Below are 71,478 nucleotides of genomic sequence, written 5' to 3'. Positions count from 1 at the left end.
GCCATCCGGGATGCTCCTGACCCTATTCTAAGCATTGCTGTCACGTTCTCAGACTGCTGGAGCCCTGAGCCCTCCCTGGTGCAGCGTGCTGGGGACACAGTGGCCACGGTGAAGGACTTAAGCGGTCACGATGCTGCTGCTGAGAGTGCTCTCCAGGCACCAGGAGAAGAGCTGTTATATCTGAGCTGAAGAGCCCATAAAAGCACTGGTAAATGTCTGCTTTGGCTGAGGCGATGGCCTCTAAGTACCCCACGAGAGGAAAGCCACAATGCTACTGCGAGCCCCCAGCGCATCCCAGCTTCCCACAGGGAAGTCCTAGCTGTGCAGGGTGAGGTGATGCGGGGACACCCTGCCTCAGTGCCGACAGGCACAGCAGTAAACCACTGCTTTGCAGCCTTCGTGCCCAAGAAAGCCTCAAAAATAACCCTCCTGTAGAGTCAGCATCCTTCAGGGGGCATGGCCCAAGCCTGGCCACTGCTCCTGCCCAGAGGAGAAGGCACAGTGAGATCCAGCTCCTCCAAACCAATGCAATATGAAGCAGAGCAGATACTGGGTTGTCCTGCGAGCATAGATGACCGAAGCAGAACAAGGAGATGACTTTAAGTAGTAAATGCTGTCCTCATGTTATGAGCTTATCCCCAAACAGCAGAGGAGCCATCTCCACTTCGCTTCAGGTTTGATTTAAAATGAAGCATCTCCCTCAGCATCACCAGCGGGACAGCAGTGAAGTAACCTTGTTTACCTCTGCTTTTGCCACCACAATGTGCCAGAGGTCCCAGGGCAGCACAGCAGAGCTGCAAACCCTGGCTCCCTGTGCTTAGGGGCTCGTGGCAGCTGGTGGTCCAGCCATGGCAGGCTGGGATACTCGAGGAGATGCTCCCTGCCTGCACTGGGATGCGGATGAGCCAGCACAGCACCAGGGAAATGGGAACCTGTTGGGGCATAAAGCCAACTCACTGCCCATTAACTCCCCACGAATCCTCCACTCCCTGGCCTTATCTTTCTCTGCCATGTCCCCTCACTCTCCCTCCCCCTCCTCCCAAGCTAATGGGCTTTGTGGAGGTGGAGACAAGCTGTATGGGTACTCTTGGCTGCATATGGCAGCCCTTTAACAGCGGCGTCTGAAAGGAGGTCTGACGGGAGACATCCCCAGCACCTCTCAGACACCGTCCCAGCACCCATGGGCGATGGGGCTGCCCCACGCAGCAGAGTTCATTGCCAACTGCTCACTTGCTCTTGCGGATTGAATGTCAGACTCCAAACATTAACTTTCATGGTGTAATATATCCAGCACCAACCCACATTGTCAGAAGACACCCCACAGCTATTCACATCTGGATGCGAATGATTGTTTAAACACCCCACACGGTCCTGTGCATACAGGATGGATTTACTGTCACTTCTTATAACATTAGGAAGGATAAAATCAAACAGCTGAGCAGCAATGTCTGCTGGGCAGGGGAGAGCAACCACCAGCACGGCTCCAGGGCCCTGGCTAAATAAAGCAGCTCCGGAACAAACACCAGCAAAGCTCACCATGAGGCATCTTCTCTTCCAGCTCCTGCCTCAATAGCAGATTAGACCTGCGAGCCCTCCTGACCCGCAGAGCCCGGCACAGCAGCACTGGGGTTTGAATCAGCACTTTCTGAAATGGGCCATACTGCAGTGGTCCTGTGCTGCAGGGCAGGAAAGGCAGGAGGGGAAAGCAGCTCCTGTCCCATGGGAGCTGCCCTGGGAGGCTCATGTGAAGTTCGGCACATCAACAACGAGTGAAAGGGACTGTAGTGACAGGACAAGGGGTAATGGGTTAAAACTTAAACAGGGCAAGTTTAAATTGGATCTAAGGAAGAAATTCTTTACTGAGAGGGTGGTGAGGCACTGGAATGGGCTGCCCAGGGAGGTTGTGAATGCTCCATCCTTGGCGGTGTTCAAGGCCAGGTTGGATGAGGCCTTGGGTGCCATGGTTTAGTGTGAGGTGTCCCTGCCCATGGCAGGGGGGTTGGAACTGGATGATCTTAAGGTCCTTTCCAACCCAAACCATTCTAGGATTCTATGAAAAGCACCAACAGTGGAGCACACGGTGAGCAACAGCAACCCTGCAACTGCCTGGGAAGCTCGTTCAGTGTAGCCCTCCCCGAGTCATCCACTCCCCACCTTGCTCCCCCAGGAGCTAAGTGCTCACAGCACTGGCAGTTCAGAGGAGGAAGTTCACCTCTTCAGCACAGAGCACAGGTTTTACATGACAAATAGTTTTCCACTAGAAACTGTTTGCACGGGAAATTTGTGCCCAGCCCTTTCCATCAAGCGGTGCAGCTTCCTACATGAGGAACAGCTTTGGAATAGCAGAGCATCCCTCAAGGCAGCAGATAAATGCCCGACCAGAGTTAGTGGCTGGAGGCTGAATCTAGACAAGCTCAGACTAAAAATAAGGTACAATTGTTGGGCAGTCACAAGTACTATTGCAGTCTCTAAGTTAGGAGCTGGAGGAATACTCTGTCTTCAGCTATCTCAAGGGGAGAAGAGGCTGTTCCTCCAAACAAGGTGCTATAAAGCTGCTCACAAGCAACATCCAAGAGTCCTGGGTGTCCCCACAGGAGCCTGTGGACACCAGCAGTGAAGGGGCTGTGGAGGGGGACAGCAGAGCTGGGACAAGGTGGTTGGGGATGGCACAACCACTGTGGTCTCGCAGCCATGGCACCAGCCCTCATCACCGGCCTTTGCTCCATCTTAGCAGGTCACATCCATCTCCAGCAGCGCTGAGGCTTGTGGGACGGGAGAGGAAAAACATTCCCAAGCCCATCCAACCTATGAGAGTTCACAGCATCGTCCCCGGCTCCATAGCCCCTGCAGCATCTCCCAGCCCTCCCCAAATTCCCCTTCATTGCAACTCCCATCTTTTATCTTTAAAACCCACAACAGGCAGGGTTAGAAAAAACCATGAGAAACAAGAAGAATACAACAGCCCTTGAAACCCCATCCTCCATTAGAAAGGGAGGCATGGAGGCAAGGCAAGAAAAGCCTCATTACTATCAGAAATCCTCTCTCCTTGCCCTTCCCTCCCTGCTCGTTTCCATATCACAGGGGACACAATACCCTTCTTCTGAAAAACATCCCATTTGTGCAGACAGCTGTCCCCACTCCCAGCACGGGCCTCCAGAGCTGGGGAACAAAAGCCAGGCTCACACTTACTCTGGTGCCAGCCTCTGAGCCTCCAGGCCCTTACAGCCTCTGGGGAGCAGGTTTTGTCATTATTATTATTGGTCTACTTTATCTTTCCCCTTTTCTTAGCTTCAAGATCCTTTAGTCAGTCAAATTACACTCCAAGTAGCAGAAGCAGCAGAAAATAAAGCATTATAAGGGGTTCAGGAACTTATTTTCATCTCAAGGAGAGTGTAAGAAAGGTTGACAAGTCTTTCTTCTGCTCTTATGGGATAATCTGTGGGTTCCCAGCTGTCATAGGGGAAAGAATTTAAAGCATTAGAAGAAATTAGGAGAAGAAGTAAAACCCAGGTCTCTACATCAACTGATGTGCACCTTGGCTGACAGCAGAAGGCACCAGAGAGGGAGATGTCAGCATGGGAAGGAAAGGGGAGGCCATGGGATCTGGGAAGGGCTGGTCCCAGGGTGCTGGGTGCAGGGCAGGAGGGTCACCCAGCTCCTTCTAACTGGGCTTTTCTCCTGCTAAATGGCCCTGTCACATCTTCCCAGCTCAAAGCATCACTGACACAGCAGGCAGAGGAGGGAGGAAAAGCCAAGCAGCTCAGACATAGAGCGGGTCACTGGATTCGTCCTGCTCCTGTCTGGCTGCTCCAATAACAGCTATAAGCATCCAGTCAGGCACAGCACAGTTTCCCCACAAAGACTTTGGGCTCTCACATTTACATGCACAGTGTGGAGCTGGGTAGCTCCCAGCATCCCAACGCAGGGCTGGGAGCAGAGGCAGGATGCCAAGGAGGGGACCAGGTCCACATGGCAGAGGAGGAACCATTGAGCACTGGATTAGAGTTGGATGCACTCGGTGCTGCATGGCAAAGGGATGCAGAACCCGGCTGCAGGGTCCTGAACAGCTCATAAAGGTGTATCAAGCTATTCCTGGTGCAAGACACCCTTCCTCCCGATAGCATGGAATGGGGTCCCCTTTTCCCAACCAGGGCACAGGGGTCCAAGGCAGTCCCCTCCCCAAGGCCTCTCTGACTGTGCAGTGCCGTGGTGGTGCTGTCACTGGTGACTGATGGCATGCTTGAGGAGGAAATAAATTCCCAGGCTCTCTCAGGAGGTGAACTGGGGGCTGTACCCATCTTTAAGATGCCTAATGAATGTACCGCAGCCTGCGGAGTGGCAGCAAATACATCTCTGCAGCCAGCACTCCCCACGCTGGTCTCTGCAAGGTTCAGGCACAATTTAAGAGCTTCTCGTTGATTTTATAGATGTTCCCCAGGCCCTGGCAGTGTCTATATTGCCCCAGTCCAACAAGAGCCCCATAGTCACAGCGAGGACCTGCACTTGCTTTCCCCTTTCTGCTCCTCATCCCTTGCCCATGTGGGAATGGGCAATGGAAAATCACCTGCCCCAGGGCAACTCTGGGGGCAAAACCTGGTGTTTGGCCAGAAAAGATGCAGGTCTAGGCTCCTTGAAACATATTAAGGTTAATCTGGGCTTCAACTCAGCTCTTCAGCCCAAGAAAGGGGTTGACGCAGGGTTACTGGAGCAATGGTGAGCACCAGGGCGAGCGCCGGTGCAACCCACACTGTACTGGCACAAGTACCAGGCTCTGGGCTGCACCTTCGGAACTCCAAGCAAAATAAGGACCTTAACAAAAGACAGCCTTGCAAGACAGCCTATGGAAAGCCTTAGCTTTTATGTAGCATAGCAGACATTCATTTCCAAGGCAAGAAAAATGGCAATCAGTGGTTCTGGTGCACGGCTTGGCTTGGTTTTTCCCTCTTTCCCTGAGGGGGAAAAGCAGAAAGGAAAGAAAAGCAGCAAAGAACAGCAGAGCCCCAGCTGACCTTTCTGGCTATGAGACCTTGTCTGAATCACTGGATGGTAACAATGAATGAAATGCCAGTGCCCTGCCTCACAAATACCAGCTTCCTCTTGGGGTGAAATGCCAGCTTTCCAATGTGGAAATGCAGCAAGGAAAATGTCACCCTCGCCAAGGTGTGAAATGCCAGCCTGCTGCAAGCACCCGGCTTCACCCATGGGTTGACAGGCAGGGGAATGCTGCTGCTGGGTCCCCAGTCTCCTCCCAGCAAGAGTCTTCTCCAATGCTCACCAAAGGCAACAGTGTGAAGGAGACAGGTCTTCAGCGTGGTACAGTCAGAGCATCCAGCATTATCTTCAGCATCACAGCAGCGAGTGGCTCAGAAAAGCTGCCTTTGGGATTTGGGTTATTCCTTCCCTTTTCCAGCGGCTACAAGAGTTGTCAGTGTGGCCAGTGATCCAAGCAAATCCCATTTGAAGATTGGTTTGGATCAAGCCAAACCAGCTATTTCCAGTTTTCCCAGCTAAATGAGAAAACAATTGAGCCATAAGAAGATTTTGCCAACTAAAGAGTTTATCAGGACCTGAACTCCTCGTTCTCAGCGAGCACTATTGTTGCTGGGCTTAATCCTATTTATTAAACACGGGAAATCATCCAACATACTGTCCTTGTGAGAAGAGACGCTGGCGCTATTCACATCTCCCCTAACCCTTCCCAGGGCCAAGCTGGGTAAACCTTGGCTTTATCCAAAGCCAGGTTTTCCAGCAGCTCATCCTTCCCTTTCTCCCCATGCAGCATCCTCCTGTCCTGGCTCCCATGGTACCAAAGCCCTGACACCAAACCTGTGCCTGCTCAGGGCCTCAAAGCAAGAGGGACCAGCGGTAAATGTAACCAAACCTTTCTACCTGCTGGGATTGCATGGACGGATGAATGAAGCTGCTTTTTGTCCTGTGGGAATTGGAGCTGTTCTCTTTCCCTACACCCACACCTTCTTTTTCCTCCGTCAATGTGTGAAATAATTTCACCACCCTTTTTTTTGTTGTTGTTCTTTCAGTTACTCCTCCTCCCCTCAGATCTCGCCCTTCCTGGCATTTGAAAATAGCTCATGAAAAGGAGGAGGAAGAGGGGAGGGGGGAATAAAAGGAAATGTGTGGGGATGCAAAATGGAAGGGAAGAACAGGAAAAAACACAAGAAGAGTGGAACTCCATGTTTTCCAAAGCAAATCAGAAATGGCCGATTGCTTCACCTCCAGCACCTTCTGGGAAAAGTCTGTTCATTTGGGAAGCTTCGGGAGGCTCTTCGCATCCTCTTGTGAGGCAACATTAAGGAAGAAAATGCCTGCCTACCCCTACCCATACCCGCATGTGCAGGTAGCTCATACAGCTGGGTGCAGCAAGGGAATGCGACCTTCCAGAGAACCCAGATCCCTGTTATGATTAGAGCTGGTCGGGACTCCTCTGACTAAATGGATTTTGTCCTTGCACAGCACAAGAAGAAATGGTTGGAACAAGCATGCTGGGTTTGATAACCTTCCATAGGAGCAAAGGCTGCAGCTCTGCACAGCAGCCTCCGGAACCCATAGGACAAAGGGAAGGGTCTCCGCTGCCTCCAGCACTCAGCCCTGGCTCGCAAGGGACGGGGTTTGAAGGGCTTCTCTCACCCATCGGCACCAGGCTGGGACCAGGCTGCTCTCAGTTTGCTGGCAAATGCAAAGCCATTAGTGCTGGAGGCAGCTCCGGGTGGTGGTTTTGTGCCTGAGCCCTGTCCCTGCCTCCCGAGTGGGAAGAGATCTCCACAGGAAGTGGTTTTAATGCATCAGCCTCCATACACATCGTGTTCAGGGCTTTCCCCCAAGCGCTTCTCCATAATGGATTTAATCCTTGACCTGGAGTGATGCTGCCCTCCCAGAGGGAATCAGACTCCCGGTTCCTCCCCAGCTTTCCTCATGCCCCAGTGCAATACAGCTCATCTGCAAACTCCCTCTCAGCCTCATCAGCAGCAGGGCTGCCAGCACAGGAGGAGTCATGCTCACTGCTAGGGGCAATCCTCCTCTCCTGCATCCTGGGCACTTGCCAGACAGATTTAAGGCCTTTGGCCACAAGGCTGGGTGTCTGGGTGTCTATGCTGCAGCTCTTTTCTCTTTCCGTAGGTCTCTCCTATCGTTCCTGTTTGTATTGGCCATCATCTGAGCATCCCCCGCCTCCTTTTGATATCTCCTCTCTCCCTGCATGCACCTTCTACATCCTTCACACTCCTGCCCTTTGAGCAGCAGTTCTGGGGCTGAAGGGACGCTTTTGTCTTGAAGAAAACCTAACAACCTAATTCATTGCAAAGCAACCTCTTCATGTCTGACACAGAAGGGACTTGGGGATTTATGTTAGCAACGGCACAGAGGGGAATCCGCGGCTGGAGTGGCAGCAGGGGGGCTGGCAGCAGCAGGCATTACCAGCATGGCTGCTGTCAAAGCCCCAGGGAGCAACCCCTGAGGAGCACCTCTCCACAGGGATGCACGGATCCCGTGCCAAGTGCAAAGGATGCTTCCCACCCCCATCAGGAGCATGGCAAGCAAGCATTGGGAGCCAAGAGGGGAACTACATCTCCTCGCACACCCCAAGAATGAAGGCAGAGAGGCTCTACCATTGCACACAGCTCCCTCCACACCTTGGAGGGGGGGTGTTGACCAAGCCAAGAGGCAGCAATGGCCCAACCCAACACACAGCCAAGGGCACCCGCAGGATCCGAGCAGGACCCTCTTGAGGTGGCAATGGGATACTGAACATGTCTCCCGAGCAGCCCACTTCTTCCCTCGGGAGATGCCACCCTGCAACGCTCCCTCTTCCCACCCTCCCACAGGGACACTCGCTTTTTCCAGCTGAGCTGTGGAACGAACCAGTCATCACCCACTCCAGGTAGGTGGGTTGGCAACGGCCAAGGAGAAGATACTTTGAGTCTGGCAACAGTCCACGGAGCTAACTCAGCAAAGCCGGATGATAGGCAGCGAAGCCACCTCTTCCAATAATAGCTCTGCATGGCACACAGACCGCTCTTGCTCAAGAGACCTCCAAGGGCTCAGCACAAACTTCATAAACCCCCCATTTCCAGCATACAGGAATGCTGCTTGCACGGCTAATGATTTCCTAGTGCATCTCCCTTAGCTTTTAAACACTACTTCTGGCCTCCTGCATCTCCACAGCTGCTGGAGACCCCGGGCCTCATGCACAGCAAGGAAATATGTTTATCCACAGCTGAAAGGATGGTGCTGGATCCTACACCGGTGTCCAAGCACAATCTCAGATGCTCACTGGTGCATCACTCCCTCCACCTCTGAGGTGACAAGGGGACTGCAAGACCCCCAAGCCCACCTGAGGGTTCTTCCTCCTCAACCCCACTTTTTAGCTCCAGCAACCTGCAGAGGTCCATAGCTCTTGAGGCCTGCAGAAATCCCTGCTCTCCTGAGCCCACACAAGACATTTCAACCACTGAGCCTCTAAATAAGACACAGCATCTCTCCCTTGCACCTCCCTTCATACCGCGGACCATGAGGCAAACGCTCTGAAATACACCTTAATCCTTGCTCGCACAAGAGTCTCTTTCCAGAATAGCAAAATGATTTTATTATAGGGAAAGCCCAATCAGGGACCATGTGAAAGCTCTTCCCGAGCTATGTGCAAATAACCACATGTTCCCAGCCAGCAAAGCCCTCTCACTGGCAGGCAGCAGGGCAGGGCAGGGCAGAGCAACACAGGAAACTTCAACTGGAAACATCAGCATGGCCAGCACCAGGCTCTCCAGATGTCTGGAGCCCCCCATCCTCCTCTCTGCTTGCCAGCATCTGCTAGTGGAGTCCCTTTGTATTTTACCCTACTCTGGGGGCTGTTGGTAGGGGCACCTCTCCCCTAGCCCGTGCTCCTCTGCTCCCATGTGAGGACATCAAAAACCTTCCCACATTAACAATGCAGAGCCCCACAAGTGTTTTAGCTTGGCTGAACCAGCTTTTTCCTGGGAAAGCAAGCTTCAATGGACATTTTCCAGCCAGCTGGAGAGGAGCACGGTGCCTGACAGCACTTGCACTGCTTGGGTGTTCTCTGGGGTCCTGCACCAGAACCGACACAAGCATAAACCAGCATCTCCCCTGGCTGGGAAGTGACTGGCTGCAGTTCAGCCTAGCAAAGCTATGCCGAGGAAGACACGGGGTTTCCATCCTCCATAGCTGCCAGCATAGGAACAGCCCTGCCACATCTCTGCTTTGGGACGTAACACAGTGGGGAGGCGCGACACACTGTGTGCGCCCAGCTCTCCCACCACCCCTGGGGTTGGATGCGGGGCCAGGGTTGGATGCGGGGCTGATTAGAGGGATTAAAACCAGCTCAAGAGCTGGCAGCAGGAGGGATGCGCTGGCAGGGGCCAGGCACGCCAGCCCGCGAGATGCCATGGCAGGATTTTGAAAGGAAAGGAAGATCTGAGCGGGAGCATCGCCTCTTTAACAAGGGACAGGAGCAACCCACAGTTAGCAAAGAGCTCCCAGATGAAAGCAGCTCCATCCCCGGGCTCTTATTATTTCACAGATGCTTCTCACATAGCTTTTCTTTATTGTTATTTTTCTAAGGTCTCTCATTGCTCTAGATAAATGGTGTCTCTGTGGCTGCAGGCGGCAGGGAAGGAAAGGCAGCTTCCAGGGGGTGCAGCCTTGGCTGCCGATGGCCTCAGGCGGCCCCAAGACAGGTATTCCACCTCTGCGCACGCCCAAACACACCAAGTGATAGGGTCTGGTAGCAAATACCCTGCATTGGACCCAAGCCCACCTCCCCAGCTCCTCCTGCTCCTCACTGGCAGGATGGGCTTTGCAATGGCTGGCTTCCCTAGGAACCGCTAAGAGATCCCAGCATGAAAAGCACCAGCAAAGAGCAAACACGACCCAGCCTTCACCTCTGCCTCCAGGCACGATTGCCATAGGACAATTTGACATCCAGGCTGAGGAGATCCTGCCCATGCCTGCCCCAAATCTGGCAGGGATAAAATACCCTCCTTTCTTGAAAAGCTAAAACTACTAAATGGCAGGCAGCCACAGCTCGCTCCTGCTTTGCAAATCAGCCCTGGTTGGGTCACTGGGCCAAGGGACCGCACAGGGATGCAGGCAACCCAAAGGATGTCCGCTGTAAGCCAGGGCACCCAATCAAACCCTGACCAAACTTTTTATGGGTTTAGCAGGGGGTGACAAGGGAAGGCAGCAAGGGGGAAAAGGAAAGGATTAAAAATAGATCCCAGTTTTGTTTCGACTCTCATAAAATAAAAGGTCCTGCAGCAAGCACTGCTGAACCCAGAGCTCACACCTGCACCTCGGGCCGCAAGCACCTGAACGGCAGATGTATATTTCATTAAAAGACTCATTAATATTGCAGGCTTTTGCTGAGGACCTGCTTTCCTGCTCTGGCTGACTGCTACGGAACCACTTCTTCCCCCTCCCTTGCCCAGTGGAGAGGGGCTTTGCTCCCCCAGCCCTCAGCATCTCCTGTGCCTTGATGCCCCCAGCAGCATCTCCGTCCCCCACCAGCAGCCCCGTCCCCCCACCAGCATCCCCTTGCACGCTTTCAGTGCTGCTATCAGCAGGAAGCGACAAAGCCGCAAGTCCAGACAGGGTGAGTGGCATGGTGCCATCAACCTGGCAAGCAAAGGTGAAAAAGAAACAAGTTATCTGGCATTTAAAACAAACAAAAAGGTGAATAAGAGCAGTCCCAACTGCACATGAACAATGGCTGGTGGTAAAGGGAACTAATTTCTCCCTGCTGAGAGAGGACTCCACTTCGTTAACTCAAACTTTCTCATTAATCACATTTGCCTCCCTTATTGCTGTCAGGCCACAGTAACACATGAAGAACATTGCTGTATCCCCCAACATCCCACTCAGTAAAGATACAGGGTGCTGTGGAAACAGATTTACCCCAACACCTGGCTCCCAGCACAATAAGTGTAATTTAGACACTTTATTGAGCCAAAACCTCCTTCCTCCTCTCTCCTGTTATTTGATTTTCAAGCCAGCAGGTGCTGGGCTCAGCAATTAGAAGCAACAAGCAGAGCATCGCAGGTTGGAGTGAAGGCTTCTCCTCTACCCATGATGCCCAGCCAAGGATGCTCCTCTTGGGTACCCACCCTGGGTAGGTAGCACTCCAGTGCTCATGGCATTTTAGGGCTCCAAAAAGCAGCACGGGGGCCACCAACACGCGGGAGCATCCTCGCGGCGGGGTCTCAATGCAGGCAATAGAAGCTCTCGGTCCTCCCTGCTTCCTTAAGGTCCCTTCCAACCCATCCCATTCTATGATTCCGTGTTTCCCAAACAGGCTGTATGTTACTGGAATCGTATGCAAAGCGCTGTCTCGGCCTCCCACGCAGCTGCTGGCTCTGCAGCAGGGCTCTGCTTGTTGGAGATTTGCTGGTGCAAGGAGAGGAGGAGGGAGCGGCAGGCGGCTCTGCGAGGGGGCAATGCGCCCTCATCCTGCCCCTTGTAACAATCAAAGGAGTTGGAATTAATTAAATCTCGATTAATTAACAGGGACCTCAACGCTGAGAGGTGCAGAATGAGAGAGGAGAAGGAAAACCAGGCAAAAATCCCTGATTGTTGGACGCGTTTCTTCTGGTAGGAAAGCTTTTTAAGAGATGAAACCCCCCCACATTTAGATGGCTCTGGAAGAAGGCAGAGAGATGCAGGCAGAGCTGGCTGGTGCCACCCCCATGGGTGCTGCAGTGAGTGCAGCCTCCAGCCTGCCTGCACTTGGTCCTCCAAGCCCAGCCCATCCATCATAGGAGGGACACTGCCTGTGATCAAAGGAGCCCACAAGAGTCCCCAGGGCTTGCTGGGAGAGGAAATATCAAACCTGCCTGGAAATCAAACAGCAGAGCCAGAACACAGGGAAGAAAAGAAAGAAACAACAGGGGAGAGAAACCTAAGCTGACACTTTTTGTGATTGAAAACATCCAATGTGGAGAATCACCACCCCCAGTGAGGGCTGCTGGGGGACAACACTTCCTCATCACCCCTCGAGGCTGCAGTGGCACACAATGGAAATCCAAAGTGACTCCAACCCCGGAGCAGCTTCCCACTGGCCATCAGAGTGGGAATGAGATGATGACGGCCACCGCTGCCCGGCCGCAGGTTTCTGCTGACAAGCTCCGAGCGTGCAGATGCAGCGTGTGTAATTAACAAGATGGGGACACGAAGGACGTGGTGCTCCTGCCGGGAGGAGCGGTGCGGGCGGGCGATGGGCTCTCCCACCAGCATCAGCAGTGAGGAGAGCAACTCCTTGTGTAACACCAGCCTTGCTACTGAATGCAACTTCCCCTCAGGTACCCCAATGGAGCCCAAACCTCATGTTTCAGCCTTGGGATGCTCTCCCCTATGCCACCAATGAGCAAAGACCCAGGAAAGCTCACGGTTAGCCCAGAGCAGCCACCAACTATGCATGGATGAAAACCTGACAAAAAACCCCTGAGGATGCAGATTTCATGGCTCTCTAATACCTCATTTGAAAGCGTTCTGTTATCCTCGACATCAAGGGAAGCCATGTAAAAAAAAAAGTCATCATAATAGGTGTTAAAATTGGCAATGAGATGCCGTTTCTCATCGCTGCAGTGATCTCTTGCTGATCTCTGAGCTGAAGGCATACTTTAGAAAAATTCACACGTGCACGTCAGGCAAGGTGGAAGCAGCACCTCTGGCAATTCACACTTCCATCAATTAAATATCCATGCAGGAATGGGGAATCAGAGGCAGCAGCAAGCATCTGCAGTCCAGCTGGAAAGCCCAAGGCAGGTAGAAACTGAAAGTGAGGAAGGAGGGGACTGGACGCAGGATGGATGCTCGCATCCCCAGAGGCTGCCTGTTCCTAGTCTGACCAGTTTGGAGCAGGTGCCTCCAAAGCAGAGCAATGCAGCATGCCTTGAGCACACAGGCCACAAACAGGAACCTTCCAAAGGCTTCCCAAGGCCACAGAAGAAGAGGATGGAGTTTTTACATGTGACATGGGATTTTCCACCCAGTGACACGCACCAGGAGGGTTTGCTGCCAGGCTGGACCCGGGCACAAGGAGCTGGCTGCACAGGAGGGGTTCACAGCCACCATCCCCATGTCACCACCATGGTTCTGTCCCCATGTCCCCATGGGCACTGCTGCAGTGCAGGCAAGGACGGAGGAGGCGCTGTGGGCACCCGCGGGAGCTGGCGCCGCGTCCGCCCTCCCCAGCTCCGGCCCAAGCAAGCCAGTGGAATTAAGTGCAAGTTATAATTAAGACTGGATGTTTGAAGAGAAACATAATCTCCGTTCCGTGGGATTCGCCGGCACAACAGTAATTAACGTCTCATTAACATTCGCCTAATTAAGCAGTTTATGAAAGTGGATAGATTTGCATACTGCTCCACTTCAGCTTCAGTGCATCCAGCTATAGCCAGGCACCAGCATTAACCCTTCCAGGACATTCCCAATGCCCTGCATGACTTCCCAGCCTCTCCCTGCGAGGCCATGAGCTGCCGTTGCTGCGCATCTCACTGCATGGTGCGACCCAAAACCAGGTCAAGGAAAAAACCATCTCCTCTCCATCACCTCTTTTCCAGACAAACCCATCCTAAACCCTTCCAGCTTGCTTTATTGGCTATCTATTTTTAAAGCCTTCAGCTGGTTTCAGTGCTTGCCCTCAGATTCTCTCCACATTCATCAGAGAAGAAAGGAGACTTGTAAGAGTTTCTGAAGACAGGGAGAAATGTCTCCTAAAACATTCCATGCTATCCGCATTTCCAAACGTGCTTTAATGTTTAAAACCAACCATTTCAAGATTAAAGATATGCTCCAAATTCCAAACCCCAGCTTAAAAGCAGGATGCGACAAGAAGTCTCAGCCGCTTCCAAAAAAGTTCTGACACAGGGAATATGGCCCCTCTCCTTTACAGCCATTGGGAGGGAAAGAAAACCAGCATTCAGCTGATGTCCTGTCCCATTTGGGGACAGCAGGGACCAGGACCACCATTCCAAAATGGATCCCAGAGCACTGAGGGATGCAGAACACAGCCCATCAAATAAGACGCATCCCACATGCAGCCCCTTAGTGATAAGTCACTTAAAGCGCTGGACATAACATTTTCCACTGTTAATATCAGCTTTCTCTTCTGGTGTTGGATTAGTAAAGCCACTGCATCCATCAAGTGCTTAAAAAGACCATGTGCAAACTTGCCTCCCCCCTGGAATCTCCTGGGGAGGGGGGAGGGAAATGAACTCTAGTTAGTGGTTAATGCTTGGAGACAAGATGCAACTTTGCAGCAAGTACAGTGGGAGAGAAAAATTCATGACACAGCCTTTCATTGAAAATCAATAAAGCCCAGACCTGCCTGTGATATACACACTCAATTTATTCCCCGCTTGGCTTGCTGCATCCTCACACCAGCACTCTCCATCACTCCAGGTCCTTAACTGAGGATGCAGCGCCCCTGCCCACCTCTGGGCCATGGCACTGATGTCACCTGAGCCATGTCACCCATGGGATTGTCACCTCCCTGAGGCTGGCAGTCCTGGGCTGGTCGCCCCATGTGTGCCCACAGCTATAGCAAAGTGTCACTCGGGAAACGCTCCTGATTTGCACTTGAAACACCTCTGGCTTGAAGGAATGTCTTAATTTTCCCCTCATCCAACAGCCATAAGACCTTCCTGGAAGTGGTGCTGGATGGGGCCATCCTCCGTCTGCCAGCCCCATCTGAGCCTGACCCACATCAACCATCCTGTCCTGCCCCCTTCCCCCTCCAAGGGGGGCTTTGGGAGGCATCCAAAATCACTGCAGATTTAGGCATTAAACTCAGCCTTTTTCCTTCTATCCCAGATTTCCCAGAAAACACTCCCACAACGGAGGGCTGGTTCCTGCAGTTTGCCCGCCCCCAGACAACAGGGCACCCCAAAATGCTGTGGAGCCAGAGGAGCAGCTGCTCCCTCATGATGCTGGAGTTGCATCCCTAGGGCATCCCTCCTGCAGCCAAATACACACCCGAGCCAGGAGGCTGGCTCAGGGATGAAGGCAGGAGGCAGGCAGGGGAACCTCCCTGTGCACCCCCTCCAGCTCTGTTTCTGCTCTTGCTGCCACCTTCACACAGAGCCACCGCAGCGGGACCACAGGGCAAAGAGCCGCTCCGACACCAGGGTGAGGGGCTGGTGCCAACACAGCCCCACAGCGGCTGTCTTTGGCATAACGCAGTCTGCCAGGGTAGGGGAGGATGTGGGGAGAGGTGGGTGCTGGCTGTGCTGGGGGCTTTGCCTTCACAGCGGGCTCTGCAGCACAGCCTGACCTACTTTCTCCGTCAGCCACAGCAGCGGCACGGGGTTTCTTCTCTCCTCCACCACGTACTGATGTCTTCTTATTAACTGGCAGCGAGAGAGTGGCAGAGCCCCCTTGCTGTCACCTCTCAGCATGGGCTGTGCCCTCCCTCGCCTCCAGCCACTCTTGCTGCCTTTGAACCCTCCTTTCCCTACCCTTCCATGAACGATTCCTGGCACATCTCTGCCAAGAGAAGGGTTCATTGATCATCTTATCTGTGTTTAATCCCAGCCGGAGTGCCGCAATAACCGGAGCCAGCTAAATCACAGACCTTCCTGCAAGGTCTCTGTGGGAGCAGCTGGCTACTAGTGGGGTGCAAAGCAGGGAGCAGCCCCCTAGGGACCCCAGACCTGCTTCATGCGGAAGAGCAGCCCACGATGGCAAAGACATTGAAGCAAGGATTAACATGCTGCGAATAGCCACCCAAAGCTGAGGGCAGGGGTGGGGGGACAAACCAAACCCAAAGCACTCCATCTAATCGATTGTAAGCAGTTTAAACGCTGTTTCTCTGCAGTTCTGGGAGCCCTAATTCCAGGCATGACCTGAATCTCTTTAAAGAGAGAAGGGAGTGGAAGCAGGCAGGCAAGGAGGGGGAAGAGCCAGAAATGACAGGGATGCCAATTTGTCCCCTTTCCCTTTCTGCAGAACAGCATCTAGGAGACAAAAGCTAAAGCGAAGGGACCCCCAAGGAGCAGCTCTGATGGTGCACGCTCACAGAAACCACTGTTACCCAGCCTGGACTGAACACAGTACCCACAAGAGCAGGCAGGATGATCCTGTCTTTGCGTGAGGAGCCTGGGATGCACCAAACACAGCCCCAGGCCACCTCCTCAGTACCAACAAGCCAGCAAGGCAAGCTCCAGTCCACCACAACGCTTGGATGGAGCAGGGCAGATACAAGAGAGCTCAGCCTAAATGCAGCGTGGCTGTGCCCAGGTCAGCTTGGGCTACAAAAAGCAGGGGTGAGACACTGGGAGCATTCTACAGCAGAGAGGAAGAGGTTGGGGTGGTGATGGGGTGCAGGGGATGGATCCCTTTTCCCTGGGGTTTCCATACTCACAATCCATAAGACAGCACTAAGTTACTGCCGGTTTTCCGAAGGGGGTCAGGGTGTGAAGGAAGGGGGACCAAGACTGCCACCAGGACTGGGCTGGCAGCAGGAGAGATGGGTTTGGTACCCGCAGCACCATGCTGAGGAGAAGAAATTGCCATCCCCTGCACTCTGCTGGTCTGCAGCACCAAGTGACAGTGCTCCTTCAGCAGGGAGGGGACATGGGACCCTATGCTGCATGGGAACAGATATCCGGGTGCACTGGAATGGGGATGAAGCCACCGTTGCAATAAGCCTGTCATCCCTGTGAGCTTATTCCCAGACAAGGCACATGCATGTGGCCAAGAGCCTTTCCCTTAGCTTGGTATGGCCCCAAATCCATTACAGCCAACAGAGAGAGGCAGGCCTGCTTCAGGCTTTGATCCCAAGCTGTTCTCACCCTGCTGCCCCCTGTCACACCATGTCTCTATGTTCCCATTGCCCTCCCAAGGAGAATCACAAATCAGCCCCTAACCCTTCCTTGGAGGTCTGAGCTTTGCCAGACCCTATACCAAACACCACAGAGTTTAATGGGTGACTGGGGGGGGGGAAACACTGGGATGCCCAGTTCCCCTTGTGCCCTATGGGACCCATGCGGCAGAGCCTGGCAGGGCGCACAGGGAGAGGAACTGTCAGCCCCATCATGACTCATGCAGCCATCTCACCCCTCAAGCCAGCAAATAACTGAATACATAAATCAGGCAAACGAACGCAAAACTGGAGCTAAACAGAGGGGAGAGGAGATGAAGGCACCTAATGAGGTGTGTGCCCTGGTGTCAGGAGAGCAGCAATCCCACCCTCTGGGCACAAGGAGCACCCAAGGGATGGCACTGCCTGGCACAACCCCATGAGTCACCCTCAGGGCAGCTCCAGGATTATCCCCAGGCAGTGGAGCAGCAGCCTCGGGCCAGGACCCCGGCAGCCCTTAGGCAGCATCAGTGCAATCACATTAGCAAAGGGATGGCTGGATACCCTGGTCCCATGGAAACCTCGCTGGGATCACTCCTAGATTGAGTTTTCTCTCCAAACCACCCATGAGATTAGCAGTGGGCTGGGGAAGGAGGCAGAGCCCCAGCCTGCCCCCCAGCTGAGCCACTTTGAGGACTGAAGGAGGAGAAAAGCCAGAACACCTTGATGCTTACAGTTAAACCCAAAGGTGTCACTTGGGTAACAGACTGCCCTGCCTGCCTGCCCGCAGAAACGGCTTCGTTAAAATACAAACACGTTTGGGTTTCGGCTTTTCCTTTGGCTGCCTTTCCCAAATGAGCTCCAGACGGGAGCTTTTAAAGCCCCCGCAGCCAGCGAGTCTTTGTGCTCCCTTCCCTGCACCCAGCAAGGCAATTACGTGCCAGGAGCATGGCTGCCTATGGCTCGTTCACCGCTCGTCAGCAGGAATGAACCAGTCCCCAGGGCACACTGAGTCCATCCCCATCCTTCTCTTCCTTCCTCCTCCTCCTCCTCACCCTGGGCCATGCAGCAGAAGAGCACCTCGTGTTTAGCACTGCAGCAAGGAGGGCCTTGTCCTCCTCCCTTGGGTGGCAGAGGTCCCTCTGCCCACCAGAAGGATGCCAGAAACATTTCCATTGCCAAAAGGTTGCTTCTTGCAATGAGGCCACCCCGGGGGATGAGGACATGGTGGAGAGAGCTACATCTGCTGGTACCAAGAGACCTACAAAGCTCACAATTTACCTGATTCAGCCTCTTCTGGAAGGGATGCTTAAGCAGAGGCTTTCCAAGAAGTTTCCTCTTCCCAAAAGGAAAGGCAAAGAGCTCTGAGCTTGGGGGCATTTAGCTCATGGGAGAGGCAGGGCTGTTTTCCACGCCTGAACTTCCCTCCTTTCCCTGTCTCCTCACCACCAGGCAAAAGTCCCATTTAAATAAAGCACCTGCTCTCTCCGCAGAAGGGTGCAGCGCAAGAAGCCCGGATGCCAGGGTGACGGTCTGCTGAGCAGCGTGGAAGACAACCACAGGGGAGCGCTGGGAAGATGCCCCTCTTGCACGTGACGCGCCGGGAGGAGCATCCCCAGCGCCTATCCCGTGTGCTTTGTAAGATAGGAGGGAGCTCTCACAGCCCAGAACACCCCGAAGAGGACGGCTCAGGGCTGCCAGGATGTCACATGGAATATCCAGCAGGAACACGATCTCAATGGAGCATGCATCTCCACCCTTGGATCTCAGAGCACAGACCAGTTCAGTCAGCTGGGGAACTCAGAAGACAGCTCAGGCTCTCCAGGTTTACACCCATCCCTTCCAGTGCAAGACCACTGAGGCCCCACATCACCAGGAGCTGGGACCTTGGACCTCAAGGAAGCAGCAGCAGCAAGAAGCGGGCTGTTCTCAGCACTTAAGCTGGGCACCCCGCACAGAAAGCCTCACAATCTTCACAGCCTGAAGCTACTTATCCAAAGCTGTACCAGGACTTAAAGAAGAAGCCCCAGATCATCACTGCAGGGGCTCCAAGACTTCACTGGACCATACACCCAGGCTGTCCTCCATCCTCCATCCCCAAGAAGTTCCCCTCTCCAGCTGTATGTCCAACCCTGCCCCAGGGAGCCCTCACCCAGCCAGTGCAAGCCCAGGGCTTGGGTGCTCCCAGCATCAACCCCTGCCAACTGCCTGCTTGTTTCAGCCCACCCAGGAGATGCAGAAGGGGATGCTGCTGGTCCTGCATACCAGGGCTGCCCCACAGAAAGGAGTTGGTGAGACAACTCCCGTTAATGTGCAGGATCCCAGGCAGCCCCTGGAAGCACACACGGTGGGACAAGCACAGGGCTCATTCCCATTCCCCATCACCGTAAGGAAGACAGCTCTGCCCCCCCGCCCCATCCCCTCCTCTTCCTGCAAGGCGCTGGGATCCCCCGAACACAGGGAGCTGCTCGGAGGCTGCAATACCTCGGATGGACGGGAGGCACAGGCACTCACCCGGACACCGCTCCTGGACAACTCAAACTCCTCTTCCCATCGTCCCCCACTCAACCAAGAGCAAGACCAGCCTGCCAGCAGCCTCAAGGCAAGCCAGGGACCGCTGCTCCACGCTCACCTGTGCTCTGCCCCTCCGGAGAGCGGCTTGGAGCTGCTCAGCCTTTGCCACAAACTCCTCTCCGCAGGAAGACATCAGCCTTTGGGTGCTGCCTGCCCCTTCCACGCGGCGCTGCCTGCTCTGCCTGCCTTTGGGATTCTTTCCCTTCTCTCCCCCCCCACACCACTTCCCCGGAGCATTTTGAATGTGCAGATGCCCCAGCTTCTTAAAATTCAGCCTGGGGGCGTGGGAAGTGTTTTGGAACATGCCCAAGCTGTCTGCTCCGTGCGTGCGCGCTGCTAAAAACGATCCACCTACTGCCCCCATCTCCCGCACCGCTTGTCAGCGGCGCCGTGCCTTTCCAAAGATAAGCAAGCTTACACACGCACGGGGAGCAACCCCAACGGGGCACGGGGAGAAACTCCTCTGCTCCAGTCGCCAGGCAAACTTTTCCTGTGGCACTGCTCAGTGAGCACGGTGCTGGATGGGCACGCTTGAGCCAGCGCTGTCTCTATCCCCTCCGCGGTACAGTGAGGAAAGGGCATCACTGCTGCGCAGGTAGAAAACATGCAGTAACCCCATTTACTCCTATCAAAGGATGTAGCAGCAGGGTTGGGAGGTGAACGCAGCCCCCCTCGTTATAAATGAGGGTGTCACTGTGATGGGCTGTGCTATAAACACGTGTTTGGGATATCCAGCCCAACAGCTGAGTATCCATGTGGTAGTGCGGTCCAAGCAAGCGTAACACATCTCCTCCCAAGCAATTCCCAAGTGCTTTACCAACAAATAAATGAGCCACAGAGAGTTAATGACTTAACCTGTAAAACACTGCTGGCAAAGCCCAGCTTGTCTAAGACACTAGCAAGCTGCTCTCAATGGGGTGTCCAACCAAGGCAACAGCAACACCAGCTTATACCAGCTCAGTACCTGGCTTCACTTTAAAAAACCAAAGGCACATAAACTACTGAGGCCGAGATGTGGCCAGGAGAGACAGGCTGAGCCCTCCTGCCATGGGTGTATGATGAAGGCTCCTGGTCACCAAGGGACGAGGGCAGCGAGGGCATCTCCAGCCCAACAGCCCAGCTCTGGATTCACAACACGAACTCTGTTCAAAAAACCAGGGACAAGGTTGCTTTTCCCTTTGCTTTGAAATCCCTCTGGCAATTTGGCCTTCAAATGCTCACTAATCCATTCAGGGCAGTCTCCCCCCATCCCTGCATCACTTGTCTGCAAATTTGAGTGAAATTGATATTTTCCTTTCAGAAACATGAAATTTCAAACACACAGAACATTGGATTTGAAGGCTGACTTTTGTTGGGAAGGTGCCTGTCTCTTTGTTCACAAAAGGGCTCATTTTTCCTGGAAAAGGGCCCAGATTTTGAGTGAAAGATCAATAACATGCAGCAAACGGGTCCTTTTATTTAATTTTGCCAGGATACCGAAAAGAAAAGAAAGAATCCAATGCTGAGACTGAATGACTTCAAAATATTTTGCATTTGTTTATCCCATTGCGATGCTGGAGCCTCTATTCAAAGGCTCTCAATGGGAAAGATGCAGCCTTTGGGGCTTCCTTAGAGCATCCCTCTCTCCCTGCTGGTACTCCCCAGTGGGAACAGCATCCCTGGCACTGTTCCAGTCCAACCCCAGCCTTTTCACACAGTCATAGAATCACCGAATCAACCACACTGGAAAAGACCTTTAAGATGATCCAGTCCAGCCGTTCCCCAGCACTGCCAAGGCCATCACTAACCCATGGCACTGAGGCCTCGTCTCCAAGCTGTGTGAACCCTTGCAGGGACGGTGACTGCAGCCCTGCCCTGGGCAGCCTGTTCCAATGCCTGAGCACCCTTTGGGGCAGGAATTGTTCCTCAGCTCCATCTAAACCTGCCCTGGTGCAGCTTGAGGCCGGTTCCTCTTGTCCCATCCCTTGTTCCTTGAGAGCCTTCTCTTCCCCAGACTGAACCCCCCAGGTCCCTCAGCCGTTCCCATCACACTGTGCTTCAGGCCCTGCACCAGCTCCATTGCCCTGCTCTGGCCCCACTCCAGCACCTCAATGTCTCTCTTGTAGTGAGGGGCCCAGAACTGAACACAGGATTTGAGGTGCAGCCTCACCAGTGCCCAGGGCAGGGGGGCAATCAATACCCTGGCCCACCTGCCACACTGGTGCTGATCCAGGCCAGGATGCTGGAGGCTGCCTGGGCACAAGCTGCTCATGTTCAGCTCCATCAATCAGCACCCCCAGCTCCTTTCCCATGAGCAGTTTCCAGCCTCTCTTCCCTGAGCCTGGACCCTTGCAGGGGGTTGTTGTAGCCCAAGTGCAGGATCTGGCACTTCACCTTCTTGAACTTCATCCCATTGGCCACAGCCTGGCCAGATCCCTCTGCAGAGCCTCCCTACCCTCCAGCAGATCAACATTCCCACCCAGCTTGGTGTCACCCACAAACTGACTGAGGGTGCCCTCAATCCCCTCATCCAGATCATCAATGAAGACATTAAATAACACTGGCCCTAACACCGAGCCCTGAGGGACACTACTAGTGACTGGTCACCAAGCACATGTGATGCCATTCACCACCACTCTTTGGGCTCAGCCATCCAGCAAGTTCCCAACCCACGGGAAATTATTAGAGATTTCACCACTGCCTCCGCTGGATGGAGGCCAAGGAGCTGGAGGACGACCCTCTGCCCACACTAACTATGGGGAAGGGGGAATCAACCTTCTATTTCAATTACAGCCTGGCTGCGGGGAAGACAGAAGAAAGAGCCAACCCACCACAAAGACACAGCACTCGAGATGCTGTGCAACAGTCATGACATGCTGCATCCTCCCCGATCCATATGGGGGAAAGCTAACACTTTGGCAAATTTATGAGGATGTGTGAAAGTGATTATATTCCTGAAAATATCTCAAGTGGAACGGCCTACCTGGCATATTTTGTTAGTCATGAAACACGCTCCCTCCACCGACTGCAGTTTGTGGCTTCCCATCTGCTTAAATACTTTAAATACTGGAACTTTCTTCTTTTTATTTTTCATAAGGTGAAATAGCAGCAAATTGCTGACGCAGGGGCGCGGGATGGGAACGTGCTCACCGCCAGCAAAGGGGTGCAGGAGACGCCATTCCAAGAGGGAGCAGAGGATTCACCATGCAGGTGATTAAGTCTTGCCTCTGGCCAAGAAATGCAATAGGTCTGCTTGTGTTAATTGAATTAAGAGCATCTGGCATGGGAGCACCAAGCGCAAAGCCAAGGAAGAGTATTTGGGGCAAGCGTGGGAGTGAAAAGGAAGAGGTGCAAGGCAAGAAACAGCTCTGGTTTGCCGTTTTCGTTTCATTTTACCAGAAATAAAAGGCAACAGTTGTAAAGCTTACAAGTCCCCAAAGCCAAGACAAGCTTTAAGCGAGAGATCAGGTTTATGGGCACTTGGTGCAGGGCAGCCACCTCCATGACCCCCCGATTCCTGTTTTCCTGGGAAGCGATGCCCTTTTTGTCCCAGAGGAGCTGGGGAGAAGGCTCCAAAGGCATCAGCGCTCACTAAACCCCAAGGCATCACTGGGGACCCGGCTGCCTCCCCCCCTGCCCTCCCCTGCTCTTTAGTTAATAGCTTCTATTTTAAACCCCTGGCTTTGGAGCCGCTCTGACCACAGCAGCAGGAGGTGGGGTGGGATGCATGGGGATGCAGGCAGAAACCCAGCCTGACTCAAAAGGAGATGGCCAAGGGGGAGCCACGGCAGCAGAGATCCCCCCAGAACAGCTCGGGCACAAGCCTATTCCCACTGAGCTTCCCTATAGGTGCCCTTAGATGCGTTGGAGCATCATCCTGCACCCTGGGAAAACTCTGTGTATTGACACCAACCAAGCATTTTACCACAGAGGGATCATTCTGAGTCATTTAGGCAGTCATCTATGGATTGCACAAAGGCAATAGCAGTTGTGTCCCACGAAGCGACAGCACATAGTGTAACTACAGTGCAATTACTCTTAGCCTGATTACGGAGAAAGGACAAACTAGATGGGAGCATCTCGGCCGAATCGCCTCCTCCCCAGGGCACGTGGGCTGTGCTATAGAAACCCCAGCTCCAGAGGCACATAAAGCAGAGCAGAGACTGGAGGAATATGATGCACATTTTCCCAAATGGCAGTGCAAAGCTGAGTATTAGGTGATTTATGGCAGATTCCCTCCAAGTGAAAATCTCTCCTAGCCCGGTGGTGGGTTTTTTTACAGCTCATTTGGCTTTTCATTTGCTGAACGGCTTTGTGCTGTTTTCCCTTGCAGGATGGGGCCTCATCAGTTGTGTTTTCTTACAGGTTTTTTTCCTCTCCTAGCACAAAACCAGCTCTCCTCCTGTTCTGCATGAGCCTAATTCTGCATCCCCAGCTGGTATGCAAGAGTCTTGGAGGTACTCCCACTTTCCAGGGGGATAAATCATGCCGGATTTTGTTCAAGGTCCAATACCTGGAGGAGGAGTTTCTCCTTCCAAATGGAGATAGTCCCCGGGAGGAATAATCCCACTGGAAATAATCCAGTGCAAAGAGGGTTTATTGCATCTTTTTAAAGGCTCTTTCTTCCTGACAGTTGATGAGTTCATAGCTACCAATATCCATTAGAGGGTTTATTTTATTTCTTGTTAGAAAATAAAATCAAAAGGCAGCGCCTGAGAAGAGTAAAACCAGCCACAGAGACTGAAGAGTGACAGCAGCTGCCTGGCAGACAGTGAGTGAAAATGCTCTGACAAGATGAAATGGTTTTTCTTTCATTGAAATCACTCCCTTTCCGAATGACTAATACGGAGCTATCGCACCATGGATATTTCCAGAGTGATGAGATGTTTTTAAAATATCTCACTGTGCCTCAAAATACCTCACTCTGGCTCAATAGATCATCCAAAACACCACCCACGGAAATCATAAATAAATAGATACTACACTGCTGGAAAAGAGCAGACTGGCCAGGGGCAGGGCAGCATCCTTCATCCCCGAGTAAAGGAGGCCACTGAACTCTTCACCTTGGTGAGCGCCTCCCTTTTGGAGATGGAGACACCAAACGCTCGCAAGCAGAGTTGGACACTTTCTCCTCCCCCAGCACCTTGGGAAAGCCACCCTGTCCAGCTCAGCTCCTCAATGTCACAGATCTCTCCTCGAAATGCATTAGGAGGTACGGTGGACTCCATGGTACCAGCAACCACCTGCAGCACCAACACAACAGACCCCAAAGAGGTGGCTGACAGGGTCCGGCTCACAGAGAAATCCATGTACCCCCATTTGTCTATGAAACAGCTTCAAGCAGCAAGACCCAGGAGTGCTCCTTCCTCCCTCTAAACCTCCAGCAACGATGCTGAGTCCCATTTGCACATCACTCTGCTGTCAGCAAGTGAAGAGGGTGGGGAAACGGACACCCCATCACAGGCACAGCCGGCACTGGGGTGACACAGCAGCAGGGGTGCCATCCTGGCAGCCCCCACATCATCTCCCGCTGCCCCCCCCCGGCACACAGCACCCTGCTTCGGAGCCAGGAAACTCCTGCCCTCTTGACAAAGCCTCGGAGGGATTGTGATGGAGCGGCTGGGAAGCCACCCCCAGGCAAATGAGCTGGTTTTTAACACGTTTCAGTGTGCTCGATCCAGGCTTAGAGGAGGAAAAACAGCAGCAAAATGGCAACGGGAAAGCACGGAGCAAGGGGACCCATGGGCTGACTTGCCTCAGGTGGACTCCAACCTGAGTCCCAGCCCAGGCTTGGGTCTGGGTGCAAGGACAACTCAAGTAGCACAAGTAAAGCTCCAAGTGCAGATGCACTTTCAAAGCCCCCTGAATCCCGATGGTCCCAGCCCAGATGTAGCCCCAGCCCAGTGGTGATACCCTGAACCACGACCGGCTCACTCTGCAGAAGCTGCGTCTGCTGCTTCTCTTCCCAAGGAATCAGGCAACACTTCTTTGCTGATTGAAGGAAAAGAGCAAATGGTTTTGAGGAGCTGAAAACGGGCTCCTTGCTTTTCTCAGCACGAGAAAATAATTGTTCGGATCACCCAGGCCATGTTATTCCCAGGTTGCTTCCTCTTTACAGGCATTTATCAAAGTGCGTTTAGAAACTTTGGGAGTTTTAGCAGCTTTTCAGAACAGCCAAGTTAAAACATATCCCTTGGAAACAACAGACAGACTGCTGCTCGTCTTCCTTTTTCCCAAAGGGCTGGAACTGCTTGTCCAGCACAGCAGGAATTGATGGTTTCCCCAGGTTTGGGAAAAGAAAACTCCTTGCCTGTAGAAATTCAATCCTGCTGCTGATGGACATGGGGAGCCCAGCATTGGGATGCTGCAGTGATGGGCCATTGACACGCAACATCCCTCACAGTGCTTTGCCTAGTCCCACCCAGCAACTCTGCTTGGCCTTTTCCCCCTCCAATTCCTTTTCCTCCCACCGGGAACAGACAGCACTGGGGGGGCTGGAGAGAGACGACAGAGATGTTGCAGAGGCAGGAGAGAGAAAGACAAGGCCCCATATTTCCAATGGAGATAGCTCCAACATCTGTCCTTAGCCAGAAATGTATTCATCTGCACAGACACACTCATCAGATGAGGCTCTAAAATATTTACTACCCAAATATCAATCCTCATAAAGGCAGGCAGCCATTTGGGCTCGGGGAGGGGGAAGGAGACGGGGTGGGTTGTCAATAATGTCATAACCATGGGCAATTTTATGTATCTCTGGAAATGGCCGAGGAACACGCAGCTTGACAGATGTGCAAACGGGTAATGCAGGCTTCCTAGTTATGAGCATGAGGATGTCAAGAGGAATAGACGAGCAGTAATTCAAAGTATATTGGGCTTGGAGAAGTACACGGGCACTGTAATGAATACAGGATGGGCACCGCGGTGGAGGGAGGGATGAGGAGGAGGCGGTGCTGGGTTGGGAACACATGGAGACACCGCGGGGACAGGGGACCAGGGCGGCAAAGCCAAGCTGCTATGGGGTGGTTACTGCACCAAGGGATGTGTCAGCCTGCCTGGTACCTCCTGAGGCTGGACCAGCCTCCAGGCTGACCTCTCCTTCTTCCTCCTTCCCAATTGCATCTCTACGCAAGCCTCTCCCACCACTGTGCCTTTGCTGTGGTGGGAAACTCAATACCTGCATTCGTCCCCAAGAACAGTCAAAAAACCCCACCAAGAAGCCAAATTAAGTTCCAAGTTTCAGCTAAGGAGAGCTCTTGCGATGTAGTTCTATTTTTCTGGGGGTGGGTTTGCTTCTATCTCCAAACTAAACAGCATCGCAGCAAAGGCCGCTGCCACCTCCACAGCACAGGCACTGCCCACCCCTATGACTAGTGCCTCACCCAGCGTTTCTCCATCCCACCTCGGCTGTTTTAAACACACAGCATCACACGGACGCACGTTACACCTCCAGCCGCCACCTCCTGCACACGCTTCCACCCTGGACCCATAGATCCCAGCGGCACGGAGGACCACGGAGGCTGGCCAGCCTCCAGCACAAAGCCAAGGTGCTGGAAATAAAGCAAACCCAACTGAAATGGAATCATGGGGAAATGGAAGGAATGATGCTGGGACACACTTCTCGGGTGCTTGCTTTGCCACTAGTGCTACAGCACGTTGCAAGGGGAAGCATCACTGGTCCCAGCTGACCTCACATAGCTGGCGTGCTCAGACATCTCAGCTCTGCTCTTTCCCCCCCTCAAGATTTGCCTCCTTCAGCATTTCTGGCAGTGAAATTCCCACTCTGCACCTCCTGTGGTGCTCTTCGAAAGGATACAGTCACTGGCTGCAGTGGTAGAGCCAAGCACATCCCTTCCTCCCTCTCAAGTCTCCCCTGCAGTTCCCACATAGAAGTTCATCATTTTTCCACACCCCGGTGCTTTCGGAGGGGGGAATTACTCACGGAGGCAAGCAGGCACCCCACACACCAGCAATCCCCACAGAAGTGATTTTTCCTACGGAAAAATCCATGAATCACTGTAAGAGTCAGTCTGGCTTGAGCTGAGACACGCTGCTCGCCACTGGTTATTCACAAGAATTAATCAGCAATCTTTTTCCTGGCTGATTTTATGAGCTATGACTTATCCCAACCATTCACCAGTAAGTTATTGTAACATCCAGCTCCAAACGTCCCCTGTGTGTGCTCTGGGAGCTTTGCCCATGGCCCATGCGGTGCCACAGGGGTTTCTGAGGTCAAATGACCTCAGATCTTTAAAGAAACATTTCCTTACAAGTCTCAGGCCTCCCATTTTCACTCCCAGGAGACACTTGTGGCACTGTCTGCTCCTGCTGGAGCCAGGGAGCCCTGAGGTGATGCCATGAGGAGGCAGGGCAGGAGCACAACACATGGCACATCTCCACCTTCCTTAAACATCACTCAGAGCCACCAAGACAGGCGCAGGCAGGAGGGATGGGGCAGGCAGAGATTGGCATCACTCTGCATGGGCACAGTGGCTCTAACCCAGTGACACAGCCAAACAGGAACAAACCTATAACAAAAGCTTCTTCCCCAAAAGATATCCTTGCTGCAATTGATTTTTGCTCCTGGCAGCACCCTCCTGTGTGCAAAAGCTCTGCCATGACATGGTATAAGACCAACAAACTTCAAAACCCACTGCTGCAATAGCAGAAAAGAAATCATAAGGGATATAAGGGAGACCTTACAGCAGCTTTCCAATACATTAAGGGGACCTACAAGAAACCTGGAGAGAGGCTTGGGACAAGGGCCTGTAGGGACAGGCCAAGGGGAATGGCTTTAACCTGCCAGAGGGGAGACTGAGATGAGCTCTTAGGCAGAAGCTCTTCCCTGTGAGGGTGCTGAGGCGCTGGCACAGGGTGCCCAGAGAAGCTGTGGCTGCCCCATCCCTGGCAGTGTTCAAGGCCAGGTTGGACACAGGGGCTTGGAGCAAGCTGCTCCAGTGGAAGGTGTCCCTGCCCGTGGCAGGGGTTGGAGCTGGATGAGCTTTAAGGTCCCTTCAACACAAAGCAGTCCAAGATCATTGCACTTCTTACAGCAGCAATAGCTTATCCTGGGGACATTTTTACTACTAATGAGGCTGCTCTGGTCTGAAATCCAGAGAGAGCTGAGAGGGGCTGCTCCTGCTGCCAGCTTATGGTGGGTACAGGCAGAGGGCAGGCAGGCGTGGGAAAAGCAGCCCAGGAAGCCTCCACCATGGCCCCAACCTCATCACTTCACGCTCACTGGAGCTCAGTTTTCCAGCGAGCTGGCTCGCATTTATTCTTCCTTAAGAGAAAACAAATCCCACTCCATGAACTCCTGCCTTCGGCGACGTGCTGGTTTCAGCCATCTCCCGGTAGAGCTGCACCTGCCACCCAACCATGGGCCTCCGCAAAGGGTTTTCTGCATCAGTGCCCACACGCTTCGGGTCCCTGCGGTGGCACTGCTGGTGGGGACAGGGGACAAGGCTCGATGCCGACGGGTGCCAGCTGCGGTGCGGGGCTCACATGGGCCGGAGGCAGAGGAAGCAACGTGCCCGCTCACCTGGAAAGGCAGCATCCTCCCATCCCCTGCAAGAGCTGCTGCACAAGAAAACAGCTCCCGGCTTCTCTCCCGGTAGTTTACCACCACCATACCTGAGCTACAAGGGCAAGATGCAAAATCCCCTCTGCCTTGATCCAGACAATGGCAGAGCCAGAGGTGAGAGCAAGCATCCAGGGAAGTGCTTTGAGGGTGGTGGGTGCAACCCACTGGGACTTCACCTCCCTTTCTGTAGGGCCCACAGATCCATGCATGCAGCATGGCCATGCTCTGGCACAGCCCCTCAGTGCCCAGCACATCCTGCACAGAGCCACTGCTCTCCAGCACCAGCCCTGCTCATCGGCATGCCAGGCACATGCATCCTAATGGCACGGAGCTGCTTCCCCCGAATACAATCCATGTACCCAAGCGAGCAGGAAGGCTGGGAAAATCAGAGCAAGACAAGAGGACGGGAGGGAGGCCTGAAGCCCTGGCTGAGCACAGCACAGCGGCTCAGGCTGCAGAGCCGGGGCTGGAGCATCGCCCTGGTTACCTGCATGACCTTGAGAGCCCCGCACAAGCTGCCAAGGTGAGAGGGAAAGGCTGCAGCAGCAGCTCTGCGTGCTGCCAGGCACAGGGACGGTCAGGCAGGGTACAAAGGGCTGGGTGCCTAGTGGGATGTGCCACCTCAGTGATGGAGCTCACCCATGGGAACACCCCACATCACTCCTCTGCCATGCAGGAGACATTGCCACACCACAGCCTGTGCATCTCCAGAGCTGAGAATAAATATTTAAAGGCGGAGAAAAACACGCCCAAACCCTGCTTCTCTCCACGAGTGAGTTCTCAGCCTTTGCTCTGGGATTTGAGGCAGAGACAGGAAGAAATATGACAAAGGAGACGCAGGTTTCAGCAAATCATGGACACATCAGAAGCGATGGCTTTCAGATGCCGGCTTTGCTGCAAGATGAATTCCCTCCTGGCCGTATGGCTGACAATCCCGACAGCCCTTGGGGACTGCAGGTCTGCTTCCCCTGCAGGCATTTAGGGCTGCAGAGAGCCCACCTCCTTACCCCATGCACCCCAGGGAATGTGGTGGTGATGGTGATGTGCAGGGACAGCAACGGGAGCCAGGGTGTAAACCAAACCTCTCCAAGCCAGTTAAAGCCGGTCCTGACTCATGGGGATGCGTGTTCCCTCCTGCCAGAGGAGCAAACCATGGTTTGGCTTTCTCAGAGCCAAATGGAAGGATGGGAGGAGACAGCTCTGCTCAGCCCCATGCTGGACCGTTGCTCGGAGGCAGTGGCCGCAGCAGCCTGTTCTGTATAGCAAGGCTGTCCTCAGGATACCTTTATTTCCAGAGAGAGCTCATTAGCTCTGGTTGTGCAGGAGTTCGGGGCTTTTTTTCCCTGTTACCAAGAGCTGGAAAACTCCGCTGAATACCATCTCCGAGCAGGGGTGGAACAAAGGCAGGGCACAGGGGGAGAGCAGCAACAAAACCAGAGATAATCAAAGCTGCTGCTGCAACCTCACATCACTTCTGAGCTCTGTCTCATTTGGATTTCCCAGCCCGCTCAGCCCCCAGCGGCTCCCAGCAGCCTCCTGCGTGACAGAGCTGGATTCAAGCTCCCCAGGATGGATCGGATGGAACGCCAGGAGCTAAAGCATGCACTAGGCAAGGAGGCAGGCTCCATAGTCGGCACTGCTACAGGAGGCGTTTAATACAGGCACATCCTACCTGTGATCCCTTGCCAGGGTTGGGATGGCTATGGAGCAGCTACCTGATGCTCCTCTCCCATGACTGCATCATCCAACATGAGCTGCAGGAGATGCAGCCAAGAAAACACCAGTGCCAGGAGATAAGCCAGCTCCCCATTATCTCTTTAACCCTTATACAATTCACTTATGAATTTCAGGTCTATTCCTCCTCATCTAAATCCTCCTCGAGTTCTTTCCCATCTCTCGCCTGTGGTCACTCTCAGAGCATCACGGCCTCCCCAGAAACGAGGGAAGCTGCAGGAGAACCTGATGCCCTGGGCCGCCACTCACCACAACTAATGGGATAGACTCCAATTGACTGGCCCTAGCGATTTAAAGTTAATAAAATGTTAAAAGCAGCCCTATAAATCACCCATGCAGGAAGTGACCTGGACAGGAGGCCTAACGAGTTAGCAGAGGGTTTTATTTAAAAGCCATTTGTCTGAGGAATGCAACGCAAAGAGTCAAATAACTCTTGGGAAAACAGCAGTGCTGGAGCTACCAGGAGGATTAGAGAGGGCTGGATATTTACAGCCGAGGATGCCAGCCTTTGTAGTGCTAGCTGGCCCCTGCATCCCACCTCATCCCAGCTCCCAGAGGGAATCAGGACAAGCCAGACCTCAGCTCTGACTTATGTTATTAGCTCACTGAAACACTCTCTTACCGGCCTCTGAAACAGGACTCTTATGCCCATGCTCACCCTGTGTCAGGCTGGTGACAGCATTTTCCTCCAGGCCCAGCTCCCCTGCGTTACACAGGGATTACACGCGTGGAGAAGCTGTGATTCCCATGTTACTGCACAGAGCTGGTGCCTCTGTTTGCAAGAAGCTTGAAAACAAGAGGCCTCAGAACCTCACAATGCAAAACAATCCTAGAAGTTGAGTTTTGGGTTCCTAAACCGAATTCCCACTCCTCAGCTGTGAATACTGATGCTGTGAGTACTGATCTTGCGCCTATCGGGAAGGAGTTCGACCCGCATCAGCCTCAGCCCCAGCTCACCCCACACAAACCAAACTCTACTTCTTTAACCTCAAAGAGCAAAGAGCAGACAAGGGTAATTCACTGAGATAAGGGCTCAGCTCCTTCCCAAACACCCCCATTGCTCCCCCACTGCAGGAAGCCTCCAAAATACCCCAAAGGCCTTTTATGGTAGGAGGAAAGGCGGCGCATGCTTGTGAAGCCTCCAGAGCATCGTTAAGAGGCAGTTATCCTTGGAAGTACACCAGGGAAGCAGAGGCAGCCGCAAGGCACTGGTCCCACCCAAGCCTGGCTCCTTGCAGCAGCCCAGGCTTCCTTCTAAAACTACAAGCAAATTCCCAGATGGGATACGGTCTGCAGGGAACAGGTTACATCAGGAGCTACCCCAACCTCAGAATCACCCTTTAATTGCAAGACAAGGGCAGTTCTCACCCCCTCAAGCTGAGGCAGAGAGGAGCAGACAGCAGGCAGGGAGCTGTGCATGCTGCCCAGGGAACAGTGCCCATTCCGGCAAAGCAGGAGATGCAACAACCCAAGAAATAATCCAGCTTTGACTTGTATTTCATAGAATCACAGAATGGTTTAGGTTGGAAAGGACCTTAAAGCTCATCCAGTTCCAACCCCCTGCCACAGGCAGGGACACCTTCCACTAGAGCAGCTTGCTCCAAGCCCCTGTGTCCAACCTGGCTGCCAAGGATGGAGCATTCACGACTTCCTTGGGTATCCTGTTCCAGTGTCTCTCCACCCTCATAGTAAAGAATTTCTTCCTTATATCTCCCTTGTATAAGTCTAAACCCATTCCCCCTTGTCCTGTCACTACAGTCCCTGATGAAGAGTCCCCCTCCAGCATCCTTGTAGCCCCCTTCAGACACTGGAAGCCGCTCTGAGGTCTCCACACAGCTTCTCTTCTCCAGGCTGAACAAGCTCAGCTCTTTCAGCCTGGCTCCATACCAGAGGTGCTCCAGCCCCTGATCATGACCCTCCTCTGGACTTGCTCCAACAGCTCCTTGTCCTCATGCTGGGGACACCAGAACCCCTTGCTTTGCACAGACAGACAGACAGAAGTGGTCCTTACCTTGGGAGGAATGCAGAGGCTGGGTCCCAGCAGCTGGTTCCTAGCAGGAGCCTATCAGCACCAGGGGGCTGCGGCCGGGGGGCTGCTCCAGCGGCTCTGCGTGCAGCTCATGGCTCCCGGGCACAGGGGGCTGCGGGTGACAAAGGCACAGGAGACATCAGGCTGAGCACACACGGCCTCAAGCACCCTCCCTGTAAACCCAGCCCCAGAGTGAGTCCAACTCTAGTGTCAGCAAGGTGAAGAGCCTGCACCATTTTCTATGTTGCTCTTATTTCCCCCCTCCCCACCATCAAAGGAACAAGAGGATTCAGGCAGGAACTGCTTAGCTCTGGACACTGAGCAGATGTGAACACCTGAAGAGGTCCATCAGCCCCTGAGAGGCTCCTGACAGGCACAGGAACAGTTCTCAGAGGGTGTTACTGTGCTTCCAGCATCATTGATGGGGAGGGAATGAAAGCACAAGCAGCTCCCCTGCCCACTGATGCACACAGCTAGAACACACAAAGGAAGGAACCCATAGGTCAATGGGCCCAGCCAGGGGTCTCATGAGGCCAGGGCAGCTCTGCCCCCTGCTCCCAAGTCAAGAGATCCCACTGCCAATCTCAGCCATACAAAGAAAGGCAGGTCCTTGACCTGCTGGTCTGCAAGCACTCCTCCTGACTCTGATGCTGAAACAGAAGCAAGACCCTTTCCTGACAGAGGAGGAGGCACTTTCACCCCTCCTCTCCCCAGCTTCACCTTCACCTGCAGCACTATCCTCTCCAGCATGGTTTTGATTTAATACTCTTATATAGCGGCGAGGTCCCCAAGGCAGGGCTCACATCCTTTTTTGCATCTCAAACAGTTTTGAGCACTCAGTGTTTAACAAATTAATAATAAAGCGATGGCACCTTGAAAAATAGACTCTCCCATCCTCAGAAAAGGGGCCACGTCTCCCAATTACTCCAAAGGGCACTGCTTTAGACCTTGCTGAGCAAATGGTATTTAGGTGCAGCCACCTTTTAATGGGAATGATGTGATCCTGCAACGGCTGCAGTCAAGTGTAGCACATCTTAAGATATCCTCACGCTGCACAGCGAGAGGGCAGGGAGGAGGAGGGAGGGTGGGAAGGAAATGCTGTTAGCTTAGGTATCCTGTAGCAGCCATCCCCAACCTGAGGCCTGGCATCCTATCCCAAGGTGCCAGTCCTGCTCAGCATCTCTCGGTCATGAGGAGTATTCACGAGGTTCACGGAGGAGCCTGGCAAATATTTGCCAAGGATTCCTCCAAATCTCTGAGCCCGCCATGTGCTTGCCGCAAATTTGTTTGCTGATCATGGTTCTTGTGCTAATTCGCAAACGGAGAGCAAAGGATATGTACCTCATAGGGGAAGGAGAGCAAGGAGGACCCTATTCCACAGGGAAGACAATGCCACCGACCCTAATGCGGGCTCATAATTAGCACCTAGAGCACTGGGGCGCAGGTGGGACGCTGACTGTGGCCAAGGGAAGTGGTGTCTCAGCACAGACAGGACTGGGGAATGGAAGGATGCTGATGGGGTGGCGGTGGCTGCGTGTCAGCAGCACCTCTGAGGTCCATGGCTGGTGTTTCCCCTGTTCAAGCTCCCTGCACAGGCACGTAGCAAAGGAAAAGCATCCTTTCCCCTTCCCGGCTGCCCCAGCTCACTCCCCAATGAGCTTCCCACCAGAGTCTCTCTGGCGGCTTTTCCTCTGATCTTGGCTCCTTCCCAAGCTCCAGCCCAGGCCAAGCACACTGCTAATTAGCTGCACTAATTAATCACAGTTTCCATTGTTTATTCCTTTGTTCTCGCACAAACACCGCGCTGCCTGGCGTGGGAAGCTGCCACGGGCCTTCATGGAGCAGCAGCCTGGCTGTGAAACAAAGCTGGAGCGGCTGACCCAGGAGAACCAAAGGGCCTGAGGCTGCTGCCACCACCAAGGGGGCACGGAGTGGGCTGGAGCATCCCAATTCCTATCTGTGGGCACAAGCATCACAGCCTGGTCTCCCTCTCTCCAGCCATGTGAATGAATGGATGGATGGATGGATGGATGGATGGATGGATGGATGGATGGATGGATATCTGACTGTCAGATTTCCCCCAGGGAGACTCCCCACACTTGTTCCCAGGAGCAGGCACCACAGTCGGAGCTGGCACATGGTCCTGGATATGGGAGCCATCTGCCTGCTCCCATGTAATCCCCCTGCATGCCAAAATCCTGCCTTTGAGCTCATCGGATCCACTGCCTGAGCGCTAGGCACCCGCCAAGCTCAAGCTAAGCTCTCTTGCCAGGGGGTTCCCATTCCCTGGGGCAGCCCTGGTACCCCAGAAGCATGGGGGGGGCAGGAGGATGCCCTGGCTGTGACTCCTTGCCGGTGCTGGCAGGCTGTGCCGGGATGAACCCAACAAGACCATTACCTCTCTGCTTGATCCCTTTTGTCAGGGCTTTTTTTAACCAGGTCTTTTTGCAAAGGTAAAAAAGCAGACACCACCAAGGGGAGAGAAAAGAACTGTTAGTCCAAGGGAGTCTGTGTTGTTAAATACAGAGAAATCCAAGTCTGGAGTCCAACAGAGGCCAAGGTTTCCGGGCTTTGACATAGCTGACAAGCTGGAGCACAATGAGAAAATAAGCACACAGAAATAGGCAGGCAGGATAAAGGATTTACTGCCTCTTTCACAGAAACAAAAGAATAAGCTTAAATACTCCATTTAGGAGTGGGGGGAAAAAAGTAGATCTGCAGGAAGAATATCTGAGCAGCAGGATTACAGGGAGGTGAAGAAAAACCACATCCTGTCTGTCTGGGGTGCACGAGGGGATGGTGCCGCATCCCAGCACAGCCCGCATCCCACAGCATCCACACACTCACCTCTCTGGAGCATTTCTCCTGGGCTAATCCTAGCAGTGAGATTCCCCTCTTTGCCTAAATCCCTCTCCAGCACCTAGGTGCCACCCACCCCAACTAGTGAGGCTGAGGGTCAGTCAGGCTTTTCCACGATGGGAAGGCTCCAGGCTCCTGGCTGATCTCTAAGGAATTCATCTCAGCCCACCTCTGCAGGGCCACAGGCCTGGTGGAAGGAGAGCAGGGCTTTGGGGAATGGTTCCCTCCCGCCATCACTCCAGGTTTGTCCTCATTAAAGAGAAAAGTTTGGAGCTCCCTGAAAGTTTCCTCCAACTTGTGATGAAATGGAAACTCTTTGGAGAGCAGACAGGAGCCTGCTTTCCCTGATGAAAGCTCTGCAGTGGGATTTGGGGGTTTTCACTTTGAGTAGCGCCAGCCAGAACAGAACATTGCAACCAGCCAGGAAGAAGGTCCTACCCTTTCCATGGCAGGAAACCAAGTTTCCCAGCTGGAGCCCAGCACAGAACCCACCCTGGTCCTGCTGAGAAGCGAGTTAAAAGCCAAAGCCATCATTTCTGGGCTGAAACATCACAAGATTCACAACACACAGCCTGGAAGTGCCGTGCCAGAGCAGCTCAGACTGTATTTCTGAAAGCCCCAGGTGGCCAGGAGTTTCTGGAGGGTCATTTAGCCCATTCCCACTTTAGGAATGGGGATTCACTGTGCCTAAAGCATGCCTGATGGTTACGGTCAAGCCTGGCTTCCAATATTGCCAGCAAAGCCAATCCTACAACCCTCCTTGGCAGCTTACGTGCTGCTTAATTGCCCTGATAGTTCTGCATTGAGGGGTTTGCTGTAAAAAGCAGCCTATTTCTCAGCAGCAACAAATACTTGGGAAAGCTTGCTCTCTGGCAAACTCTATTGTTCATCCCTTCCACATAAAATGCTCCTAATGAAGAGGGAAAGCAGGATCTTGGCTTCTTTCAAAACAATCTGAAATATTATATTAAAAACACGCACTGAGTGCTGACATATTTACTGTGTTGCTTTATAAAGTGAATTGCCTGAGCTAATTCAGAGCTTGACACCATTAGGACAGCACATAACAATGGGACTGGGGGGATCCCACTGCAAGAAGTCCCACTTTAGGCAGGTATGGAGCACCTCGGAGCTGCCAGACAGCCCTGACTCCGGTTTCAATGGGACCTGAAAGCCACCGGCACCATTCAGCCGCAGGGAGAGGGATGTACAACCGCTCAGCATGTTCACATGAGGATGGCAGCAGGTTTCAGCCCTCATGAATCCTCCCTGCCCAATCCCCCAGCTCCTTCTCTAGACATCGACAAAGGTCCAAGCTGGGAGGGCATGGCACATACCATGCCAGGCTGCCCTGGCAATAGGCAGTCATACCGTGGAAGCAAATCTCAGCCTTCCCCTCACCACACCAAGCCCAATCCCTTGGAAGCAGGAAGAAAGTCTCAGTTCAGTAGTGTTGGAGATGAAGACATCTGGGTTTCTCTCCATCTCTCACTGACACAAGGCCCCACTGACACAACCAGACAGGTTGGTGCAGAACCAAAGCACACATCACAGCTACCAGGATGCAACCAAAACCCAGGATGCTGCCCCATGTCAGGATGCAACCACAGCCCCCAAGGAGGGCACAGAACCTCAGAAGCCCTGGTGTGCCCTGACCTTCTTTGACTCAGGACCAGAAGCTCTCTGAGAAGGTTCAGCAGCACCTCATCACTTCCACCCTCTCCAGACTCCCTTGGATTTAGCCACAACAGTAAGTGGGCAGGCTTCCTACAACCAGATCCACTGAGCAAGAGGCATCACAACAGATCAAAGGGACCTGGGGCCCCTCCTCATTTATATTCCCCTCCAGCTGTAGCCTTCAACATGGCTGAGGAATGCAAGGCAAGACAAGGCCTACAGAGAATGCCTAAAGATTATTCCTCTCAGATTCCAATTTATTTTCCATTATTAATGCTTTTGAAAGCCCAACACGTCCTGCAAACAGAAAGAGCATGTTAAACATGCGGGCAGGAGAGCTGCAGAGCTCAGATGAGCACGTGCCTGGCACAGGCACCCACCCAGACATGGCACCAGCATGGCCAAGGGAAAAGCTTTGGGGCCATCAAGCATCACCCTTGCTCAGCAGACCCTGAAACAGAAGCTTGTTATTCCCCATAGGGTGGTCCCTCACCATGTGCCCACTTCCCGCAGCCCTGGAAAAGTGAGAGCATCATCCCCAAAAGCAGAGGTACCGCAAGCCTATGGCTGAGCATCACTCAGCGGCAAAGAGAAGGCAGGACTGGAGGAGAGTCACTTGCATGAAGGATGAGAGGAGCTGGAGTCTTCCATAATGTAGAGAAAATTGCTTCCACCAACTACCTGCAGGTCTAAAGCAATTACATTTAGGGGGAAGCTGAGATCACGTCCGAGCACTGCATGCACGGTGGGTGCATTCTGAAATGCAAGAACTGAGTGAGGGGAAAAATAGACAAAGAAAATGTCTTTTTAAAAATGATTTGATGCAGGAGGTGCTGAGAGGATAAAATAGGGATAACTCAGGGAGGGGACACATCCTGGAGCCAGGCAGACATCCCAGCAATGGGACAACAGAGAGCTTGGAAGAGGAGCTTGGGCAGCACACTTCCACTGACAGTCCCCTTGTCCCTGAGCATGGGAAATGCTCCATAGGAAGCTCTGACAAGGCAGCAGGTGAGTGCTGTCTGGCCCAGCAGAAATAGGATTTGTCTTAATTAAAGCACTATTTGCCCTCTGATTTAGGTGCTCATGCAGGAGGATGGTGAGAAGCAAGAGTGACTGCAGTGACAGCATCAGGGTCAGATCTCAGTGGGCTTGAACACCACGGCAACATGCTGCCCTCAGATGAACACAGGAGGGACGTGGAGCTGCTGGAGCAAATCCAGGGGAGGCCACGGAGGTGCTGCGAGGGCTGGAGCAGCTCTGCTCTGGAGCCAGGCTGAGAGAGCTGGGCTGGGGCAGCCTGGACAAGAGAAGGCTCCTGAAGGGGAGACCTTAGAGCAGCTCCAGTGCCTAAAGGGGCTACAGAAAACCTGGAGAGGGGCTTGGGACAAGGGCCTGTAGGGACAGGACAAGGGGAATGGCTTGAACCTGCCAGAGGGGAGACTGAGATGAGCTCTTAGGCAGAAGCTCTTCCCTGTGAGGGTGCTGAGGCGCTGGCACAGGGTGCCCAGAGAAGCTGTGGCTGCCCCATCCCTGGCAGTGTTCAAGGCCAGGTTGGACACAGGGGCTTGGAGCAAGCTGCTCTAGTGGAAGGTGTCCCTGCCCGTGGCAGGGGTTGGAACTGGATGAGCTTTAAGGTCCCTTCAAACCAAGCCATTCTATCATTCTATGATGCTACAAAACACCGAGCCACCTCATTACTTCCATTCACAGACCTACAGACTGACACAAAAACACACCCCAACACCTCCCAGTTAAAGCCTTTCAAGGACAGATGTAGACTGGGAGGCAACAGCTTTATTTGACCATAGATGAGAAGCTCCTTCAAGCTATAAGAAATCCTTGTGATCTTCCCTGTCAAGCCGTCACCCTTCACCACTGTTTTTCCCCTCTAATCTGCTGGAATTCAGAAGGATCCCAGGCCTCAAGCACATCTTCTCTAATTACCAACTGGGGCTGAGCTGCCCCGATCCCTGGAGCACTGACTGCTGCCGGCACTCCTTAGACACCCAATTTATCAGGCAGATGCCTCTTTTGCTTCCCAGCCACGCATCTTCCTCTCGCCTTTATCTGCTCTGGGGATAGGAATGGGAAGCGAAGCAGCAGCACCCACGGCTGCTGGTGACAGAGCCCCTTTTCAAAGGGCGCTGCCTTGCTTTTATTACCAGCTCTGGCCAAGTAGAATTGAGACATGAAGTAGATTTGTGCCCCAGATAACGGCATTTATTAGACAAGCTATTGAGGAGAAAACAAAAGCTAACAGTGAAGAGCCAGGAAGAGCAAGGATTAAAGAGAAAGCATCAAGAATACAAAGGGAAGAACTGTTAATACTTGGTGCTTCCTGTCAGTGAATAGAAACCTTGAGTAGTCCATAATGAAGCTTTAGTGATGGTTAGTGTCACCCCACAAGAGGTGACAAGCACAAAGGTGTTCGCACCCTCAAACAAAGCAGCATCCAGGCCCTTCCTTCATGGTCAGATGCGGCTGAGCATCTCTGCCCAAGGGTGGCAGCCTCCAGCATGTCCATGACCCTTCTCTTTGCCTACATGAGCACCAGACACTGACGCTAGGATCCCGGGATGGCTGCTCCAGCCCCTGTCACTGCACCCCACAGCCTGACCAAGGCAGGATGGGGAGGGAAGGAGAATTTAGTCTCTGCACCCCCCTGGAGCGAGCAGAGCACTTCTGATAAAGCCAGAATTTTGCCTTCCCATGGGGAATGACTTGAAAATCATGGATCCATCTAGATTTTCCTATTAGAGACCATCTGGTTTTCTCCCCACCAAAGGAGACACGTTCCTGTAAATCTTTCAATACAAGCACATATTTTTATGCGGGAAAGAAGTCTTCCATAGGAATCCTAACCATTTTATGATTCTTTGATCTTCCCTTGCATGCTGGTTCATCACTGGCCAGTCCAAGCCCCTGGCTGGGGCACGAGCTGGCAGCATAGGGTGAGGTGGAGGGGGATGAGCTCAGGCAGGAGCACGAGGGTGCCCTTGCAGCCCAGCAGCTCCTGAGACATTCATTGCTTGTGACATGTTGTCAAAGGGAGATGCGCCTCATTAGTCAGAGCCAAAGCAAATGAGAAGGCTCCCTGGCCAATTATAACCAAAGATCCCAAATCAGGGATGCTCCATGGGGCTCGTCACTTCCCCTTCAGCCCCGCCAGCGAGTGGGAAACCAAGGTAAGACAGAACACGGATCCCAGCTTCTCCCCTTCACCAAGGTGGTGAATTCCCCATCTCCAGCAACCATCACACAGCCAGGCTGGATCCGGCATGGCCAGGTGGAAAAGCACAGAGCTCCAGGAGCCACACTTGGAGAGCTGGAAAATGAGAGGCTTCCTTTTGCAAGGTTCTGTTTCCCAACTCTTGAAACAGAGCTCATTGACTCTCCTGAGTGGCATTCTCTGCTCAAAACGTCTATTTTTAAAAGCTTTTCTCTTTTAAATGACGTGGTTTTCCTCTGTGGGTTAAGCTGAGCTGGCACATGCCTTTTGTGTGTGCTTTGTTTTTCATCTCACCTAGCAGGAGAGGGGAGAGGCTGCAGCCCTCCTCAAGCACCATCACCCAGGGCTGGCAGGGGACATCCCTTGTTCCACAACAGCTTGCCCTGGAAGGCCACCTCCTCTACAGTTAGAGCCACAGGGATCCTTCCCATCACATCCCATGTTGTTGAGACAACCTGCCCCATGGATCCCAGCCCATCCCCTGGGCATGCAGGTGCTCATCCTGCCCTTCCCTCCCCAGCCCTGGACCAGCCCCCAGCAGGCTGGGTCCAGCCCAGCAGCATCTGCCTAAATGAAACAATAAACAAGGAGCCGCTGCAGATTTCCCTTACACTGCAGTTCCTTATTAATCCCCACAGTAAACACAGAGGGGGAAAAAAAAGAAGCAATTAACCTAAGAGGGATGATTTCTGTTTAAAGGTACAAATGGATGCTAAAAGCAGACAAAGGAGCCGGAGCAAATTCACGGCAGGAGTGGGGAGCAGCATCTCTGGCAAGGGAAGGAAGAGCATCAGGGCTCGTGCCAGCAGTGCCCAGGATCCATCACCATCATGGGAATGCAACCTGCACCATCCTATACCCATGCGGGGTCTGCCACCCTGGCAAGGGCTTCCTGGGGAGAGGGGCACCCCCTGAGCATCCCCATATACACCCCAGCCTGAACTGATTCTCCTCCCAGTGAGGCTTGCCATAGGATCAGGATGCAGGACATGGGCTCTGGGGAATGGTCGGGCAGCAAAGCTGCAGTTACTTGACTGGAAAAGGGCCGGAACACTGGAAGTAACCTCCTGTGCCTGGTGACTAGTGCTGCACACGGCTGCTTTAATGAGAAATGGCCATTTGAAGCTTAACAGCTCTCAGCAGCAGATTCCCCCCCTCTTCCCACTGTAGCTGCTTCCCATACAGTGCCCCAGCTAATTAATTACAGAGCACAATCCAATCAGTCAGGCCATCCTATTGCAGTTAAAGTCGTTTAAGAGATAATGCCATGAAACTCCAGACTCGCCTGACCCCAGCCTCCGACACCACCGGGGTACTTGGGAGCTGCCGCCACCACTCCGGGTGATATCCCACATCCAAGCACACTGAAAAACCCCTTCAGTGCTCCCTGTGCACTGGATTTCTGAGCCCCTGGTGACTCTAATGAGACCTGTGCTGTCCTCTTCCACTCACACCTCGCCACTGAGCTCGCTATGTCCATCGAACACACTCCAGCCTGGCTCAACACATGCACAGGGTGAGGGAGATGCCATCACACCTGCTTCTGCCTGCTCCATATTTGCTCTCAGCGTGGCAGAAGGCAGAGGCTGGCCTTGCTGGAGATGGGCTTTGATGGCAAGGGGAGGAAGGAGAGTGGCTAAAGTGACAAGATGCTGCTGGACAAGCAGTCTCTTTATGGTTATTATTGTTGGCATTGATGCGCTGATCTCCATATGGGATGTTCTCAGCTTTGCAGGGATGGTTTAAATCTCTTCCCCAGGCTAAAAGCATGGGAGTTCAACCAAAAACTGAAGTGCTGAAGAAGGAGAAGTTCTCAAACCCCTTTGATAAAGGTGGGGGCTTGTGTTAGCTCAGCCCATTTGGTCCTGAATCACTGCCCCTCCAACCGCCCTGGCAAGGGATCTATTCAGTGGGTGCCCTTAGTACCTCAAGCAGCCTTGTTTCCTTAATCACACCCATCTGAGGCCAAATCCTGACCGACATTGCTCGAACCCTGCTGGTTCCAAACGGTATTAGAGGAAAATGGATCTCTAATGGCATTAGAGAGAAAACCTGTGGCAGGCGACCCCGAGCACCCCTGCAAAGGCTCGCTGTGGCTACGCTGCTTTGTGCCAGCTGCGCTCCCAGCTGCCTCTTGTTCGATGATGAAAGCAGCTGATGCTGTGATTTACCGATCCTACCCAGGGTTAATTTTGCCTACCAGGGTGAGGATAAGCTCTTGGATTTGCAAACATTTTGAGGATTGTGGGTTTAATTATTTTTTTTCCCTTATTGTGTGTGCATGCATCTAAAGCTCTTATGCCTTGATCCGAAGCCAAGGCGAGGGATATACATCAAGTCTAAATATGCTCCTGTCACAGGTGGCATCAAAAGCTTGTTGCAGGTGAATAGGCAGAGGGTTCTGCTCTCACTTGGTCTAGCCCATCTCACAGCAGCTTGACCTCCAAGTGAGGAAAAGTCTGCTGTGCAGTCACTCATCCAAAATGCCATTGCAGAGCTGCAGGCACAGCTAACCATGGCAAGGAACAGAAAGCCCCTTCTCAGAGCCGTCTTCCAGAGTCACTCCAGCCAGATGTCCAGCTATCCTGCCTCAGGACCAGCACCATGCAGCCCAGCACTGCAGCCCTGGCAGGGTGGGACACCCCCTGTGGGCACTGAGCTCCCTGGAACACAGCCGTCTGGAGAGGGAAGAGGCTTTTCCCTGTGGAGCTGAGGAATCTAAACTCTTCCAGCGCTTATCTTGAGAGCTTCTGGATTTTGGTTGGAGGAGGGAGGAGAAGCTGTTCAATAAACCCTGCAGCCATCCCACCCTCCATGCCTAGTAGATAGCTTTGGAGTACGCTGGCTGTGGAGGTAATCCCCTCATTCTCAGCTCCCCGGGTACCCCACAAAACAGGGCATGTCTCCTGATGGTCCCACAAGGACTTTCTCAGGAGCCAACTGAAAAGATGAGCAGAAATGAAGCAACGGCGAAAATGCATCAGCCCCTCATGAGGACAGCACTGACTTGAGGTTGTGCTGCCAGCCCAGAGCTGCACCAAGCCCCCAGAGCAACGCACCAGAGAAACTTGTTAGCCTTCAGCATCCATCTTCCCTTTCCCACAGCAGCCGCAGAACCAGGATCACTGCTGGAGCCTGCTCCATCCCATTTGCTGTTCCCTGATCTGAACCCTTCCTAGGAGCCACCAATTAAAGCACGGAACTGTTCTCAGCTCAGCCTCCCATGCATGAAAACGTCCTGTTATTTTGTACCTGCCAAGAGCTGTGTCCCAGCAGATTTCTCTTGAACTGACACTTGAGGATAATTAAACCCCTCTCTCTCTCCTCTTTTAGCAGCACAGCAGATAAAAAGGAGAGCCCTGGGGCTCTCGGGTCGCTGTTGAGGTGTGTGGCTCCTGTACAAGCCAGCAATATGAGATGAGAGTCGGTTTCTCAAAAGAGACATGGGCAGGGTGGCAGCTTTGCAACCTGTCCTAATTTGGCAAGGGAAGCTGAGCAAGATGTGAGGTGCATGCAGGGCTGAGCAGCAGGTGAAGGAGGAGCTGGAAATCAAATGTCTGGGATCAAATCAAAGCCCCCTTGGTGCTAAGCCTAGGGTATCCCTCCATCACTGAGATCCCATGGGATGCAGTTGTGAAGGTCCAGGCACCCTTCTCATTGCCTCTAGTTCTAACCCAAGGCAGGGACTGGCTCCCATCACACACAGAGCTCCCAACAGCTCTGACTGCCAGGCGCCTCATAGACCCAGCCCAAAGTTGGCCGGTTTTGTGGAGCGGGTGGCCGGGCGGGCAAGCAGCCGGCCTGCAGCAGGAGGCAGCCCCACACCACGCTCTGCCCGTCTGCCGCGCGCGCTGCCGGAGGTTACTGCATGCACCGAACCTCAAAGCCGCGCTTCGATTGGGGCGGTTTTGAGGTTGGCGCTGAGAATCTGCCATCGCTCCGGGCTGGGCCTCCAGCACCCCGGGCAGGGGGGTCCCCAACCCGCCTGCCTCAAGGAGCCCCTTCACACCGGCGGGACGGGGGGTTCCTCACCCCAGCCCCGATGAGAGGGGGCTGGGTCCCACTTGCTCAAAGGTGCCGCCGGTGCCGCCCCGCGGGGATGGACCCCCCCAACCCGAGCTCCGCGCCCGCCGCCGTTACCTGCGAGGGCTCGGTGTGCGGCCGGGCGAGCTGCGCCGCGCTGCAGCTGGGCTCGGCTCCGCGGGGCTCGGCGCATCCTCCGCCGCTCGGCCGGGCTCCCGCGCCCCGCTCCCCGCCGCTCTCCGCTCGGCTCCGCGCGGCTCCGCGCCCGCTCGCCCGCACCCCGCTCCGGCGGCGGGGGCGAGCGCATACCCCGGCGCTAGCGGCTGCTGCCGGGCTCCGAGCAACGCGGCTCCAGGCTCCCCTCGCCGCTGCCGTACCAAGGCGCCCCGCCCGCCCCGCCTCCCGCTTCCCTCCGCGCTCGGCCCCTGTGACAAATCGCGGAGGGGATTGCTTTAAAGAGAGAGCGCCCGCAGAGCCAGTCTGGGGGTGCTGTTTGATACACATACCCCGGGGCGCACGGCACCCCCCGGGGCTGTCCATCACCCCTTGAGCTCCCCTGGGCGCTGGGCATGCGGTGCGGCTGAGCCCGGACAGCTCAATGCACTGATGGCTGCCTTTGCTGCTATTGCAGCCATCAGTGCGGTGAGCTGTCGGGGCTCAGCTGTGTGTACCACCACCGGTGCAGGGCATGGGCAGCCCCCAGCAAGCAGGACACAAAGCAACACACCTCTGCTAGGAGAGATCCTTAGCGCTCTCCACAACTACCAGAAAGGAGGTTGTAGTGAGGTGGGTGTTGGTCTCTGCTCCCAAGTGACAAGAGACAGGACAAGAGGAACCGGCCTCAAGCTGCACCAGGGCAGGTTTAGATGGAGCTGAGGAACAATTCCTTCCCCAAAGGGTGCTCAGGCATTGGAACAGGCTGCCCAGGGCAGGGCTGGAGTCACCGTCCCTGCAAGTGTTCACACAGCGTGGAGACGAGGCCTCAGTGCCATGGGTTAGTGGTGGCCTTGGCAGTGCTGGGGAACGGTTGGACTGGATGGGCTTAAAGGGCTTTTCCAACCTGCTTGATTCAGTGATTCTATGGTCGGGGCAGGCTATCACCTTTCCAGTGAACCCCAGTCCTGCTGCAGTCAGGGGACACTGGATCCCACAGCACCTCCAGCAGTCCGCAACTTGCCAGAGGGGCTTTCTAAGGAAGATTTTGCCCATGACATCTCAGCACGGTCTGAGGGAGCTATGTGCGTCTTCCTTGGTGCTTGGAGCGTCCAGCAACCATGCTAGAAACTCTGCCTGGAGATTATGGTCCCAAGCTGCCAGCTCTGTAGGGGAGGACATCCCTCTCCTTGCTCCCTGCTGCACCGCATGCTCAAACAGCAAAGTCTGCAAGATGATTGAGCTGTGCATTGTTCTCTTCCAGATCTAAGCTTATCCCCCTGGCTGGGTCTGCATTGCCCCTCCCAGGGTTGGGGGGAGAGGAGACCCCTAGGGCTCAACACCCCAGATCCTACCCTGGGGAAAGGCACTGGGCTCCCCTGCACAAGCCAAGCTGCGAGCCCCCTTCCCAAAGCTGCCACCCTGCCAGGTATCATCAGATGTTTCTGTTTTCTCCTGTCAATATTATCCTCATCCTTATGCAAGCAAGAGCTGAGGTTTGCAGGTCTGTAGGTTTTAATCAACACTGGGATTCTCTCCACAGGGTTGCTTTCTCTCTGTCTTGCTGGAATGACACAGTGTGTTCAGTGAGGGTTTGTAGAGCATCCCATCCTGCTGCGTGGGAAGGTACCCCTGGCTGTGGGCTATGGCTGGGTGCAGCACCCACATCTGGCAGGGGTGCTCGGTGCTGCACATCGCTGGGCAGGAGCAGGCAGAGTGCAGGCAGCGCACTCACGGCAGTGTGCTCTGCAGCATCATCTCCCTACCTTATGCTGCAGCACCGATGCACCTCCTGATGCTTTCACGCCTGGCGTTTCTCATCAGTGAACACCATCTGTACCAGAGCCGGATGTTGTTATGACCTTTGAGGCTCCATCCAGTGGTGGCTTCCATCAGATGCTTTTGTGTCTTACTATGATCCCAGGCACGGTGCCAGACTCAAAACCATGCTGAAGGCAGGGAATGGCTTTCCTGAGCTTACAGGAACGAGATACAGGGTCCAAAAAATCTGCTCAGATGCCAGGATTGGGTCTAGAATTAGTCTTATCCCATTAACACCCTGATAAGTGAGGTAAGAAAACCCACCTGGTAGGAGGATTGCAAGGTAATTAATGCATAGTGTTGGTAATGATCTCCTTATTCCAGCTCTGCTTATGATTACAACAAGCTTTGCTCTAGTCCACCATGATGTGCTGCATAAAGCAGCTATCTCCTGAATCTGATTTCCTGTTTGGAGATGATCTCTAGCTGAGAAATTACCTGCTCTCAAAACTGATTAGAGTCCTCATCAGCACATTCTTCACCCATCCTTTAGGCAGGCCCAGGAATATGCAGGGAATTGGGAATAATTTCATGCAGGAGGTAAAATCTGGAGCTGGTGGCCCAGCTGTGTGCCACTTCCAGAGGAAATCCAAAGCAGTGACAGCAGCAGGTCACCAGCCCAAATCTGGGTGCTGTGAGCTGCCCTGCCCAAGTCAGGGGATGCTTCAGCTCCTTCCTCTCTGGTGGCTGATGCTGCCTCATCACCCCTTCCACTTTGGGGGGCTGTCCCAAGTGCTGGGTACCTGGAATCCCTAAGCAGAGGGAGGCTGGTGTCACTTGTGCCTGCCTGCAGGAACAATGCTCCCTCCCATAGGAAACGGGGACCTTGGGGGACATCAGCAGCACACGATGTGCCCAGTGTGTTCTGGAAGGAGCCTGGAGCAGGAAGGACTCTGCTGGATCCCACTTCATGGCCACAGTTGCCTCTGCTCCCTTCACACGCTGGTGCAGCTGCATTTGGGAAGCAAGGAGGTGTTTTTCCTTCTCTGCTTCACAGGGCTGAAAACTGTCTCACAGCTCCCATGGTTAAAGACTGTCTCCTAATTTCCAGCCTACATTAGCCAGTTTAAACCTATTTGTTCTTGTGCCAGCGCAGTCTTTTTGCTTAAACGGTTCCTTTCTGTAGCTGGTATTTACTTGCTTGATATATTTATGGAGAGTAATCATATCCCTGCTTTTCCTTCCCTTCGCTGGGCTAAACAAGGCAAGTGTTTTCAGTCTCACCTTATAAGACAGGCTTTCCATTCCCCCCACCGTGCTAATAGCCCTTCTCTGCGCCACTTCCAGCATGGATTAATCTTGCTGGAAGATGGGCTATCACGGCTGTGTGTGGTGCTTCAAACAGCATCTTCCGAATAGCAGGTGACCACAGCTCCAATCACAGCGGTGCCACACGTGTGTTGGGGTTCCCCGTGCCAGATTGTCACCTGAATAAGGTGACACGAGCAGGAGACCTTGCTCTGTGCCTGCCTTGCCTTGTACCCAGCCGTTGGCCATCTCATCCCAGCCTCTGCCTTCCCCTCTGGCCGGCAGCAGAGGTTGGGTGCTCCTGCATGCTAAAGAGGGCTGGTTTCTCTCCTCTCTGCTGCACTGCGATGTGGACGTGCAGAGCTCTCCCATGGGGAGTTATAAACTCCTGTAGCCTTAAATGAAACTCACAGAGGACGCGCAGACTCATCCCACTGAACGCAAGAGGGAGATGGTATCACCATGCTCCGATGGTCACTAATAACTTTGCCTCTCCCGCGCTATTCTCAGCAGAGATAAACCTCCGGTGTCTGATGAGCCAGAACAGAAATATCCAGTGGCTCTCTGTTCTCTTCTATTTCTGCTGCAAGCTGGTTAACCCTGAAATCCAATTACTGCTCATTATTCAGTGGAACTCGCCTCTTATCAAATGGACACATTGCAGGGCCGCTGTGTTGACTCCGAGCGCTAATGGAGCTGCAAATTACTCCTGCCGTGCTGAGGGACCCATAGGTGTGAGCCCAGGGGTGCCTCTCCAGCACCCAAATGCCTGTGGGGCTCTGGGACACCTACCCCAGGCTGCTCATCACTGCTGAGCCTGCTGGCAAGGGTTAATGCAGTCATAAGCTCACCCTTCAGCTCAGTGCCATGGGTGCCTTGAGCTAGTCCTTGTCCCCAGTGTGGACTGAGCTTGTTGGGTGCAAGCTGAGCCTGTGGTAATCAGCCTTTAATGCCTGTGGGTTATTGTGCAGTGTGAAATGCAAGGGGCTGATCCAGGCGTGCCATGTGCAGGAGAGGCTGGCTCCCTGCATTATCCCGGGAAGCGGGCGCGCAGCCAAGCCCAAACGCCACCTAATTCACATTCAGTGCTGAATTCAGCAGGTGGGGAAAGGCAAAAACAAAAAGGCTTTGCAGTTTTCTTTGCTGATTAAAGTCATGGCACAGCAAGTTTCACCTACGTTCATTAGCAGGGAGGGAGGGAGATGCTCCCAGCAGCAGCTGCTGCTGGTGCTGGTGCTCCCCCAACACTGAAGAGGCAGCAGGGCATGGACCCAACCTCCTGCCCATGACCCTGTGCTGCAGGGGCTGGACGCATGCTTTGCCCTGCACTTTCCCATCTTCCTCTCCCTGGCATTAGCCCACCCTGCCATGATGGCCTCGGGGACAGCTTCTGAGGTCAGCCTGGCTGAAATAAGCCCCGCAATAGCCTCTGTTTCTCTTCCAGAGCATCCATCAGTCCTTCTCTGAGACAGTTTAGGCTAATCCTCATTAGAGACAAGTGATGGAAACGGCAGGGGATGCTCCAGGTGAGGTCTCCTGATGCCATCGGACGTGCTTGCTGGCACCCACCACTGCATCATCTGCTGCTGGTGAGCCCGGACAAGCCCTGCCTGCCTCCCTTCCTCCCGCTTCCCAGGGGCATAAATGCATCCTTGGAGCACCAAAGAGCTGCTGGGGCTCTCCCAGCCCTTTAGGCATTGCACTGGCCTCCCGTGATCCTTCAGAGAGGGGCTCATGAAGTTGCCATCTACTCACACCCAAAGCAAGAGGATGGGAGCAGGACCAGCGTGACAGATGCATGGGCAGGATCGTTCCCAGGCAGACACATTTCAGCTCCTCCACACTATGAGAAGTCAGCAAAGTAAAGCAGGGGCTGGAGCAGTGGCTGGAGGCCTCCTGGCTCGGTGCTGTACCTGGATGCCACAGAGCTGGGCATCCCAGGTGGGAAGTGAAAGCAGGCACTGAGAGCTGAGCATAACCCAGTGCTTTGCTTCCATCCCCAGCTGCCTTATCACCTACCATCATCCTGATCAGGGCTCATTAGTTCCCTAGGCTGCTCTCCCAGTTGGATACAACGATTAGCACCCTGGCAAATGGCACCAGCAAACCTGGTCCTCTCCCCCTGAGTTCAGTGGAATCAGTTCCATACCTCCCTGCTGGGCACCCACGAGAGCAGAAGACCATAACGTGCCACCTTGAGCTCCTATGGGTCCCAGCAGCTCCTCTTGGCCTGGTCACCACTCTCCAGCTTGGCTTCCTCCTGCTTGAAGGCAGAGCATCCCAGGGAGCCGCAGGATGGGGAAGGCGGAAGAGAAGCCAACAAAAGAAACCCCAGTAAGTGAAAGATTAAATATAATACCAAGTAAATTAATATACAAGAAGAGACGGCAGGTTTTAAATTAACTCATTACGCTGTGAGGCTTTCAAACCCATTTATTTACCCCATAGGTCCTGCAGCTTCATATGGAAAATGGCTTCTGCTTGACTGCTATTAAAGCTGGAAGGCGGCTGGGGCGGGCGCCGAAGGCTGGCAGGCACCACCTGAGCGTGCCACAGATCTATGCAGGGATGGGTAATTGCACATGCAAAACGCTGGGCTGTGACAGCAAACAGGACGATTGAGCAGAGAAATGGGAATCCATTTCCATGCACAATTACCTGGGGGGGGCTGAGCCACGGCTACGGGAGATGACAGGGCTGGATGTCCCCCCCCAGCCTTCCCTACCCTGAGCGCTGGCTGTGCTGTGTGATAGCATCCTCCTCTCCATGCCTGCGTGGATCCCTGGGGAGCAGGGTATTTCCATCCTCGCAGGAACTGGAGGATGTGGTGCTGAGCTGGATAAACCTGGTGCTTATTACATGGTTAGAGAGCAGGCAGCTTAATGAATGAGGTGTTGGGGGGGTTACTGGGAAAAGGGGCTGGGAATGAAGCGGATAGTCTCAGCCCCTTTGTTTGGGAAGTGGCTGCGATCTGGAAAGGCTTTGCTACAGGGTCTCTCCTTCTCAGGAGCTGCTGTTCCCGGGTCTTACTGATGAGGTGGATCTGGCTCCTAATAGATGACAATAAACAAAAGGGCAAGGAGAGGGAAAGAAAAAGCCCAGATTTCATTCACTTCCCTCTGCTTCCCTCCAGCTGGCAAACAAAAGCCAAGCTGCACTATGGGATGCTCAGCCTGAGCTATGGAGAAGTGGCTCTGCCTGAGACAGGCAGCAGGTTCCTCAGGGGCTCCTTGTGCCAGGGGCAAGGTCTGGCAATGACCCTGACACGGGAACCACACAGGCCAGACCAGCAGCGAGCAGAGCCTGCCTTTGTCTCCATTCCTTGACTGCTGGATTCACTGCACTACAATTCCCGGCAGCCTGTGGGAGAGGTTTTGCCTTGGAAAGCGGCATTAAGCAGGTCACGATGGGTAGAGCACTTGGGGGGCTAGCTCAGCACTGGGCTGATGGAGGTGGGTGCAGGCAGTGAGGCAGCCCCAGTTGCTCAGCCAGGGCCATGGTCACTGCCCAGCAAGGCAGAACCGAGGGCAGGGTGATGGGCTCAGTTCTTGCCTACTCTCAGCCTCCCACCTCCTCCTAGGGTGATTGTGATGCTTTGCTTTGCCCTTCAGCAGCCAACATCCACTGGCTGGGCAGGCAGGGAGGATGGTCCAGGAAAAGCTTCTCCTGGGCCAGTCTGGGGAGCACGACATGGGGGTACCTACCTCAGTATTCAGGCCGGAGGAAACTTGCCTCTGCAAGGGCTCTAGGGACAATGACATTGTGGTCCCAGATCACTGGAAGGAGCCCCCAAGCCCCCTCTGCATATGTGCCTCTAATTATGACACCTTCATCTCTGGGAACACCAGCCCTCCTTTCCCCCATTCATAATTCAGTGTGACACAGCCCAGCAAAAATCAATTCACTCTTATAAGAAAGTGCCAAGGCAAATTATTTCCCAAAGCTTTCGACAGGGCTTTCTTCTCTCCCAGTGACTGTATCTTTGGTGTTGAGTCCTAAATTACAGCTTAACCCTTTGAGCTCTTCCAGTCTGCTGGAAAGCCCAGCCAGACTGGTGATTGATGAAGCCATCAGCAAGAGCACCTTGTCGCCTCGTTGCCCATCTATTAGGGATGGACCCACCTAGCTGCCTAGAGGCAAGTCCATCCATTTGTCCTTCCCTAAATCATCCCTCTAGGAACACTGCTGGCTGTACAACCCTCGCCATATTGACCTTGTTGGGGGAGTAAGGGAAGCAAGGGTTGCCTTGGTTCATAGCTGGGCAGTTCATGTGTTTGGGATCCCTGGAGACCACCCACTCTTTCCCAAGGAGGTTTGTGGCCATCAGAGGACTTATTCCTTTCCACAGTAACCTGGTAAAGTCACCATTGGGAAAACCCATTTGGCATCACTGGTGCCTCAGGATCCAGCCCTGATGTGTGTCATGCTCAGCAGCCCCTTGGCCACTGCTTGGGGGGACCAGCCATGCTCTGTCTCACCTGCACTGCTGTTTGTGCGAGAAACAGCACTTATGAAGATAATGAAGCTCTTCTTCCCTTGCAAGGTCGCTGGCTACCATGTGTTGGGTTATTGTGTGGCCTTTAAAGCTCATTAACACATCCAGATCCCAAGTGCAGAGAGAAGGAAGGGAGAAAAATGATGTGGCTTGAAATTAGGGATAAGGGCTGTGAGGTCCCCGGGAGCACCCATTGGCAGGGCATCGTGGTAGGGGACTGCCACCCTTTGTCTGAGCAGATGCTGGAGGAGATGCTAAAAAGCCCTGAAATTGTCTGCTCAATGAAGGCTTTCCTCGGCCTTGGGCCACAAAGGAGGGGAATCAGAGGGAGCCGATGAAAGAGCAAATCTAATAAAGGGAGTTTTAATCAGGGAAAAAGAAAAAGTGGGGAGGGGGGGGACCAGATCAGAGCCGTAAACTGCCTGGAAATCAGTCCCTTCGTTATCACAAACACATGATCACAACTTCCTATTTGACATTTCAGTAATTTAAGCCAGGAGTCTGGGGACCAGCGAGAGAAGAAGAAAGCACATTATTAATTTTAAAGACCTCCTCCCGGAAGGGCTCACGCTCCAAAAGAAAAGAGAAATGTTAGAAGAAAATTGTTTCTTTATATTTTCCCCCCTCCCCTCACTTTCCTCCTCTGCCTTTTCTCCTCTAGCTGCAGGAGAGCTCGCTAGCCATTAAAAACCCAGGGCTGGGCTCCCCATGCCTTTCCCAGCCCATGGGCAGACGCAGGGTGGGATACAGGATTGCCCCTGCAGGCACCTGGGAATGAACCAGCAGAAGCCACCCGTTGTTAGTAACTCATGAGCAGGCTCACAGAGCCTCGGGAGATGCCCACAGCCGCTGCCCGGAAGCATCCATCTGTCCTGCATCCCATCTTCCCCGCCTCGGAGGAGCTGAAGGCAAAGCTGCCAAAAATAAACCGATTCAGGACAGCGTCTCTATTGTAAGGGCAGATGGATGGCGCCGGGGCTGTGCTTGAAAAGGCAGATCTAAAAGGATGGAATTAAAGAGCCTTTGGAGAAAGAGAGGCTTTCTGCTAAAGCTGATGTGCTGCTTCGCAGATAAGGCTTCTGCAGGTGGAGCCCAAGGCCACCCTTCAGGTCTAATTGGGGAAGCGAAAAGCCCACCCCAATCCTCCCCAGATGCCTCCAGCACTATAAGGTGGCTTCCTTCTTCCTCCAGCTCCCACCATGCGCTTGTTAAACAACACTGCTGGATCTTGGATCTGCCCCATGTGTTTTAAGGGATTTCAATCATCTTGGGCAATTATTACAAAGGACTTCTGGAACTGTCATACGTTCCCACCCCTGTCTGCATGGCCGTACATTGCAGCCGCACGCTGCCCGCGGGGTGGCCAATTCAGCTCCATGTATTTTGACTGCTTCAAGTCCCGCTATTGATTTTTCTGTCAGGTCCAGCTGAGAATTGAGCTTATTAAAAACCAAACCATCACAACTGGGGCTGAGCTATGCTGCAATTCCTGCCTCCACGTGAGGCTTCCACCTTCCCCAAGTGTGGGTCCTGCTGCCCCCGGCTGTCCTTTGCTTTTAGGGCTCATGAGCTGGTGGGACCCATTGATAAGAGAGAGAAATCAGAGTTTGCTCAGTGCCAGCAATTGCCTGTGTCCCCATCACACACCCTGTTGAACAGCATTTGCTCTCACCCTGTTTCAGCACAGATAATTTTAGCTCTTTAGCCCTCACTTTATCTCTTCAACTGAGGACTTCATTTGCTGCCAATGAAACTGGTTGTTTCAAGAGCTGGGCCAGGTTAGCTGCCTTCAGGCAGATGTTCAGTGCTACTCAGCCTGCTGAAAATGGGCAAATAATAGGGAAAAACAATGACTTCCAAGCTAAGCCCTTCAAGAGCCTCTTGTACCAGCTCCCGACCTCACCAGCTCAGTGCTGGGTTTCCAGCGCCCAGAGGACAACCCTGTGCCACCAGTCCCACCCCAGCTAATTGGGTTTTGCTCCTCGCTGCTATTAGACATGCCCTGGAAGGGGTAAGGAGGCACCAGAGATGCTGAAGCCGCCCCATGATGGCTTTGGCTTTTGTTCTCTTTTATTGCTGCTTTCTGACAGAGAAAAAACACAAAGGAGATATTTATGAGCCCGACCAGTGGTGGGTTTGGCTCTGGGCTGCGTTTAAAGCACCTCTGTTGTTTCCCAGCTTTAACTGCCTGCCGGATATTTACAGCATTTGACAGCAGGAGCCAGAGCCAGGTTAAAGCACCATGAGAGACCTGCACCTCCGGCGAACGTTTGTTAGGGCAACACAGGAGGAGAGGAGAGCTCCTGCATGAAAGCATGGCTATCTCTCCATGATACTGCATCCTTCACCCCAAATCCCCATGTAGGCATGGCCAGGAGGTGCTGGGGAGGGATGTTGAGCACTCCCCATTTAGGCCAGGAGGTGCTGGGGAGGGATGCTGAGCACTCCCCATGTTCTACCAGTGTGGTCCCAGTTTGGTCTCCCGGTCTCTTGCTTCACACACAGGAGCTGGAGTGAGTGAGGCTCAGCAAGTTGCTCCTTTACTCTGCTTCCCACTCCAGCCGTGGATCTGCCTCATTTCCGCTTCTCTCCCACACTCCCTTTATCTCGTGTTTATTTTTCTTCACTGCTTTTGCATCCTATTCATCTGTCTCTCTTTCCATCTCATCTCCCCCGTCCTGAAAGGCTTGTCAGGAGAAGAAAGAGCGAGCCCAGCTTCTCCCAGCTCTATTTACCAAATAAGGCCTGGAGTCAGGTTTTATTTAAGCAAAGGAAAATGAACTGGATGCAAGTAGGCCAGGAGAAGCGCTTGCAAAGAAAAAGGATGACAGAAAAGGGAAGGATGAACAAGGGAGCAGAGGCAGAGCATCCCCTCGGGATGCTGGACGCAAGCTCATTGCCAGAGCCTGGGTCCGGTGCCGCAGCTCAGCAGTTCTGCTTGTTAGTGGTGCCAAACGGCATGGAAAACACAGGAATGCCATGGGAGGCTGGGGAGCAAATCAGGTGGCTAATTAGTTGGTTTAGGGCATCCTTTGTTTGAAGCCACCGCAGTGGTTTCCTTCCCCCCCATTAGGCTATAATGCAGTTAGAGAGGCAGCAGCTATCAGAAGCAGCAGCATCAGTGGGAAGTGGGAAGCCCCTCAGTGCCAGGGATCCCCTAGCCAGCAACAGGTATGGGGGGGAGGGCTTTGCCTTGCCTAATTGCCAACCGTTCCCCATGCCACAGGGGCTGCAAGACATCCCTGACCTTCCTCCAGCCTCAGGGGATGCTGCAGTGCCTGGCAGAGAGCAGGCCTGGGGGTCCCATAGCCCTATCGGGGCTCCTCCGAGAGATCCAGGGGGGGAATAAGGCTTTCAGAGGCACACTGCTCACTAAGATTGGGCAGGCTCAAGGCAGCCGAATCAAAAGCAAGTGAAAAATACATCTTTGCAGGCAAACCATCACCTTTCTGGAAAATAGCCTCTAAAGAGGAGCCTGGCCCCATGCCCAGAGAAGTTAACTTCAATTGACTCGCCTGCATTTCACTTCAGGCCCTCTCTGATTCTTCTGGAGCAGCCTTGTAATATTGAAGTGCTATCGCAAGGAAATTAAATCCACTGCACTTAGCATAAGGGTAAGCCCTTGCTCACGAGCCACTCTCTTACACAGGCACCAGAGCATCTCCACCATCACTTACCTCAGGCTGCCTCGCAGCACAGACACAGTCCCCAGTGTCTGCAGAGTACCCAGCTCTCCTCCCAGGGAGGGCTGCCAGTTATTCACGGCCATGGCTTTTTGCTGCACAGCCTGGCTGCCACGCTCCCAAGACAGCAGGAAGAGATCCCCAGCAGAAACACCATTGTAGAGAGCTTGTACATGCTATATTTTAGCCTCTCCCTCATGCATTCTCCAGCACAGCCCTATCAATGCACTGCAATGGAAGCCTTCATATTTCCTTTAAATTAAACCCTAATTTACCCAGATAAGCAGGGCCTGGGTGGAGAGGCTGCCAAATCCCCATGGCTTATTGCCATTCTTTCTTATTAGCTGTTACTGGCCATTACCACAGTGATTTCACTTGCACCTCGTTAGGCAGGCTGAGGTGGGGTACAGCTCATTGTCAGCTAGAGCAGTGGTGCTGAGGGGTCCAGGATGCTCTTGGGGGATGGATACTGGTCCACTAGAGCTTGTCTGCTCTGCAACCCCAAAGCCTCATGCTGAGGAGGACCAATATGCGGACCTGGGACCAGTGCTGGTGGCAAGAGGGGCACCCCCAGCAACAAGCCCAGACCACTTTCAGCTCACCTTGTTATTGCCTTTCCCACAGCTGGACAAACTGCCTGGCAAACCCTCTACCCACTTGGAAGTTAGCGTTTCTTAAACCAAGGCATGTGGCCTTAAATCCTCTCTTTCCTCTCCTTATGAACAGATTTGGTCCAGGAGCCAGGCGTGCTCAGCAGCAAACCCACGTACAAGGAACGCACACCAGCTCCTAGCAGGAAAGTGAATTATTGAAGTCCAGGGAAGTTGTGACGAACCAGCTGGGGTGGGCTGCTGTCTGCTCCGGTGAATTATTCAAAGCCTGGGTTTTAAGCAATTCCTGAAATAAAGATGATGGAGACAGAGGAGAGAGAAAAAAGCACACTGCAAAAAGCCACTGTGAAGCATCCTGGGAGTGGGGACCAGGCTGTCCCCTCCACAGGCAGACATCATAGAATGGTTTGGGTTGGAAGGAACCTTCAAAGCTCATCTAATCCAACCTCCCTGCAATGAGCAGGGACATCTTCAACTAGATCAGGTTGCCTTGATGAGATGGGGGGCTGCAGGCTTTGCTCTGCTTACATGTAAAAATACCTCCATGCCCAAAATAAAACCCCACCACTGGATACACGTTTTAATGCTGTTTGATTCTAAAGCTGGATGCTGTGATCTGAACACAGCGGGGCTGGTTTAACCCCACCGGTGCAGCAAAACCAGGCAAAGAGAAGTCCCTGCTCCGGAGGACATCATGCGGATGTGATTTGATTTCAACAGAGCCGAAAGCAGCAGAGCTAGAAGAGATGTGCAGTGCTGGGAGGGGGGAAAACCCATCTCAACTGCCTCGGAGGCTCTAAAAAAGCCAAACCACAAAGGGAAACAAGAGGGAAAGCGAAAATACTTTATTACATCTGTTTGAAGTGCGGAAGATAGAGGCATGAGCAAACACCGAAGTGTTTTGGTTCTGCTGGCAAATGAACGCGCTGCTGAGCCTAATGGGATTTTAGATTAAAAGATTTAACAAAAAATAACAACCAGCTCCACAAATAGAGCTTTATAAGGTCAAATAACAGATGCATGTTAGCAAAAAAACACTGCCAGTCTTTCGCCTCCTTCTGCAGGGATGCTTCTCCCAGCCTGAGTTCCAGACTTCAGGTGCTCTCCTCTAATTCCTGCCTTTATCCTCAGCAGTCATGTTTCCCGCTGAGGATGGCTGGGGAATAATCCTCTGGAATCCTATTTTGGCTGCCTTTTCTAAGCAGGGCTCTGCAAGAAGTTTGGCACACCTTTGCAGAGCAGCAGGGCTGGGGATGGGGGAGCAAAGAGCCAGCCTGGATGGCACCAGGGATGCTCCATGGGGAAAAGCATTTTCCTGCCTGCCTCAGCATGCAGTCAGGGCATTGCTCCCAAACACCATGGGGGGGTCCTGATACCCCCAAGACCCCCTTTGCTAGCAGGGCCATGGCCATCCCATCACACAGGCTGGCCCTTTGCATACCTATTTCTGTTGGGGATCAGATGCAAGTCTCCCATGTCTCATTTCTGGAGTTATCGGGTACTGTCAGCAGCTACTGACTTCAAGGACATTGGGGGGGGTTGCAGCACCCTTGAAAAATTAGGCAACTTCTGCACACCTAAATAGATGCTTAATGACAGACACTTGTGGGTGAGTGTGTTGGCAGCAGCCCAGGGCTGGGAGCACAGGAATCAGGCACCATCAGGCTGCACGATGGGCATCATTGTCCCTGCTGTCCTCCACCAGGTCTCCGCACAGAGCTGGGAACCCAGGGGAGAGCTCCTGATGGAGGGTCCCCATGTCCCTGCCCCATCAGTGATGCTGTGGGGTGATGGAGGACCACCTGCGTCTTGCCACCTCTGCCCCAAACCAGGGCTGAATGTTCTTCCTCACCTCTGCAAGCCATTACCTCTAACATGGCAAACACTTTGTGGAGCTCGTAAAACCAGAAAGCGTCAACCCGGTGCTGGAGTTGGCCCAGCCATTGAGCTCTGCAATAAAGCAGAAATCAGGCAAATCCCCCCCTGCAGTGCCAGATACCAGCCCCATATCCTCTGCCTGCCCCTGCTACATCTCCAGTGGTGCCAGGGGAATGCACGGGCAAGGGATCAGCTCCATTGCAGTCTGTCCAGATTAATAATTGGATGTGGTTTAGATCATGCTTATCCCTTTAAGCTCTTGTTTTCTAAGAGCCGTAGGGTGCTCTCACCCTGCTGCGCCCTGCCATCAGCTCAGCAATGGTCCCCATGGGACAGGGCATCCTGGCACCCATCCGTTCCTCATCCCACCCACCCCAGCAGTGAGGATGGGCTCCCCCAGCCCACATCCAACCCTCCCAAAAGGGAAAAGCGAGGGTGTAAACACGCAGCATCCTTCTGTGGAGGGATGCTTGGGCATCGTGCTGAGGAGCGGATCCTCCCCAGCAGCCACCCCGGACCACCGGGTGATTGGGAAGCATCGTGGGCCTCTCCAGTGCTCTCAGCCCCCCTTCTCCCCCACTGATTGCAATCAACACCTCATTCATACGCCTCTGTTTACTAATTTTCCAGGAGGTATCACGCTAATGAAGGGAGCCAAGCAATCAAGCAGCATCAAGCAGCCTCCCAGAAGTGGGGAAAAGGAGGAGAGGGGAGGAAGAGAGGGCGGCTGCCAGGAGAAAGAGGGGAATGGGGTAGGCAGGGGTGGGAGAAGGGAGTGGAGAGGCAGATGGGGGGCTCCCAGGGTTCTCTCCGCCCTGCTACCAGCCCTGCATCCTTACCTGGAGTGGCTGGAGGACAAAGACGCTGTTACACATTTAGCAACATCTGCAGCATCCTTGGCAGGGTGTTGAGGTAGCTGAGTACCACGCGGTGGAAGTTGAGGCTGCTGGCCATGGCGCTGTGAGAAGGCTGAGTGCTTTGGAGGCAGTTCAGGTCGACCTTTGGAGAGCACATCACTGATCCCTGGGACAACAGGCTGTGCTCTGCAATATCACCTGTCCCATGAGTTATAAAAGTGCCATCCAATTGAGGGCTCCACACAGGTATCAGTTAAAACTGGCTGCATCCCCACCGAGCAGAAAGGCTGGAGCCCAGCCGGTCCATGCACTAGAGAGGCCAGGGTAGTGACAGGCAGAGCTGCATCCCCTCCATCCTCCCATGCCTTCAGCTGTAAGCAGACCGGGGTGGCACCCTGCCTATCCCAACACCACCCCTTGCCAGGGTGCCTTCCTCCCATGGGGTGCTGTGGCAGGAGGAGCTGCGGGGCTGGAACACCACTTGCCAGCATGCCAGCCCTCCGGAATAAGCAATAAAGGGTTATCCAGCAGGATAGAAAGACCCCAAGCTGCCTATAAGATGCTGCCTGCAGCCTCTTATGCCCCCTGTGCTTAGGTCCTTGGCTGCCAGCTGATTCCTCTCGGGCAGGTCCAGCTCCATGCTCACTGCAGATGGGGACAGGCTCTCCATCACCTCTCACCGCTGCTGGAGCAGAGCTGTGGCCACACAGCTGCCTGTTGGCTCGCTGCTGCCAGGACTGCAGCTTTGTGGATTCTCTTCGGAGCAAGGTCCTACTCTTCGGAGCAGAAAACCCCCTAGGGCAGGATTTCCAGCGCTCATGGACTGGGATCCCACGTGGGAAACTGGGTTCTGAAGACATCTCTTTAGTAGAAAGCAAAAGAGAAAGGGTGGCTTACAAGTGGCAATCAGGCAACAAATAACACAGTGGAAGACAGACATGATTCCAGCCAGATGGAGAAACAGCAACAAACAATCTGTCTCCGGCAGAGGAAGCCCCATCAGTCCCAGCCACCAGAGATGGGAGCATCCGAGGGGACCCAAGGCTTTGCCAGGTGCCCACTTTGACACCTCCCTAAACAAGCCCACTGGCACCCTGCTTCCCAGCCCCATTCCAACCCCGGGAGACCTTCCTTTTCCCCAGGAGTGGCTTTCTGGGGTACTACGAGCTGCTATTCCCTCTCCGCTAAGCCTCAGGCACAGCTGATTGATGAATGGTCTCTCGACATGATTGATCTCTTTGGCAGTATGAAATGTGGTGATTACCTGGTGCTAGTAGATTGTCCTAAGTGTATCTCATGCAGGCACAGGACATTTGTGCCATTATGGTCATTAACTCTATTGTTAGTGACTAATCTATGCAAAGATTTAGCCTGGCCTGTTTGAAGTGCATGACGCGGCGGCTCTGTTTGTGCCCGAGACGGGCTCTGCAATGGGAAAAGGGATTTTTATCCATTTTTCCTTCCTTTTCGGAATCCATTTATGGAGATCAGCATCCTCCAGGCATTTGTGCTCGCTCCCTTGTCACGGGGGTTTGGAGCTTTTCCCTGGTGGGACCATGGGAGCTCATGATGCTGAATAGCTTTGAGTAGTAAGCAGTTCCTCCAGCCCCTGGTGTCTCAGGAGCAGGGAGCTGTGCCGTAGGGAAGGAGGGTTTTCTCTGTCATTTGCCAAACCTAAACTTCAGCCCAGAAACTTATAACCACCATAAATGACGCCCAGCAAGGCCGTAAGGGACCCGGGACCGTGACTCTAAAGCCATTTCAACCTGAATGACCACGCAGCTCCAAACAAGGAGAGCAAATGCACTGCCTTTCCCCTCTGGGTCCCATCACCAGCCTCTCCCAGGGCTGGCGCAGCCTTTTGCTCCCCCTGAGCACAGTATTTTCTCCTCTGAAAGCAGCCGTCAGCTGAGACCTAATCAGCATCCCTCCGAAAAGGGAAAGGAAACAGCAAAAACAACCCCTCCGCAGCGGCGTTGTAGCTGATGCTTAAGTCAGGGGATCATTTAGGGGATGATTTATTAAAGAGCAAATAGGTAAAAGGAAGATTGGGCCGCGGGGGGAGGCACGACAGAACAGGAGGGATTTAGCAACAAGGCAAAAATAGCCTGAAAACATGGCAAATGAGGAAATAGCGACAGTTGCCATCCCCACAAGGATGCGTTCAACTCCTGGCTGGTGTAACTCAGCAGAGAGCCCGGGAAGCCAATGGAGCTGCAGTAATTTACAATAACTGCTAGTTTGGCTCCATTTAAAAGCTCAGCTTTATGAAGACAGCAATATGTGTGTGTGTGCACGCATGAGAAAGAGGAGAGGCGAGCTGGGAAGGTTTTATTTACACTGCAGCTTCGAAGCTGCTTAAACTGATTTGGAAGCAGGTGAATAATTAATTGCATCTTTAAGGAACCGAGCTGTTAATAATACTCCCCACAGTGGCAGTTTATAAATGTTCCTGTCAGGGCGGAACATGGAGCATCTCAGAGGGAATGTGGAGGGGGGGGAAAGCCTGAAGGAAAAGCCTTTCCCCCCGTTCTTCTGCCTGCAAAATGAATTAAAGTTACCATTTTTCCTGTCATCCAGCTGTTGCTGACACCTGGATGTCAAATCAATATTATAATGACAGCGCCACAGCAAAGAGAAAAAGGAAATAGGAAAAAAGAAGTCCTATTACTACATGGAAAATATTTATACTGCCTCCCATTCCCCAGGGTATGGGCTGTTAATTGAGCACAAAGGGTAGGATTTGCCTGGAGCCTGCAGAACCCATTGGTGAAGCAGACGATAATGCTATGGTGAAACTGGGTAAAATGGGTGCTGCAAGGGGAAGGTGGTTCTGAGCGGAACAGCACTTGGACCCTCCTGCCTCCAAGCAGCCCAGCAACTCCTGCTGCATCCATCCATCGGGAGGTGCTTGAAGAGGTGGGATGCACAAGCAAACAGGTGCTTTCATGCTGCTTTCCCCCCTTGTTAATGATGCTGCTCAGCTCAGTGCATTCCAATGCCCTGGTTCATCTCCCACGGCCAAGCCAGCCCAAAGCCAGAGCCACCAGAACTACCAGGGCTACATAGGTAAAAACAGCACAGCACAAACCTCCCTCCAGAGCCGGGAGCTGTTGCGGGGGATCTAACTCCTTATGCTTCATAACATGAATAAGCCTGTAATAAGAAGTTGGAAGAGAAGAGCTGGGGGAAAAGCTGCTTCCTTCAGGGAACCTTTGACCTTTACTGAGAGAGGGTTTTGGCTCCATGCAAGCCCAAGTGCCCCATGTGAGCAGCCACGTCACAGCCTGGCCAGGGTACCACTGAGCATCCCCAGCCCCAGGGGCATCAGCTGCCCCTTACTCCCACCCAGGATGTGTTCATGGGGACAAGAATCACCCAAGGCTTTGCCTACACTTTATTGGGGTGGTTTTCTGCCTCCTTATTCCAGTGTGGGACAAAACCATCACTCCTCACCTCTACAATGTCTCAAGCCACCTCCTGCAACCTGTGCGCAGGGTAGGGGACAGCAAGAGACTACACACTGCAGCTCCCAGCCTCTCCTCCTCTCCCAGCCCACTTGCAAGGTGGAAAACCAGCACCTGCAGAGCCCTGCCTCGTTTTCCATGATTAATCAGTTTGCTTGGGAGCAGCAGGACTCCCACCCTCATCCATCCCCCCCACAACAGCCACGTGTGAAGGCTGACGTTAATCAGATAAATGCCTTTGCAGTAGCACCAACCATTTCTCTAACGCACGGTCTCCCTGGAGCTATTAATAATTACTCCAGACCCAGCCATTAAAGCATCACAAATAAAAAATGGGTTTAATTAAGAAATTAACTTTAGTGGCAGACCCACCGATGCTAACCTGGAACAGCAGAGCATTCGTCAGGAGGGAAAGGAGCGGGGTGGTGAGGGGTGAGGACAAGGGTCACATCCCTTGGGGCTTTGGAGAAGTCCTCTGCAAAACCCCTCCTTGGCTTGGCCTCACAAACACTAACGTGAGAAGGCATCTCCCAGTGCCCTGTGGTTTCTCTGCTCCATACAATGTCTCACATGGAGCAAAATCAAGCTGATGCCCAGCTCGGAGGCTGCAATCCCAATTGCACCTTTCCCTATAAGGCTGCTGGTGAGGGGATGCTCCTGCATCTTCCCAAGGCCCTGGGAGCCGGATTCCACTGCTGGGATGCCCCCAGCCCCACTGGGTGCAGGATGAATCTTGTAGAGTAACCCCCTTCCCTGGAGGTGCCTGAACTATCCAGCCAGACTGGATTTATCATCCCTGGGCTGAAAAGGGAGAGGAGGGGAGAAGATGGAAATAGAACGTGTCACCAGTGGAAAAACATTTCCATTACCTCAAAATGGTTTGTAATGGGGGGAAAGGGAAAAAAGCTGGTGAAGGTTCCCTCAGCCCCAGTTTCTGTGCCCAAGCTCAGAGATGCAGCTCACAGCAGCTGCCCCAGCACCATCACTTAGCACTGCACTAATACAGCGGCTGGTGATAAATAAACCCCAATGATGCTCTGGCGAGCTCTTGGGGTTACAGCCCCAACTTTTCCCAACTAATAGCATTGCGTGAGTAATCCTTCCCTCTGGCTGCCTCTCCTCCAGGGGTCTCAGGGTGCGGTAACTCCACAGAGTATAATGAATCTCTTCCCTTCCACTCACCAGCACCAGGGTTTGCAGAAGAGGGTAACGAACAGGTTCTGGGAGTGTTTTACACAAGCCTGATGGAGAAACACGGCTCAGCAGCGAGCCACTAACAAAAGATGCCTTTATTACAGGAGGATGAAAGGCAGGATGGATCGAGGCGGAACAATGCTTCAGTGGCGGGGGCTGAATTAATTGGATATGGGAAAATACTTAAATATATCCATAGGGGAGAAAGAGCGAGGCACTCGTGCAGCATTGCACGCAGGAAAAGCCAAACCGATGGACCTAGATAAAAAGAAGGATGCTGAGAGATGATTTCTCAGCTGGCACAAGGCTGTTAACACCTCTGGAAGAGAGGCACAGATGATAAAGCCCCCTAAACAGCTGGATACATCCCCTGCACCTTTCGAAAGGCCCCCAAGGCATCAGGGCAGAGAAGGAATACCTTCCATCCTCCCAGCCCAAGAACCTGCTAATGAATGCAAGGAGTTTAATCCAGGGGATGTGGTGAATACAAAAGATTGAATGAATTTGAGTTGCTTAACCCAGAGAAGAGATGGTCAAGGATGAAAGTGAGTCTGCAAATACAGAAGACGATGGCTGCAAAGTGGAAGAGAAAACCTATTTCTATCCATCCAGGAGAAAAAGGATCAGGTGAGACATTAGGAACCCCCTTTCCAGCAGTGTTGGGGAGGATATGTAGACAGCCCAGGTCCCACTGAGTACTAATACATGGCTTGAGTTAATCACCCATGGAAGGGTAGTTTTTAATGCAGAAAGCTGCACTTTTAGCAGTTACAACAGGAAGAGCAGTTCCAGAGCAGGTGGATTAGTGGTATGCTTTGGATAATTATGCCAGGATATCTGCCCATCGCATCCCAAATCATCCCGCACCCAAACACGGCAGCTTGGCCTCTGTCAGAACAAGGATGGGGCATCAAGGAGGAACATGACTTTGTTTCCCGTCAGACATGTGAGCAAACAGCCTGCAGAGCTATTACCCTTCACGTACAGTGAGCAGAGATTAACAGTGATTTATCTCAGGCACTTCCCTTGGTAAGCATCCCCCTGCCTGGCCTGGAGGGATGCTTGGGGAAAGGGTGGAGGGAAAACACCCATGGGACTTTGGGAGCCACGATTCGTTGCTGTTCCCCTTTCTTGGAGGATAACTCAGTGGTTAAAGCTCTTTTAGAGACCTCAGAGCGATCACTGCCTTCCCATGCCTCACCTCTGCCTTATTTTGGTGTATTTCCCCTCTCTAAAAATAGAAAAGGGAAAGAAAAAGAGCCCACCCTAACACTTCAGTCTCCTATGTGACGAGAGGAGAATGCTTCTGCTCAGCTGAAAGCCTTCAAAACCAATATATAACCCACCTGTAATAACGTCACACTTAAGGGAATTATTTCAAATCACATCTATTTGGGGAGATAGTAATTTAGACCAGCTTCCCCTGGGATTGCTCTTCCCGTACGTGTGGCTGAACTGCCTGAGCAGCAGGCTGATGGAGCTGAGCAGCCTGCTTCACCCCATAAGGGGGTCCTCAAATTCACCCGGCTCCCCATGGGCTCTGCCACCTCTGCTGAGCATACCTGTGCCAGCACAGGGCTGGGTGACCCACTGAGAGCCCCAGTGTGAGTTCAAGAACTGCTGCCCTTGGGAATGGGAGAGAAATCTCCCTGTAGAATAAATGGGGAGAAAATAAAGGAGACCTCAGAGCAGCTCCAGTGCCTAAAGGGGCTGCAGGAAACCTGGAGAGGGGCTTGGGACAAGGGCCTGTAGGGACAGGCCAAGGGGAATGGCTTTAACCTGCCAGAGGGGAGACTGAGATGAGCTCTTAGGCAGAAGCTCTTCCCTGTGAGGGTGCTGAGGCGCTGGCCCAGGGTGCCCAGAGAAGCTGTGGCTGCCCCATCCCTGGCAGTGTTCAAGGCCAGGTTGGACACAGGGGCCTGGAGCAAGCTGCTCCAGTGGAAGGGGTCCCTGCCTGTGGCAGGGGTTGGAGCTGGATGAGCTTTAGGTCCCTTCCAACACAAACCAGGCTGGGATTCGATGAGAATAGCCCTTTTTGGTGAAAATAGGAGCAGCTTCTGCCCCTCTCTGCAGCACACTTTAAGCAGCACTGCCAGTGCCAGGAGTGGATACCAATTAGAAAAATATAGAAGAAAAAGCTCACTTGGGATGGCTTAAACCCTTCAGGGACAATGGGTTGATGCTGTTCTCCTTCTTGCAGCTCTTAAGCTCCTCTCCTTCTCCTCTTGAACATCTTGAACCTTTCTCTCAGCATTCACCAAAGACAGAGGTGACAATGAACCCAAGCCAGGTAGGATCCTCCTGGGCTTTCCTGCTTCCCTGGGCAGAAGGGACAGTGGGTTTTCAAGCACATGAAGATGCATGGTAAGAGCTGGGCGCTTGGTGAAAGTCCAGCCTCTGGTTTTAATGACTGACAGCATCACCAATGACTCCTCTCCTCAAGCCAAGGTTATTCCTCAGGGCAGAGGCACATTTGGCACTTGGACAAGCCTTTCAGCAAAGGCAGCTGAGCATCCTTGGTGTGTTTTGGGGGCAAGAGAGTGGCTTGCATGGTGTTTATGCCAGTGCTGCTGCCTGCATTGAGCTGTGCCCACATCACAGCTCCTCCTGGGGAGCACCCAGCACCCCACAGTGATGTCTTCCACTTGGTCATGTCTACAAAGAGCACTTTAAAGGGACTGGGAAGATGTGACAGAGACAAAAGAATGTTATTTTACTAACCTGTACTGGGGAAACTGGGACTGCAGTGGTAAAGTGAGGTACACAAACACCCTGGGCTAAAGCTTCCTCAAATGGGAAACAAGAAAAGACTCATCCCTAATCCCTGCCCTTCCCTTCCCTGGGATCTCCTCCCTAAGCAAAGATTTCCCCTTTGCTGCTGCAAAGCAACATGTTAACAACTAAATACCCTCCCCTAGAAGAGACCCAGGGAAGGGTTACTTGGCCATCAAGATGCACACAGCGGCCCCTTGCTGGCCCCAAATTCTGCTGACGCTGCAGTTTCTTAGCAGCTCCCCCTTGTTTCAGTACCAGGAGCATCTGCAGTGAAATGAGGCTGCTCATTTCTTTGGCAATCCCCTGCTCCTCAGCAGATGGGACTTTTCAAGTACTTCACCTCTGGTGCCGCAGGCAAAGGCTCCTTAAGCTGGTATCATGGAAGGGTAATGAGAAGCTGGGGATGGTCCCTGCTGACCCGGCCAGGGCTCAGGCAGCAGCAGGCAGCAGCAGCAGCAGCCCAAATGCCAGCACCACCCCACCACATTGTGCCACTTAGCTTTACCCGCACAGAGTGCCAATACAAAGGGAAAGATCCCAAACCCTCGGATGGAAGCTTGGCTCTGGCTCTCACCCTCCTCACAGCTGGCCCTGGCCCTGCCCCTCCTGGCTCCAGCCCCAGCCCAATTCCAGGCCTTCACGGCTTCTTCACACGGATTCTTTGCTGGACTCCTCAAATTAAAGGCTGCTAATTTACTTTGCAGAGAGCTCTGCATCCTGCTGGTGCCTCTCTGCCAGCTGTGACTTCATCCCAGTGATTGCATTTGGGAGGAAATTAATAGACCCAGGCCATTAATTAATTGCTACTAACTTGTGCTGCGAACTGGACCCATCTCTCACGTTCACAACCTGCGTGGGAACCGCTCCAGATCCCTGCTTGCAGAGCACTTTGTTCTCATTCCAGCCGAGGGGCTCAAGTGGACACTTCCTGGTGCACAGGCTACTAGCAAACAGTGAAGCTCTAATTATCCCCTGCTCTGCTCCTGCAGAACCCAAGATGAAATGAGAACCTAAAGAGCAGCATTCCCAGGCATTGGACTCCGGATAACGTTGAGCGTCACAGAGGCACGTCTCTAGATAGGAGCTGGAGAAAAGCAAATGCTCCAGCAAAATCTCTAAACACTGCACATATATTTTGGGTTTATTTGCTGGGCCAACCAGTGAATCTTGTTTGCTGGCATGGTAGGTTGCTGCTTTCTGGTTCTTTCCCCTTCTTTCTCCCTGGGAGAACTTAATAAATCTTTGAAATCATCAAAAAGAAATGCAGCTTCAACACTTAGAGAGCACGGTTAAGTTACTTCCCGGCAATATAAACTAAGGCTGTAAAGTCAAACATTTCCACGCCGTAACGTGAGATGAAAATGAGGGTTTGGGAGGAGAGGGAACAGGAACTTGGCTCCCCCATCGCTCAGGGTTAGAAAAGCCTAGAAAGCCTGGGGCTGGCTGGTGGTAGGGATGAGGACATCACTATCCCCCCCCCCAGCCTTTGTCACCACCTCCCTCCTGCCACGCACAGCAACTCCAGCTCTTCTCATTACAGTGGCTGTCTCTGCCTGACCCTGCTCTGGGGCTTGATGAAGGACATATACACCGAGTCACGCAGAGGGGCACGGGCACCAGCAGCTTCAATAAGGGACCAGCAGAGATGGATTGAATAACTCAGAGGGTGCTCACCTCCCTCCTTCCCTCTTTTCCTCCTTTATTAATGTTTTAGCCAGTGTTTGGGGAGATTGATGCTGTGGCCCAAGCAAACCCACCAACCCCCTTCAGCAGTGTCCCAGGGGAGAAGGCTGGCGGCACTCACCAGCAGCAGGAACAGGGATGGATGCAGGCAGGATGCAGGGATGGATGCAGGCAGGATCTAGGGATGGATGCAGGCAGGCACCAGGGAGGGATGCAGGCAGCATTTCCATGGCAACACAGCAAAAAGGCAGCATGGCAGCAGCCCCAAGAGAAGAAAGGGGTCAGGAGAAACTTTGCTGTTGGCGAGGGCACAGGGACACAAGTCCTCCAGCATCGGGGAGGAGCAGGGGTTCCCACCCTAGGCTGCAACAACCCACCCCAGCAGCTCAAGGGTGCAATGGGGACCCTGCACGCAGGTCCTCACAATGGGGTCCCTCGTCCTTCTCCAGTGCTGGGGAGCTGTGGTTGATTGCGATGCAGATTGCCAAGGCTGTGCCATGCCCTTGATTTACTCTCTTAAGCCTCCTGCTTTCTAAATCTTGCTTTATTAGTATTACCACACAGCAGAGCACAATTAGCAGTGTATTAGCAATAAAGAAGCAGCCAGAGCCAGAAGTACCGCAGCTTATTGTTTAAGCCCTGCCAGAGTGGCCATGCACACGTGCTCCCCCCATGACCAGGACATGGTGCCACCTCTCCCCATGGGCAAGGGGAATCACCAGCAGCAAAGACCCCATCTCCAGAGCTTTCACCCACTGCTGCAGCAGAGCTGACACTAATCCTGGCCACGTTTAACCATTTATATTGATTACCCTGTCAGCTCATTTGAATAATTAAAACCAGATGGAACCCTTTTATGTGTTTAAGGGAACAGCACCAGGAGCATCCCCGGAGCTGTGCGGTTTCAGCGCAGGGCAAGCTGGGCAGCTTTTGCTGTCAAATCTTCCTTTAGGTGACATTTGCCACCCCGTGCTGTACCTCCCATGTCCCCACCACCTCCAAGGTTGGGGTGGTGGCATCAGCTCTGTTCCCATCCCAGGGCTCATGGAGGGAAATAACTGCTGTTGTACACTGCTGCCACTCCTTGTACAAACAGCACTAAAAACACCAGCCACAAACCTGATAAACAGCAGCAAATAAATGAATGCAGTGGCAGCAGCCAAATATTCCAGTGCCAACTCATGTGTGTAGGGATAAGAGGGGTCCCATCCAGCCCCACTTTGGCATCGTGTCCCCCAGCTCCTGCTTCAAAGCCTCATCCACCCACAAGCCAGAGCAAAGCCTCTCGCCAGGGACTTCTGGCTTCTTAAAATGGATGGGAGACACCAGTGGAACTCTGGTTACTTGTTATTCCACCGTCTTTTGAAAGCAAGTAAAATATTCCTGGCATGGCACTGGTTCCGCACTCCTGCCACCACGCAGGGATGAGTTATCTTCACGGAAAGAAGCATAGATTAATATGTCAAATGAAAGTGAACTATCGGCAGATTAAGATGAAAATGCAATGGCCAGTGACAGGGAGAAAAGGAGGAGAAAAAAGACAATGAAGCTCCTCAGGAGGATGGGAGCATTACAAATTGAGTCATTGATCAGCGCTGCTGAAGTTGGATGGAGCTGGAACACTCTGTGCAAGGCAGGGGCCTTCCTCTCCTGCCCATTGATGGGATTAGCCTCAGTCCAGTCCAGTGAGGAACCAGTCACCCTGGCAGGGACATCCCAGAGCAGCCCCTCGCCACCGCATCCCACCTTGCCTTGTCCTGTCTCTGTGCCAAGCCTTGGGTGCTCAGCAAGCCCCTGGGATAGGGACGTTCCATTCAGGGAACACCATCCACACTCACAGCCACATCCCTGGGCCAGGGCAGCAGCAGGAGGAAGCCATGGGGGCTCGGAGCAGCTCTCCTCTTGCAGCACTGCCCCTAACAGGAGCTCTGCTCAGAACAGCATCCTCCAGACTGCCTGGAAGCTTCTGGACAGGATGGAGCTGTTGGAGCAAGCCCAGAAAAGGCCAAGAGGATGAGCAGGGGCTGGAGCACCTCCTATAGGGAGCCAGGCTGAGAACATTGGGGCTGTTCAGCCTGGAGAAGAGAAGCTGCGTGGAGACCTCAGAGCAGCTTCCAGTGTCTGAAGGGGGCTCCAAGGATGCTGGAGAGGGACTCTTCATCAGGGACTGTAGTGACAGGACAAGGGGTAACAGGTTCAAACTGAAACAGGGGAAGTTCAGGTTAGATCTTAGGCAGAAGCTCTTCCCTGTGAGGGTGCTGAGGCGCTGGCACAGGGTGCCCAGAGAAGCTGTGGCTGCCCCATCCCTGGCAGTGCTCAAGGCCAGGTTGGACACAGGGGCTTGGAGCAACCTGCTCTAGTGGAAGGTGTCCCTGCCTGTGGCAGGGGTTGGAGCTGGATGAGCTTTAAGGTCCTTTCCAATCCAAACCAGGCTGGGATTCTATGGCTCTATGCTGGCAGCAGGACACTGCAGTGGTTCTCCATCCCACAGGCAGACACAGGACCCCACCATTTGTCCAGCACCACTGGTGCCCTACTCCATGCTCTTAGCATCCAATCTGCCCCTCACTGCAGCACCCATCCCTGCTTTGCTTTCCCAGCTCCAGAACCAACCACCAGAGATAAATACCTCAAAACTGTTTTTCCAAGCAGGAATGGGTGCACTCCAGCAATGCCTCACAGAAACCTCCCGATTTACAGGTGTTTCTTGTCCAGGATGAGCTGTCGAGCCTCCTTTGGTTTATTTAGACATACTTCCAGTGCCTGGAAATGGATATTTATACAGCCCCAGTGTTTCGATGCATTTAGATGCCTGGATTTGATGGATCAAGCTGCAGGCTGGCAGCTTTCTGTTCCCTCCCAGCACATTCCCCTGCTCCCAGCCCCGCTCGGTGGTACCAGGATGTGGCCACTGAGCTGTGATGCTGAGCAGGGTCCCGCAGCCTCCCCTCCTGCTCCCTGGTGGGTAAAAGAGGCCAAGCAAGACCCCTCGCCCTGCCCATCGCCCATGGGCATCATCAGAAGTAATTAGATTTGCCTCTGTAAGTGCCCAGGGGCTTTATCAGCCTCCACCACAGGGTCTGGCTGATTTAAAGGGG

This window comes from Psittacula echo, assembly GCF_963264785.1.
Source record: "Psittacula echo genome assembly, chromosome: 10".
Taxonomy (NCBI): Eukaryota; Metazoa; Chordata; class Aves; order Psittaciformes; family Psittacidae; genus Psittacula; species Psittacula echo.
This window is presented reverse-complemented; position numbering follows the sequence as displayed.